Raw genomic sequence first — 72089 nt, 5'->3', positions numbered from 1 at the left:
GGCTGTGCTGAAGTTGGTGGTGAAAGTGTGTGGCTGACTAGATGAGCAGGTGGAAGAAGAGGAGGAGGAAGTCGAGTAGGAGGAGGTGGCAACAGGAGGCAAAGAATGTTGCCCTGCGATCCTTGGCGGCGGAAGGACGTGCGCCAAACAGCTCTCCGCCTGGGGCCCAGCTGCCACTACATTTACCCAGTGTGCAGTTAGGGAGATATAGCGTCCCTGGCCGTGCTTACTGGTCCACGTATCTGTGGTTAGGTGGACCTTGCCACAGATGGCGTTGCGCAGTGCACACTTGATTTTATCGGATACTTGGTTGTGCAGGGAAGGCACGGCTCTCTTGGAGAAGTAGTGGCGGCTGGGAACAACATACTGTGGGACAGCAAGCGACATGAGCTGTTTGAAGCTGTCTGTGTCCACCAGCCTAAATGACAGCATTTCATAGGCCAGTAGTTTAGAAATGCTGGCATTCAGGGCCAGGGATCGAGGGTGGCTAGGTGGGAATTTACGCTTTCTCTCAAATGTTTGTGAGATGGAGAGCTGAACGCTGCCGTGTGACATGGTTGAGATGCTTGGTGACGGAGGTGGTGGTGGTGTTGGTGGTACATCCCCTGTTTGCTGGGCGGCAGGTGCCAACGTTCCTGCAGAGGCGGAGGAAGAGGCCGAGGCGGCAGCAGCAGAAGAGGCCGAGGCGGCAGCAGCAGAAGAGGTAGCAGGGGGAGCCTGAGTGACTTCCTTGGTTCTAAGGTGTTTACTCCACTGCAGTTCATGCTTTGCATGCAGGTGCCTGGTCATGCAGGTTGTGGTCAGGTTCAGAACGTTAATGCCTCGCTTCAGGCTCTGATGGCACAGCGTGCAAACCACTCGGGTCTTGTCGTCAGCACATTGTTTGAAGAAGTGCCATGCCAGGGAACTCCTTGAAGCTGCCTTTGGGGTGCTCGGTCCCAGATGGCGGCGGTCAGTAGCAGGCAGAGTCTCTTGGCGGCGGGTGTTCTGCTTTTGCCCACTGCTCCCTCTTTTGCTACGCTGTTGGCTCGGTCTCACCACTGCCTCTTCCTCCGAACTGTGAAAGTCAGTGGCACGACCTTCATTCCATGTGGGGTCTAGGACCTCATCGTCCCCTGCATCGTCTTCCACCCAGTCTTGATCCCTGAACTCCTGTTCAGTCTGCACACTGCAGAAAGACGCAGCAGTTGGCACCTGTGTTTCGTCATCATCAGAGACATGCTGAGGTGGTATTCCCATGTCCTCATCATCAGGAAACATAAGTGGTTGTGCGTCAGTGCATTCTATGTCTTTCACCGCTGGGGATGGGCTAGGTGGATGCCCTTGGGAAACCATGCCAGCGGAGTCTTCAAACAGCATAAGAGACTGCTGCATAACTTGAGGCTCAGACAGTTTCCCTGGTATGCATGGGGGTGATGTGACAGACTGATGGGGTTGGTTTTCAGGCGCCATCTGTGCGCTTTCTGCAGAAGACTGGGTGGGAGATAATGTGAACGTGCTGGATCCACTGTCGGCCACCCAATTGTCTAATGCCTGTACCTGCTCAGGCCTTACCATCCTTAGAACGGCATTGGGCCCCACCATATATCGCTGTAAATTCTTGTGGCTACTGGGACCTGAGGTAGTTGGTACACTAGGACGTGTGGATGTGGCAGAACGGCCACGTCCTCTCCCAGCACCAGAGGGTCCACTAACACCACCACGACCATGTCCACGTCCGCGTCCCTTACTAGATGTTTTCCTCATTGTTATTGTTCACCACAACAACAAAAATATTATTTGGCCCAATGTATTGTATTCAAATTCAGCTGAATATAAATTTGAGGCCTAGTATTTAGGCGCTGGGTGACCGGTATAGATTTACTGACAGAATTAGACTTAGAAATGCACAGTAGCGTGTGTGTGAAGTTATTCTGAATGACCCTATGTGCACCTTGAATATTATATACCCTTTTAGGGATAGATTTCAAATAGCTCTGATACAGCAGAAACCACTAAATTAGTAAATTGCTAAATTGGGAATTGTTTTTCAACCCAGAACAAAAAATGTGCTTTGACGGACACTAAATAACTTGCCCAGCCAGAACAGTACAGCGGTAACGACAGATTTAGCGGGATATAAATTTGAGGCCTAGTATTTAGGCGCTGGGTGACCGGTATGGATTTAGTGACAGAATTAGACTGGGATATGGCCAAAAAATAACCACACTATTGCTGGTTAAATGCACTTGGTGTGACAGCTTGACCAACCACACTACTGAGGGTTAAATGCACTTGGTGACAGGCGCAGCTTGCCCCTGATGTAGTATATGGCCAAAAAATGAACAGACTATTGCTGGTTAAATGCACTTGGTGTGACAGCTTGACCAACCACACTACTGAGGGTTAAATGCACTTGGTGACGGGCGCAGCTTGCCCCTGATGTAGTATATGGACAAAAAATAAACAGACTATTGCTAGTTAAATGCACTTGGTGTGACAGCTTCACCCTGATGTAGGCTTTAGCAAAAAACAACCACACCATTGAGGGTTAAATGCACTTGGTGACAGGCGCAGCTTGCCCCTGATGTAGTATATGGCCAAAAAATAAACAGACTATTGCTGGTTAAATGCACTTGGTGTGACAGCTTCACCCTGATGTAGGCTTTAGCCAAAAAACAACCACACCATTGAGGGTTAAATGCACTTGGTCGCAGCTTGTGCTGGCGCACCACAAGACACAAAATGGCCGCCGATCACCCCAGAAAAAAGTGACTGACAAACGGTCTGGGCAGCCTAAAAACAGTGAGCAATTGAATTTCAGCAGCTCAATGATGCACAGCTGCAGATCGATCGATTAATCAAGTCCTTTGGAGGAGTTAATCTGCCTAATCTCGCCCTACTGTCGCAGCCGCAACCTCTCCCTACGCTAATCAGAGCAGAGTGACGGGTGGCGCTATGTGACTCCAGCTTAAATAGAGGCTGGGTCACATGGTGCTCTGGCCAATCACAGCCATGCCAATAGTAGGCATGGCTGTGACAGCCTCTTGGGGCAAGTAGTATGACGCTTGTTGATTGGCTGCTTTGCAGCCTTTCAAAAAGCGCCAAGAAAGCGTCACAAAAGCGCCAAGAAAGCGACGAACACCGAACCCGAACCCGGACTTTTACGAAAATGTTCGGGTCCGTGTCACGGACACCCCAAAATTCGGTACGAACCCGAACTATACAGTTCGAGTTCGCTCATCCCTACTCATGTCCCTCTTCAAGCATGCTTGGCTAGAAGGCCAAATCAAGTAATGGCGATGAAAAGAGCTCCTCGGAATATCCGAGTGTGGGATCACTTGTTTGGCCAGACTCTCCATTGTGGGAGGAAGGATGATCAGGGTGAGGATTCTGTTGAACAGACTCTTGGCTACTGAGACTGGACTTGGTGGAAGACAGGGTGGTACTTAACTGACTAGAAGCATTATCTGCTGCAATGCAACCAACCACCTGGTCGCACTGGTTTGACTTCAAGAGTTTTGTCCTGCGACGCTCTGCAAACTGGGACATGAAGCTAGGTATCGTGGGTGATTGTTTTTCTTGTTCTCTGGCAGCAGGCACAGTTTCAACGTGCCCAGGGCCACGGCCTCTGCGTGAACTATGAGCATCACGGCCACTTCCCCGTCCCCTAATGCTCGCCTTCTTCATATTAAATGTTATATGCACGCTTGACACACAAGGTGTGGCACGGATATTACAGCTCACAGCAAACACAGTATATGATAAAAGTATGGAAAAAGGAAAATAGATTTAACTTATATTTTTTCTATCTCTGGCCCTGACACACACAAGGTATTGCACAATGTCAGAAGTAACTGCAGACACCCTTCTATAGGAAAAGTATGGAAAAGTATGGAAAAAAATATACTAGATTTCACTTATATTTTTTCTATCTCTGGCCCTGACACACACAAGGTATTGCACAAATGTCACAAGTCACTGCAGACACCCTTCTATAGGAAAAGTATGGAAAAAAATATACTAGATTTCACTTATATTTTTTCTATCTCTGGCCTGACACACACAAGGTATTGCACAGATGTCACAAGTCACTGCAGACACCCTCTATAGAAAAAGTATGGGGAAAAAAATTTGATGGCTATATTACATTGCTGCCACCACACACAATAGTCCTTATAAAGACTTTTGGCTCTTTGAAATGTTTTTCAACTAAATAGATTGAGATCACACTCCCTAAACTATCTGTTCCTTCCTAAGCGCAGCTCTCCCTGACTAATAATGGTCCGAACATGCCCCATCGGCACCCGTTCACGTGTTCAGGCCAGCTAATCACTGTAATGCCAGTAACCAACAAGGCTACGGCATTACAGTGATGGCAGTACTTACCTGCACGTTTATTAGCTGCTTAGCAGCCAAGAAACATGCGGGGAGGAGACTCTAGCATGGTGATCGAGCACATGCGGTACTAGGCCGAGTACCTCCATGTGCAGCAGTTTCGGCTGAGCATGCTGGCTCAACACTACTACTTACATTGAAGAGTACATACTCACTATTAGGCCTCTTTCACAAGAACGATAGGGATTAGGTACTGATGCGTTCAGGGTGCGTGCAATGAAACTCGCACCATTTTGTAAGCAAGTTCAGTCAGTTTTGTATGCGATTGCCTTCAGTTTTTTTCCACACGGGCGCAATGTGTTTTGATGCGTTTTTCACGCGCGTGATAAAAAACTGAAGGTTTACAAACAACATCTCCTAGCCACCATCAGTGAAAAATGCATTCCACCCGCACTTGCTTGCAGATGCAATGCGTTTTTCACGCAGCCCCATTCACTTCTATGGGGCCAGGGCTGCGTGAAAAACACAGGCTATAGAACATGCTGCGATTTTCATGCAACTCAGAAGTGATGAGTGGAAAAACAACGCTCATGTACACAGACCCATTGAAATTAATGGGTCAGGATTCAGTGAGGGTGCAATGCGTTCACGTCACGCATTGCACCCTCGCGGAAAACTCGCTCGTGTGAAAGGGGCCTTACAGTTACTGTTCCTCCAGGTTATGTGGAAAATTAATCTGTATAACATCCATAAAGATAAACCTGTTATTAAAAGGGTTATCCAAAATATAAAACATGTCCCCAATGCCTAAGCCCCTCATATAGATTATACTTACCCCGCTCCCCGACAGCCGCGTCTCTCCTGATCCCCGCACGGCCGCTGCGGCCTCTCCCCCGTCGCACGGATATATGTTCTTTTATCAGGAGATTTTAACATGGTTGTTGATCCAATTTTTAGATAAAGTACAGATAAAACCAAATGAAGGCCATCTGGCAACTTTTGGCCGATTGTTACAGGACCATACATACCATTGATATTTGGAGGACGAAATATATATATATTTCGTCCTCCAATATTCTTGTCACTCTAGCATGTTTCACACTTTGTATCATATTGATGTGTCCATCAGGAATCAATTAATGTATACACTTACTGCTAAAATAGAATACATTACCCATAGTATCTCAAATCATTCTCCTTTATTGAACTACATTCTACAACAGTGGTTCACTGGGTGACAGAACATGGAAGCTTAATGCATTCTGGTTTACTATTGTGGATGTTACTCATGCTGAAAATATACTTGTTGAGTTCTGTAATATAAATCTAAACACGGTTAGGGAAGGCATTGAATGGGATGCTATAAAAGCTTATTTCTGGGGCATACTAATTCAACGTATTAGTCGGGTTAAGGCCAGGAGAGGCGTCTTTGGACAGGAACTGAAGCATAGAGTTAAGGAAATGAAAGGGATTTTTATTACAGAGTACTTGAGCCGCACATTCTTGGAGAGACATACAAGAGATATTTAATGCATACAATTTGAGTCGAAGACTACGTGATGTTTTACAAAGCAGTCCTTCTTTTAAAGTCAATCGTAAAATGAACAATCATGTTTTTATTTTTTCAGAATTTTTGGTGAGGATTTTTTTTTTTATTGTCCATGTTACTATCTAGATTTTTTTAAATGTTTATAATCTTGCAATTATCACACTAGCCATTATGCCTAATAATAGGTCATAATTTCCTGTCCTATACAGGTAACTTTTTAGTAACTGTTCTCATTATCACCACAGGCAGAATTACAATGACAAGTAACACCTCTGTATAGATAACATGCTTCATCCTGTTCTTTGCACAGGTCACAGAGCATGCCTAGAAAACTCTCCCTTAGAAGTCAGTGGGGTCAGCTCCTAGCTCCTGTGCATTGTGTCTATGGCGAATGAAGCTGCTTTCAAAGAACAGGAAGTCTCGATATATTTTAGACCTTGTGGCCAGGAGCACCAGAGGATTTTTTCGTTTTTACATTTCGTTTTACTACAGCCCGTTCTCTGAGCCATACCTTTTTTTTTTGTTCACATAGCCATAAATGTTTTTTGCGTGACAAGTAGTACTTTCTAATGGCACCCTTTAACCCCTTCCTCGCATGCTGATTTTCCGATTTTGAGTTTTTGTTTTTTACTCCCTGATAATGTAACAGAGGGCCAAGCTCCATCTGAAGCCAGCTCAGAACACAGAAATTCACTTCTACAAGATCCATTGTTGTGGGTAAATATAAACAAGAAGTTACAAGTATTAACTGTGAATTGTTCACAGCAAAATATGTCGTTTAGGTTCCCAATGACAAACACAATAGAAGATCTGACTGGTTGCATTATTGCACAGAACTGTCTAAAATGGGAGATATAAAAAAGGCAATGACTAATGTACTCAAAAACCCACTACTCAGTACTGACTGGAAGGGATAAAATTTGCTATTCTTGGTGTCCACCACTTCTAAACTTCTATTTAAGATTCATCTTCAAGGCGACATTTCAGATGTATCAGCTAATGGCATGCATGCATAGAACACACACACATCTGTTCAGAAAATATTTTTTGGCAAATTCTATGCCTGCCCTACTGGCCATTAAGGGTATAAATCCCTAGTGTGTGTCCTAGAGGAAAGCTGCGAATAACACATGTTTTTTGCTACCTTATCTCTCTATTATCCACTATCTTCTGCATTGGCACACGCAATGAGAGAATACCAAGATCTGACCCTTAGTTAAGTGACTGTGTCTTTACTTGCTACATTACATACCTGCTGCTTATTATCTATATAAACTGAATATGCCCTTTTCACTGCCATTAGTGAAATCACATATTATTCACTTAGCAATTGTGAGCCTATTTATTCTCGTATCCCAGAATCCACTGTAAGACAAGTACTGTATATAGCTTTTGCTGCAAACTGTTTCCACCTAGACGTGTTGTAACTATGCTTTTTTTCTACTGGGACAAGTGGCTGTGTAGAAATTTGGCTAGTCAAGAAATACAGATAGGTAAACTGGATCAGTGGCTACACCAAACTGGAAACAGGTGGTAAGGTGCTCTATCCAGCGACTCACCCCAATGTCGCAAGAAACAGTAAATAATGATAGTAATTGGGTTTGGGAGGCACTCAATATATCTGGGGTTGTATGTATTCACCACAATATACATGGTGTTATTAATAATGTATTTTATTTACAGAGTAGGCAATATAATAAGAATAAAAAGGTTAAAAAAAATGTTAAAATGTTATTATAGTCAATCAAATCTAAAAAATTAGGAAATATTAAAAAAGTCAACGAAAATTAAAAAATAGTATTAAAAAAGTGAAGCAACAATATAGTCCCGGTGTATGGCAATATAGGACATTCACTAGGGAGCACTTATTAGGCTGATCAAAGACTGCGTTAAAGGGAATGATCAGCCTAATAAGTGCTCTAACTCTGGAGCGTCATATCGCTAATTCAGCGGACACTCTCTCCTGTGCACAGCATATATAGAATAAGGCTATAGCTTCAAATACTATTATATTGCAGGCCATTGTAAGTACCAAACAGACTATTCGAGTTCACCAGAGAATATTTGGCCTATTTAGAACGTTTTCTCCCTATCCTATTATATGAAGACAAATATTGTTCCTGCAAGATCGCAAAAACTAAAGGAAACCTCGTTTTGACACAAATAGCTGCAGATTAGTCGCAAGGAAGAGCCAATGCGATTTTATATCACTCTGCACTGAGTTACTCACCCACTAAACAGTGGGTACAGACTGGGATCATCAAAAGCTCTGACACAACTGTTCCCCCTACTGTATACCAATGACATCTACAATGACTAATCAATAGTGAATGTCCTATATTGCCATACACCGGGACTATATTGTTGCTTCACTTTTTTAATACTATTTTTTTAATTTTCATTGACTTTTTTAATATTTCCAAATTTTTTGATATTTCCTCATTTTTTAAGATTTGATAAACTATAATAACATTTTTACATATTTTTTTTAACCTTTTATTCGTCTCATTATATTGCCTACTCTGTAAATATAATTATTAATAACACCACATATTATTGTGTTTAATACATACAACCCCAGATATATTGAGTGCCTCCCAAACCCAATTACTATCATTAATCAAAAAATACTTATTACCACAAGAGAGTCTTCTTGAAGTGGAAGGCCCTAGAAACTAGACTAAAGTTGGCACTAACAATCCAGATACAAACAAATAATGCAGTGTACCTGAAACCCAGAATGAGCAAAATGCTTTTAAAAGGTTGGATTATTCTCATCATAACCATGGCAGTTCAAAACGCATCTCACAAAAGATCTCAAAAGCTTTATGAAACAAATAGCAACTTCCGCAAATGGCAATTTATGGAGGCAATATCAGATTTTTATTCCGTTCTTGAAAAATGCATCAAGTGAATAACCAACCATAACATTCACAGTCACAATCTTGGAAGTGGCATTCAAAGTAAGATCAATTATTAGCTACACAAATCAAGAAGAAAATTCTGGTGCCATTATCTGCAGCTATATACCGTATTATTCTGTATTTCTGAATGGCATTCCTCATAAAACATATATAGGTGAAATGAATTTTTATGGTACATTTCATATAGTCAAGGAAAGCTATGGAAATAAACAATCTGAGGTTAAAATGAAAGAAAATTTCTTCAATGAAAATGGTTTATTGGAACAGATGGCTCGAGAGTAAATGGTATGACAAAATAATTCTTACCCTACCTTCAAGAGAATGGTATTGGCAATGTTACAACAGTGGCTCCAACATGAAAAGTAGAATTAATTGGGTATAAGCTCATTAGCAACAAATAAACCCATGGCATTTCATGTTCCTCTTGTTTTCAGCAATGTAATACCTGTCCCTGTCGAGGCTATGGAGTGTATTAACACAATTCAAAGCCTTTATGTCTTTTTCTATTTTCACTCTTTGATGGGTCATTCTTGGAGCTTCACACCAATCCCTTTAATTGAAACCATTAAACACAGTTGAATGCGATAAAAGCTGCCCAAATTTCAAACAGAAGTTATGCAGGACAGTACTCTATAAGGAGCATCTTTTTCAATAGAGATTATTTTTGATATTTCTGATGCAATGCAGCAATTAGGAAAAAGTACATTTTACCTGAAAAGTTACAATTCAGGTGGACAATTTGAAAATGTTAGAAAAAGTGCACAGGGCCAGGCAGAAGAGTAGGAAATTGAAGGAAACTGAAACAGAAAAGTAGAAATACTTTGCAAATGTATCAGACAAAAGAAATACTAAATTCCAAACAATGTAAGGTGGAGTTCTTTAATCAAATCCATGGTTGTGCTATACTTCCTGTTGCAGTTCACTTCTTGCTGCTGAGAGAACACAGCAACTTACCCTATATGGAGGAAAACTAGGAAACACATTGTTTTATTGAATTCAGTCACATTATCACAGATGTATAAAATGCAGCAGCTAGCCATGCAGTCTGCTAGAGGCTGCCAGCAATTTGTGAACAAATGGGTCGTGCTAAAGATCTCACTGAATTCCAGAGTAGTACTGTAATAGGGTGCCACCCGTCAGTTCATTAAATTTCTTCCATCTTTGGATAGGGGGACATTTATCACCCCTTTTGCACAAGAAAACTGGCTCCAAAAAGTAGCAAAGTGTGGCGCATGTTGCAATTGCACAAAATTGTACAATCGTTTTTGGGGTACAGGCACCGCTAACCACTTTCAAAAGTAGTGCTGTGCGGCCAACGTGGGTGGCCCGTCACATTTATGCATGCCAGGAAACTGGCAAACATTTTGCTGACACAGACATTAAAGGGGTTCTGCACTTTTTTTTTTTTTACTGATGATCTATCCTGTGGACACTCGGGACCCCCGCCGATCAGCTGTTTGAGAAGGCAGTCCCAGTGATGTCACGACTAGTATCACTGGCTTGGTCATGGCTAAGCCCCGTTCAAGTGAAGGATTGTCCCCTGCAATGCAATCATTGGGTGCCAAAGGATTTCTATGGCGGCCAGGGGGCGCTACAATGGCTCTTAGGCCTGCCATATATGGATGCCTATCGAGAACTGCTTTTGGTATGGCCTCATAGATGCAGTAAGCTGCAGAGGAGCCAATGCATAGGATGGAAGTGGTAGTGGCCCTTTGCTCCCTGGGGATCGGTGTAGTGGAAATGTATTAAAGAATGAGGCCAGAATTAAATGTATACAAAATCTCTTTTACTAAGTGCAACATAGAACTTAAGGAAGCTGATTTCAAGTGCAATTGTCTGGTACTAGTAAGGATTATGGAGGCAGGTTGGATGGCTACAGTTTAGCACTTGTGTTGTACTGGCCTAGTAGTTTTCTGGGTGACGGGTGTTTTAGCCATAGTCCCACACCTTACAGCAGTGCATTTTAAAAGGTTTGTCTGGGCTTTTAATATTGGTGACCTTTCCTCAGGATAGGTCATCAATATCAGATCGGCAGGGGTCCGATACCCAGCACCCTCAGAAATCAGCTGTATGAGGAGACGGCGCACGCAGTGCAAACGTGCTGTCCCCCTTCTCTCTTCCTGCTGATACTGTTATCTATGGCAAAGCAGCAGTGAGCAGGAAGAGAGAAGGGAGATGGCACATGCACACTGCGCATGCCGTCTCCTCAAACAGCTGATCGGCAGGGGTGCCAGGTCTCGGACCCCCGCTGATGTGATATTGTTGACCTATTCTGAGGATAGGTCATCATATTAGAAGCCCGGACAACCCCTTTAATGCGGATAGTAGCTGGGCACTCTGCTGTCTGTCTTCTTAAAGATTTACTAGACGCCATCTTTAGCTGTTATTCTCTTTGTTGGCTCAAGCAAGAGCTCTGCAGTGTGCTTCCTCTCCCTTCTGTGGTTGCACAGGAACTCCCCCTCCTGCCAGGAAGCAGGACCAGTCCACTCCTACCAAGAGGGGAGGAACAGGGTGGTTAACCCTGTGCCTTGCCATCATTGCATCCATTCCCTATTGGTAGATAAGGCCAAGCAATGAAAAATACATAATAATATAAAACAATACAAACTATATACACATTTGTAGTACCCCCAGGACCAGGGCACTGCATAGGCACTTTGTCAGCTATTACAGTAACACATAACAAACTGGAATACAGGATTCCAGTGTATTGTATAAGCAACCAGAAGATCGCAAGTCCCCTAGTGGGACATAGAAAAAAATATTTTAGAAAGTTTTAAAAAAAGCATCTGTAAAAATAACTAAACATAATTGATATTGTTGTGTCCATAATGACCCATATAATAAAATGATCACTTTTTTTGTTCTGTAATGTGAACTGTGTAAAATATTAAATGCCAAAAAGCCCTTGTACAGCCCCAATGAAAGAACTGAATAGGATTGAATGAAGCAACACAAAAAAAAATAAAAAAATCAAGAACAATTGTTTTGAATGCCATAAAAACAAAACCCAAAAAACAATGTCGGAATTGCTGTGTTTTTCACACTTTGTCAGCCCAAAAAAGTTGACAAAGTTATACCCCAAATCATGAAATTAAATTGCCATCTGTCACCACATACCACAAAGGAAATAGCTCCTAGATGGGACAAAACCAGACAATCAGCATATACAAAAATAGAATACAAAAATAATATAAAAAAAAATATCTTTATTGAAGTCGATAAAGTAGTATGCAAACTATGACCTGACACTGCACGCAGGCAGGTGACAGTGCAGCACGGGCTAGAAAAGACAAGGGAGCGCAATTGCTGCAGACCGCCAGACCTGGAGAGGAGTGGCTGAGCTGGAGAGGTGAGTTAATGTATTTATTTTATCTCTTATCTGAGGTCTGACGGGGTCTGGCATGGAGGTCTGATATGAGGCCTGATTTAAGGTCTGATGGGAGTAACATAGTACATAAGGCCGGAAAAAGACATTTGTCCATCCAGTTCGGCCTGTCATCCTGCAAGTTGATCCAGAGGAAGGCAAAAAAAAAAAAAACTATGAGGTAGATGCCAATTTTCCCCACTTGCATCTATGCCCCCTTTTGATGCAACCCATTATATTATTGGCCTTGGCAGCAGCTGCCTGACACAGGTTTTTGCAGCTTAGGTTTCTGTTTATTAAAATTACTAGATCCTTTTATATGTCAGCGTTACCGAGTGTTTTACCATTTAGTATGTACGGGTGACTTGCATTATACCTTCCCATGTGCATAACCTTACATTTGTCAGTGTTAAACCTCATCTGCCACTTTTCTGTCCAAGCCTCCAATCTATCCAGATCCCTCTGTAGTAGTATACTGTCCTATTCAGTGTTAATTACTTTACACAGTTTAGTGTCATCTGCAAAAATTGATATTTTACTATGCAAGCCTTCTACAAGATCATTAATAAATATATTGAAGAGAATAGGGCCCAATACTGACTCCTGAGGTACCCCACTAGTGACAGTGACTCATTTTATATACTAACCTTTTATTTGGTACAGTATCAAATGCTTTGGAGAAGTCCAGATATACGACATCCATTGATTCGCCGCTGTCAAGTCTAGAACTTAACTCCTCATAGAAAATTATTAAATTAAGTTTGGCATGACCGATCCCTCATGAAGCCATGCTGACATGGCGTTATTTGCTTATTTCCATTGAGATGCTCTAAGATAGCATCTCTTAGAAAACCTTCAAACGGTTTATCCACAACAGATGTTAAACTTACCGGCCTATAGTTTCCAGGCTCTGTTTTTGGACCCTTTTTGAATATTGGCACCACATTTGCTATACGCCAATCCTGTGGGAAATTCCGTGTCAGTATAGAGTCCGCAAATATCAGAAATAAGGGTGTGGCTATGACATTACTTAATTCCCTTAGGATACGGGGTTGTATGCCATCCGGTCCTGGCGATTTGTCTATTTTAATCTTTCTAAGTCGTTGTACGTCTTCCTGGGTCAGACAGGACACTTTTAATGGGGAATTTATTTTTACATTCAGCATTTCATCTGACAGTTTATTTTCCTCAGTGAATACATTGTAGAAAAAATTCGCTCTCTGCGACTCCCCCCTCATTACTCTTTAAAGGGCCGACACCTTCAGATTTATACTTTTTAACATTTATATAATTGAAGAACATTTTAGGGTTGATTTTACTCTCTTTGTCAATAAATTTTTCAGTCTCTAGTTTGGCCGCTTTTATTTGTTTTGTACATATTCATTTTTTTTTCCTTATAGTTTTTCAGTGCTTCCATGCTACCCTCCTGTTTTAGTGATTTATATGCTTTCTTTTTGTCACTTATTGTTTTCTTTACAGTTCTATTTATCCACATTGGTTTCTTTCTGTTTCTTCTGTACCTTTTATTCTCATACGGTATGTACCTCTCACAATGAGATTTTAGGATGCTTTAAAAGATATCCCATTTTGTGGCTGTATTTTTATTTTTGAGGACTTTGTCCCAGTTAGTTAGGCCTATGGCCTCTCTTAGTTGGCTAAATTTGGCTTTTTTGAAGTTTGGTATTTTTGTTCCTTCCTGTAGAAACGCTCTTTTGAATGATAATTGGAAGGTTATTACTTTATGGTCACTATTTCCCAGGTGTCCCCCAACCTGCACGTCTGTTGTTCTGTCAGGCCTATTGGTTAATAGTAAGTCCAGTATGGCCGTCCCTCTAGTCAGTTGGGAGAGCTAATTGTCTTTGGTTATTGCCAAGAACCTGATTCCTTTATGAGATATACAAGTTTCAGTTTCCCAGTCTATATCTGGGTAGTTGAAGTCCCCCATAATAACCACCTCATTATGATTTGCCGCCTTGTCTATCTCGTTTAGTAGTAGATTTTCTGTGGACTAATTTATTATTGTTTTTAGCTCCATGTATCTCTACCCACAGTGACTCCACATGTTCATGTCCCTCACTTGTATCTTCCTGGAGTGTGGGCTTTAGACAGGACTTTACATAAAGGCATACCCCTCCCCTCTCTAGTTTTGGCAATCCTTTCTAAATAGACTGTAACCTTGTACATTAACTGCCCAGTCACAGCTATCATCCAGCCATGAGTTATTCCCACTGTCATAGTCCTCCTCACACATCACTAATTCCAGTTCCCCAGTTTTATTAGGTCAGGCTTTTGGCATTAGTATACATACATTTGAGAGGTTTATGTATATTTTTTACCCTACACCTTTCCTTCTGAACTGTTCTAGTCCCTCCTTCCCCTCCTATAATGTAATTTCCCTCCCCACCAGTCCCTAGTTTAAACACTCCTCCAACCTTCTAGCCATCTTTCTCCCCAACACAGCTGCCCCTGGCCCATTGAGGTGCAGCCCATCCCTATGATAGAGCCTGTATCAGATAGAGAAGTCGGCCCAGTTCTCCAGGAACCAAAACCCCTCCTTCCTACACCAGTTCTTGAGCCACTTGTTAATCTCCCGCTGCCCTTCTTGTGTGGCCCGTGGTACAGACAGTATTTCGGATAATACTACCTTTGAGGTCCTTGCCCTAAGCTTTTGACCTAAATGCCCGAAATCATTTTTAAGGACTCTCCACCTACCTCTAACTTTGTCATTGGTTCCGATATAGACCATGACTGCTGGATCTTCTCCAGCCCCTCCCAGTAATCTGTCAACCTGATCCGCGATGTGTCAAACTCTAGCACCAGGAAGACAGCACACTGTTTGGCGATCACGGTCTTTGTGACAGATTTCCCTATCTGTTCCACTAATAATGGAGTCTCCCACTACTGGAACCTGTCTGCATTCCCCTGCTTTCCTGGTTCCCTGCTTACTGGAGCTGACATTCCCCTGACTGGCAAAGGAAGTGTCTGGCTGCAGCAGTGCCATCCCTGGACTGTTTATGATAATTGTAGTGGATGGCACTCCTTATATGTAGCTGTTGGTGCTCAGTGTAGAGGGTCAATCAGAAATATGAAGAAACCACGGCACTCGATTTTAGATATTCAAAAATAATTAATTTATTGTCCATCCCAAGTAGGATCTTTTTTGTTGCAAATGGCCAACGTTTCGGTCCACTAGAGGACCTTGGTCACGGCCTTAGTGCAGGAGATCTGGAGGCATCCACCCGATGGTTTCTTCATATTTCTGACCATCCCTGGACTGACATCCCCTTCATCTGCCAAATGTGCAAACTTGTTGGGGTGTGTCAGATCAGGGCTAGCCTCCCTGGCACTCTACCCCGCTTTCTAAGTGTTACCGAGCTAGCTAGCTCACTTTCCTCAGACTCCTCTCTGTCACCCTCCCCCTCATCTACCCCAAAGAGTGCTTGCTTGGTGAGAAGCAAACTCTTTTGCAAATTGTCAATGCCTCTCAGTGTTGCAAATTGCCCGTTTAAAGACTCGATTTGTGATACCAAACGGGTAATTTGCTCACATCTTGAATAAAGATATACACCCTCGAACGGCTGATCCAGGACTGTATACATCATGCAAGATGTGCACTGGACTGCGTTATCAATTGTGCAACGCATACTAAATGGGGATTACACCTCAAAAGTAAAAAATACTATATAATGTAGTAATAAGAAACTGGCTAATTGCAGTCCCCCCCTGAATCTAAAGTCATTTAATCTTAAAGGGAACCTGTCACCGGGATTTTGGTTATAGAGCTGAGGACATGGGTTGCTAGATGGCCGCTAGCACATCCACAAAACCCAGTCCCCATAGCTCTGTGTGCTTTTATTGTGTAAAAAAAACGATTTGACACATATGCAAATTAACCTGAGATGAGTCCTGTACGTGAGATGAGTCAGGGACAGGATTCATCTCAGGTCAATTTGCATATGTATCAAATCGGGTTTTTTTACACAATAAAACCACACACAGCTATTGGGACTGGGTATTGGGGATGTGCTAGCGGCCATCTAGCAACCCATGTCCTCAGCTCTATACACAAAATCCCGGTGACAGGTTCCCTTTAAGTCACACACTTACACAACCACACACTTAATCAACCACGCGTCGCGGTCAAACTCATGTTATATATCTGCTTATATAAATATAAATGAAGCTCACTACACCAGCCTTGTTTGTTTTCCCTCTGGATTCAAAAAGTGTGATAGCAAACTAATTATGCAGGTTTGATACTGCACGTAGCAAATTACTTATTGCAATACACTCTCCCTGGGAAGGGGAGGAGGTGTCTGGGGGAAGCAGGAAGTGAGCAGATGGAGGCTGTGCTTGGTGCTACTGGAAACCAGAAGAGGAGATCTCCGCTGAATCTGAAAGGGAATGGACCGGCTCACGGTGGGGACTGGCGACAGCATGAAGGGGAAGTTTACAGCGACGATCCCAGGAGTGTCTGCAGGATCCAGTTTTGAAATGGACCAGGAAATAAGAAAAAGCACCAAGAACCTGCTCAAGGAACTGCAAGTGCGGCTTTGCCACGACACATTACACCACACTGTTGCATTTGGACAAAGAATAATACTCCAAGTACAGTTACATTGCGGTGTATAGCTGCAAGCTAATGCATAGCCCTAAGGGACTCATACGCTGACACCTTCCTATCTCACTGGCTGCTCATAGGGTGTTATATGCTGGGAACTGGAGTAAGGATTAAAGTTACAAGAGACAGACCTTATTTCCCTGTGGATTACAAATAGTATTGCACAATACTTAGGATGCACCCCAACGAGGAACTTGCTCAGGAACATACAAGTGCAGATAGGCTACTTAATGAACTTTGGGAAAAACATCACATTTACTGGTTTATTAGAAAGTGTTACATTTACTGTTGGTTTATTCTCTGTGTACCAATCTTTTTTAAATACTCTCAGCTTCTTTTTCACTACATTGTTCAGTAAACTCAACTGCTGGGAAAGAACTGTTGTCTGTGTGGCATCGTATACCCTCTGTACCTGTGGTTCTTTCATTTGGCACTTTGAGCAGGGTACATTGATCACCATGTAGAACCCAAGCGGCTCTGAGGTGGTTCCGGTTGTGGCCCCCCATCACCCCTCCTGCCATGGGAGTAGCTCCGATCATGTGTTTGCCCACAGGTGCAATAATGAATCAGCTAGTGCGGTTTGATGGCCAAAATATGCTCTTAGAAGGACTGGACCGCACACCTTAAGAATATCCTCAGGTTGTACAACTTGGATCCGGATGTACAATCGGAAGTGGCACTGAACGCCTTGAAAGAGGATTCTAGACTCACTGTAATGCTACGTCCAAAAGAGGAAAAAAAAAAAAAAAGACACTGAATGCTATATTCTCGATTCTCAAATCTATTTACGGAGAAACGACCAGTAATGGCAGCATTAGGTCCTGTTTTTCACTCGCTTCTAGCGTGAAGATGAAACTATTCTATAGTTTGCTAATGCCCTCCAGGAGATCTGGTCACATGTACAGAAGAGAGAGGCCAGCAGTGCTAACATTCTTGGAAATAGAGATCAAATCCTCCGGGACCATTTCGTCCTTGGATTGCGTAGCCCTCCTCTTTGCCAGGCTCTCAGAGAACGTATACTGGTGGCTGCTACGTTGCAGTTTCAGAAGATACAAGCTGAGGCTGTGGCCTGGGACAAGGAAGAGGCGTATGGGGCTTACACAGTGAGGATGCAGGCTGCATGAAGTAAAAAAACTCCCTCTCAAGAGAAGGATCTGCGCGAGACAGTGAAGGCACCTGGGAGAGATTCAGAGGCAATTGGCACAGTTACAGGCTCCATCGATGGCCCCAGTTCAGTCCGATTACTGGAAAAGGGGTGCTGCCCCCATGGGTTCGCCACTATATCGAGCAACTCCAGTGGCTGGAGTGAGAGACTCTCCCATGCACTGGGCTGGTCTGTCGCCACCTACAGATGCAGATGTTGTGTGGTCCTTGTTGGATTTGCCGAGAAAGAGGACATATCTCCCGTCAATGCCCACAAAAGGCCCTGAATCCAGAACAGCCACCATTAAATGGGAACCCCTCGAGGTAGTGGGGAACACCGTGGGGGAGGCCAGTTGCCAGGTTACCCTTAACGACCTCTGGGACCTGGTGACCGAAAGCCCCTACTTATAGGTGCAGATTAAAGAACAAATGGTTGAATGTCTTGTCGACACAAGGTCGGAAGTAACCACAATGCTAGTGAGGTTCTTTGAGAGATACTTCGGCCAACTGATGAAGCCTGACAAGGGCACCGTGATCAAGCTGACAGCTGTAAGTCAGACTGCTATACCTGTGTTCGGAGTGGTTTGGATGAGAATGAAGCTATGCAGACAAGATGTCGGCAAGAAGGGAGTGGTGCATGTAGAGAAACTGGCTCAGTATGGAGCTCCCGTCGTATTGGGAATGAACGTTCTGCGGGAATTGGATCAGCTCATGGTTACAAAGGAAGGCCGAGTTATTGGAGGAAAACGACTTCCCACAAGCCTACCCAGAAAGCATTCCAGAGGTTGAGCCGGACATGCGGTATCTGCAAAAGCACTCCTGAGGGTAAGCCGGTTGGAGCAGTGTATGCCCCATATGGAAGAGCCTGCACTGTACCTCCGTGACAGGAGAAGAAGATACGAATGCTTGTCGGAAGCCAGCGGAAACTGAATGGGATAGATTTGCTGATAGAACCCATGGGCATGTTGGAAGCCAGCCGGAGCCCAGTGGTCGCCAGGACCATCGTGAAAGTCATAGAGGGGCATGTGTTAGTACGGTGTGTCAATGTACCTTCCATGCTGGAGAGAAAGTGGCTGAGTAGTATGTGCTGCAAGGAGAACCACTCACAGGTAGCCAGTTCGCCCAATGGGCTGTTGAAAATTATGTCTGGATTTTGGCAGTGGCGGAACCCACGCCTGAGTGGAATGGCCGGCGGATCTTGCAACCAATGGAGATTGATACGAACCAGTTCACCGCTGATCAGATGGAGAAGATTGAAGCAGTGCTATGGGAGATTTAATACGCCTTTACCCAATGTGAGGAGGACTTCGGGTGCACAACGGCTATCGAACATGAAAGCCGGTAATTACTCACCGGTAATTCTGTTTCCTGGTGAGTAATTACTGGCTTTCCCCCTGTCATGACAGCACCACTAGAGAGAATACCAGAGAAAAAAAATTAGGGTGGGACCACCGCCTGAAGCACTTTACGGCCAAAAGTTAAGGAAGAAAAGGAACCCACGTCCAGTCTATAGTGACGGAAAAAAGTGTGTGGAGACGACCAGGTAGCTGCCCTGCAAATGTGGTCAATGGAGGCTCCTCTCCTTTCCACCCAGGAAGATGCCACCGCCCGAGTGGAATGGGCCTTCAGCTGCAGAAATGCCCTGCCTGATCCATCTAGAGATGGTGTCTCCTCTTACTTTGTCCCCTTTATTTGGCCCTGACACCTGAATAAAGAGTCCTGAAGTCTTTAGTCCTGTCTATGTATTCCAGAACACATCTACGTACAACCAACATATGAAAACGCCTTTCTCCTTAGGAAGAGGGATTAGCACAGAAGGAGGGCAGCACCACTTCCTGGGACATATGAAAAGCGGAGACAACCTTGGGCAGAAATGCTGGATCCGGTCTTCTAGGATGTGATTATAGGGCTCTCTGGCAGATAAGGCTGCTAACTCCCCTACCCTACGAGCCGATGTCACTGCGACCAAGAGGGCGGTCTTCTGAACTAGCAGTCTGAGAGCTAAGGGCTCAAAAGGACCTAGACATAAGGAATGAAGAACCACTGAAAGATCCCAAGTTGGCGATCGTATCGGTACGGATAACTTAAGTCTTGACTGACTTAAGGAATCTGCGGATCATCCCTGGATCATCAATCTTCTGGCCAAACAAAGCTCCCAAGGCAGAAACCTGAACTTTGAGAGTGGCCACTCTCAACCCCTTTTCCAGACCTTTCTGCAGGAAATAAAAAATATCCGCCAAGCTGGGTTTTCCCGGGTCAAAGGAAGCAAGGTTAATCGTGGACAGAAATTTTCTCCAGATCCTGACATAAATCTAATACGTAACTTCTTTCCTGCTGGCTTGTAACGTGGAGATGACGCATCAGACAATACCTTAGCTTTTAAGGTTAACCTTTCAAAAGTTATGTAGACAGAATGGGAATGGTGATTTTTAGTTAAAACTTCAACTTTCAATTATTTTACATAGAATAGAGTCCCTAAATGTTCCGTTTAGATCCAATTTTTAAAAACATTTTTTTCCCTCAAAAAAATATTAGTTTTAGTGCAGGCATCCTCAAACTGCGGCCCTCCAGATGTTGAAAAACTATAACTCCCAGCATGCCCAGACAACTTACAGCCATCAGCAGGGCATGGTGGGAATTGTAGTTTTACAACATCTGGAGGGCCGCAGTTTGAGGATGCCTGCTTAGTGTCTCCAAAGTCTGAGAGCCATACATATTGGGCATCGCCGCGTCCGTACAAATCTTCTGTATAAAAATAACATTTAACCCAACCCCTCTGGATGAACAGCGTTAAAAAAAAAAAAAAAAGTGTAAAAAAAAAAAGTGTAAAAAAAAAAAGCAATTTTTTGTCACCTAACATCACAAAAAGTGTAATAGCGAGCAATCAAAATGTCATATGCAACCCCATTTAGTGCCAATAAAACCACCATCTCATCTCGCAAAAAATGAGCCCTTACATTAGATAGTCGCCCAACAAAAAAAAAAAAATAAATGTAGCTCCCAGGCTATGGAGATAGTAAAATAATTTTTTAGGGTTCCTAAAATGATAATATAGTGTAAAATCAAAATACATAATAATCTGCCCTATAAAAATAACATTTGACCAAACCCCTCGGATGAACAGCGTTAAAAATATAAAATAAAAATGGTGCAAAAACACCAATTTTTGGGCAAAATTTCTATTTGAATCCTTTTTTTCTGGTAATAAAGCAAGGGTTAACAGCCAAACAAAACTAAATATTTATTGCCCTGATTCTGTAGTTTGCAGAAACACCCCATATGTGGTCGTAAATGGCTATATAGCTACACGGCAGGGCATAGAACGAAGGGAACGCCATATGGTTTCTGGAAGGCAGATTTTGATGGACTGGTTTATTTACACCATGTCCCATTAGAAGCCCCCCTGATGTAGCCTAGACTAGAAACTCCAAAAAAGTGACCCCATCTAAGAAACTACACCCATTTTTTCCAGTAATAAAGTAAGGGTTAAAATTGAACATTTTCCAAAAAATAGAAATTCCTAAATTGTTTCTCCATCTGCCATTAACTCTTGTGTAACACCTAAAGGGTTAACAAAGTTTGTAAATCCAGTTTTCAATTACCTTGAGGGGTGTAGTTTCTTAGATGGAGTCACTTTTTTGAAATTTCTATTCTAGGGGTGCAACGGGGGGCTTGAAATGGGACATGGTATAAACAAAACCAGTCCTGCAAAATCTGCCTTGCAAAAACCATATGGCGTTCCCCTCCTTCTAGGTCCTCCCGTTTGGCCAAACAGTAGTTTACGACCACATATGGGGTGTTTCTGCAAACTACAGAATCAGGGCAACCCATATTGAGTTTTGTTTGGCAGTTAACCCTTGCTTTGTTCCTGGAAAAAATTGATTATATTGGAAAATGTTCCCAAAAAAAAAAAAAAAAAAATCGAAATTCTTACATTTTATGTCCATTTGCCATGAAGTGTTGTGGAAGACCTAAAGGGTTAACAAAGTTTGTAAAAACAGTTTTGAATACCTTGAGGGGTGTAGTTTCTAAAATGGGGTCATTTTACGTAAGCCTCACAAAGTGACTTCAGAGCTGAAGTAGTCCATAAAATTTCAGAAAAATTTCTAAATTTGCCTATAAACTTCTAAGCTATGTAACATCCCCAAAAAATAAAATATCATTCCTAAAACGATACAAACATGAAGTAGACATATGGGGAATGTAAAGTCATCACAATTTTTGGGGGTATTACTATGTATTACAGAAGTAGAGAAACTGAAACTTTGAAATTTGCAAATTTTTCCAAACTTTTTTGACCCAATATGTGACGAAAAAACAATCTCAGAACGGCCTGGGTAAGTAAAAGCATTTTAAAGTTATCAGCACTTAAAGTGACACTGGTCAAATTTGCAAAAAATGGCCTGGTCCTTAAGGTGAAATAGGGCTGTGTCCTTAAGGGGTTAATTGGGATTCTGCCAGAGAGAGAAACTTTTCCTTATGCTCTGCCACCAGCAGGAAGTCGAAGTACGGGATGAAGATGCCATCCCCCTCTCCCTTAGGTCTAGAGATGCCATATAGCAGTCCTTTGTTAACAGATTTATCGTTGACTTCAGGGTCTCCATCTGCAACCGATGGTAAGTGAGAAACTGATTCAGAGGCTTCAGATTCATGATGACTCTGAAGGTTCCGTTCGGCTTCTTTATAAGGAAGAGAGTCGAATAGAAACCCTGACCTATTTCTTCAGCTGGAACCGGAACCTCTTTTTCCATCAGTGATAAGACTTCCAGCTGGAGAAAAGACAGACCCGAGGCACCCGGTGGACATTTTGTGACTATGTAACGGGTAGGTGGCAGGCTGATGAACTTGAGACGGAGACCATCCCTTATGGTCTCCAGGACCCACGTACTACTTGAAATTAACTGCCACTCCGCCAAGAAGTTTCTTAGCCTGTCACCTACCTGCAAGACCCCGTCATTTGGGGCTGGGCTTTTTAGAGGAGGAAGAGGAGGGCCGATTAAACATAAAGCAGCTACCTTTACGGGAACCCCTCCATCTAAAGCCTGACTGGCCTCTACCTCTATCCTGGCCCCCTTCCCTTCGCACAAAAGGACCGGTATTGCCTAGAGGACCGAGGAAGAGGGAACCCTTTCTTCTTATCTCCCGCTTTTTCTAACAAATCTGTGAGCACCGAACCAAAAAGCAACTCGCCCTCACATGGTATGGCACACAATTTATTTTTGGAGCCGAGATCCCCCGATCAGTTTTATACCCATAGAGCCCGCCTAGCCGAGTTAGTCAAGGCCCCAGCCATAGTGGACAGCCTCAGGGTATCCGAAGAAGAGTCCGCCAAGAAGGGGGCCACTTGCCTAATTGCGGAAAGAAAGGCAAGCAGTTGCTCCTTAGGAACTTCATTTTGGATACCTGCTGAGAGCTGGTCAATCCATAATATCATGGACCTAGCCACTGAGGTACCTGCTATGCTTGGTTTAAGAGCTGCCCCCATGGACTCCCAGGCTCTCTTAAGGAACCCCTCTGCCTTTTTATCCATGGGCTCCCTAAGAGACCCCAAATCTTACAAAAGGTAGAGAACCCTTTCTAGAAATCTTGGCAATAGCCACATCAATTTTAGGCGGATAATCCCAGGAACTGGTCTCTGCATCATCAAACGGGAATGTCCTCTTTATGGCCCTAGGAATAAACTATTTCTTATCCGGGTTCTCCCATTCCCTTTTAATAAGTTGGGACACAGTCCGGTGAATAGGGAAAACTTTCCTTTTCTTTTCTTCAAGTCCCTCAAACATGATGTCCTGGTTAGATTTCTGCTCTCTAGCCTCTTCCAGACCCATAGCTGATCTTACTGCGTTGACCAACTGATCCGTATCTTCACATTGAAATAACGGTCTGCCTGACATATCATCTTCAGACCTTTCCGACTCTTCTCCTGCATAAACGTAAGAGAAATAGCTGGAGCAATATCATATATCCAAAAATATACATCGAAGTAAAGGTCGGACAAGCCGCAGACTATACCTGAGTCCGAATGGGCCATAATTAAACCTTCTTCCTCAACGTCAGATAGCAGTGGGACAGAAGGGGCAACTGCCGGCTGAGGTGCAGGTGACGTAAGCGCTGTCAAAACTCCTCTTAGGGAGGCTCCTATTTGGTTCTTAACCATGTCCTGCATCTTCAGTAGTAATGACGGTGTTTCTTGCACAATAACCTTATTAGTGCAGCTGACACAATTAGGCTTATTTATAGTCAGCCACAAGACTGACTTTGCACATGGCACATTCTTTGCTCTTAACCTTTTTAGATTTCCTGGGACCCTCATCCTAAAAAGAAAAAAGGTAACCATACCAAGGGTCAGGAAAAATATTATTCACAAGCCAAAACGCATACACTCACCCAGCCCCACGATACCGTAAATGGGACCTTGGTAGAAGATTCTGAGCGAGCCCTCCTGGAGCCCATATCCTCACTGGAGACACTCATCTTCAAGGCAAACACCCCCTCCTGGAAGCTGAATCACTGACGCTGGCTTTTCAGTTCACTTAATGGAGGCAGAACTGCAGCCAAAGGAACTCCTTTTAAATCTGCCGCTCTGAGCCGGCGTCTGACGTCATCAGTAAGAGCCGCCTCCCTCCTCCTCCCCAGCCCCATGTGATCTTGGTCCCGCCTCCAACATGGCCGCAGCCATCGGCGCTCCCAGCACAACCACGTCCTTCACACCACCCGCAGCTGAGATACAGCTAAAGCGGTAAGCTTTCCAACTAACCTGCCGAAGCCCCTCCCGCACTACGAGTGGGCCGCAGCGGTGGCGAGGAGCGGGCAGAGGGAGCAGGAGGCGGGCGGCAAGTCAAAGGACCTGCAGCTGGGGGTGACCAAACCGGCTCCACACCGGGAGCCATATGGGGGTCCTAGCTACCCTGAACTACAGGGATTTCTGCTTCCTTTAGTGCTCTAGGTTTACTGTCCCTGGGGGAGGAGTCCATCTTTCTGGTGGTGCTCTCGTGACAGGGGAAAATACAGACTGGGGATACTCCCCCGATTCGAGAAAGGTACAGGCAGATTATGCCCACTCACTACCAAGAAATGATAATGATGCTGTCACAGATCTTACATAGTTAAGTGGTAAAAGACAGCTAAAGCCCATGGGCCGCACCAGTGGTCTTGGTGCGGAAGAAAGATATTTCCTTGAAGTTCTGTGTGGACTACCGGAAGTTAAACGCTGCCACAGTAAAAGGACGCTTTTCCCCTGCCTAGGATTGAAGGCACTACAGCGTGCCAAGTATTTCTCAACTCTGGACTTGGCAAACGGCTACTGGCAAGTACCTGTGGCAGAGAGGGATAGACAGAAGACAGCCTTTATTCTACCCATGGGACTGTATGAGTTCAACAGAATGCCCTTAAAGCTGACGAATGCTCCAGGTACATTCCAACGCCTAATGGAACACTGCCTGGGTGAACTGAACTTTGAGTCAATTCTGATCTACATGGATGACGTGATAGTCCATGCACCTACGTTTGAAGAACATTTGGGGAGACTGCAGCAAGTATTAGGTAGGCTCCGCACTCATGGCCTTAAGATCAAACCAAGGAAGTGCCACCTCTTTCGAACAAGCCTAGAGTATTTGGGACATATCGTATCAGTTGAGGAAGTTCACCCTGCGGAGAGTAAGGTATATGCAGTGAGTAAGTGGTCGCAACCTAAGACGCTTTGAGAAGTGAAAGCCTTTCTAGGATTGGCTAGTTACTATCGAAGATTTATAAAGGGCTTTGTGAAGATCACCGGTCCGCTACACAAACTCTTGAGAGGGACTGCCCAGGGTCCGAAGACACAGCCCATAGCTTGGGGGCTGTCACAGCAGCAAGCATTTGACAAGTTGAAGAAAGCTATGATTAGCTCCCCCATCCTGGCATATGTTCAGTATGACAGATCATTCACGCACTGATGGAAGTTTCTATGGACTGGGAGCACCACTAGCCCAAGAACAAGATGGGCAGGAACGAGTCATTGCGTATGCTGTGAGCGCAATCCGGAAAATGATAGCTCCTTCAAACTCGAGTTGTTGGCATTAGTCTGGGCAATGACTGAAAAATTCTCAGGGTATTTCACCAGGGCAGAGATCCTAGTAAGAACAGACAATAACCCATTGGGCCACCTGCAGAATGCGAAACTGGGCGCCTTGGAGCAGAGATGGGTGGCTAGACTGGCGAAGTTTGACTATACCATCAAATACCGTGACGGTAAGACAAGGCAAATGCATATGCACTGTCTAGAGTCACCTGGGATGTCCTGACTCTAAGTAAGTCAGGTTGACGAAGAGGATGAAGGGACCGAGATACCCGATCTTGATCGAGTGCGTCGACAGTCGCCCACTCAAATGTGGTGGTTACTGACAGCACTGTGTTGCTGAGAAAGACTGAAGAAGAATAGGCTCAAGTGCAAGATGATGATCCTGACTTAAAGAAGATCAAACTTCTGGTTGAAGACTGGGATATGGTCCAAAATTGAAGAGCAAGGTCGCTTGTCCTCAGACGGATGGAAGCTGTTGAAGCAGTGGGATTGGCTGCGAATCCGAAATGGAATCATGTACCGGAACGGAAGGTGTTTCTGCTAGTCCTCATGGCAATATTGAAGGCTTAAACCTGGCACAGTTAAATAGATTTTACAGTGAGATGGGTACAATGCTGTGACTCTCGTTATATGTTTTGTAAATGGAAAATGTATTCATAGAACTGTAATTACCACTGCAGAGTTCTAAGGATGGGGATGTGGAATAGCTTAGGCAGGGGTCGAGTGGAGGGGGAACGGCGTTCCTGCACTTTTTTCATGGCAGGAACGCCGTTCCCTTTCAAGCCTCAAGCCAGGAGAACGTGGCTGAAATCAGGGGGTGAAGCGCACTGTGCAGGCTAAGCGGCTTCACAGCTGTCTGTGCGGTGCTGCTGCTGTCTGTGACTCCTCTCATGGCGCCCGGCCCCCTACTGACATCATCCCCTTCACTTCTTCTGTCGGCCTAATACGCTGCGAGTATGTTCAGTCACTTCGCAGCTGACACATAGGAGATCATTTAGAATGTCTTTCAGAAAAGTTTGTCCCTGGGATTCGAACTCACAACCTCTACACATCAGAGGCAAGGCATTTACCCTCACAGCAAATGAATGCCCTCACAGCAAATACCCTCACAGCAAATGAATGCTGTCTAGGTAGTTGCTTAAATAAAAATAAAAAATATAAGACTTCTACTTATACCTAGTGTACTGATACCTAGTGTACAACCATACACATGACAGCTGCCCACTGTGTATGGATGTAGCAGAGCTGGGTGTGTTGGGGCAGCTGTCATGTGTATGGTTGTACACTAGGTATCAGTACACTAGGTATAAGTAGAAGTCTTATTTTTTTTTTTTTTTTAAGCTACTACCTAGACAGCTTTCATGGCTGTGGGGGTAAATGCCTTGCCTCTGATGTGTAGAGGTCATGAGTTCAAATCCCAGGACAAACTTTTCTAAAAGTGTTTTTTTTTTTTAAGACTTCTACTGATACCTAGTGTACTGATACCTAGTGTACAACCATACACATGACAGCTGCCCCAACACACCCAGCTCTGCTACATCCATACACAGTGGGCAAAGTTACCTACAGTAGAAGTCTTATATATTTTTTTTTAAGTGATTAGCTAGACAGCTTTCATAGCTGTGAGGGCATATGCCTTGCCTCTGATGTGTAGGGGTCAAGAGTTTGAATCCCATGACAAACTTTTCTAAAAGTGTTTTTTTTTTTTTTTTAAATACCGGACTGTTACTTTACTGCCACGGGGGAGGCGGTCTATTGGCGCCATGATACTGGCACATGAAGGGGGTAGGAGAGAGGAACTTGATACTGGCACATTAGGGGACAGGGGGAGAGGATGGCACTATGATATTGTGTTTTGATCACAATGTGTACATTTGGCTCAGTCCGCAGCTACACAAATTACAGCGTGCTAGATTTTCTGTGCTTTTTTTTTTTTTTTTTGGAGGGGGGGGGGGGGGGGGGGGGTTGCAGTGGATCTTGGGTGAGTTCCCACACTTTTTTTCCCAGGACTTGACCCCTGAGCTTAGGACATGCTTTAGGTTTATACAGTTGTATGTAGTCAAGTGCAGACTCACCATAGGCCCTTTTGGAAAGATTCCTGGTGGGATCATTCCTTGGGAGCCACCCAAGCTCTCATCATGGCAAATAAACAGATACCCTTATTCAGACCACCAATATTTATAAGACCCATGTTAATCAGACCTCAGATCTGAGAGAATAAAAACTGTGCGGTGCTGTAACCCGACATCACACAGCATGAGGACACAGAGGGCGATGATGTTCTCACACTGGGCGCAGGTCAGGGAGTGCCGAGTACAGAGATCACACAGGGAGCGCTGTATTCACCGCTCTCCAGTCCTCCTGTACTAATGAGCGCTTCCACAATGGAAGCGCTCATTAGTATTCCCCCCCCCACACACCTTCATTTTATATAGAGAAAAGTACGGTATTTGGGGGCATTGGTGAGTACAGCAGGCATATGATGGGAAAGATGTTTAAAAAGTGAGAAATCTAAGTTGTCTTTGTTGCAAACTCTGCAGAAGAGAGGACTGTGAGCTTCAGGAACGGGACAAGGTGAGGAGTTAGTGTTTTTTTGTTTTTAATACAGAGGGCTTTATTACTATGGAGGGAGCACACAGGGCATTTCTAGTATAGAGGGGGCACAAAGCCAAAGGGCAGTATTCCTATAGTGCATTGCATTTTAATACATTTTAAGAGAGGAGGAGCCTGCTATGGAACACAAACACGTCACCACACAGCCACATAAGTAGAAAATTTAAGAGGAGGCTTGAAACTCCAAACCACCACATGAAGCCCAAACCAAGGAGTCACATTCCAGACATACATGCCGTACAATTCCCTGTAACTGCCTTGAGCTAATTCAGAATAACATCCGCTTCTCCAGATGGTGTAGTTCCTATACCCCATAAACATACTACAACTGATGGCCACCTGACTTCACTAAAAAGTCCTAGGACCACTCCTCATGCCACTCCACTCTACCAGACAGCAGGACAAGTTCCCCTACTTGGGTCCCATATACCCACACATACTCCACTGACCCCCACATTGCCATAGCCACTTGTCATGCAACCCCTCTCCCACAGACAACAGCACAAGAACCCCTTGTTTGATCTGCATGGATCCCACACAAGGCCGGCAAGTGCCGGGGTCCACAGCTCTTGCGGGGGCCCACAGCACTGCTGTCAGAAGCAATGAGCGCTTACATCAATACAGATGGAAGCGCTCATTGCTGGAGCTCTGGGAGCTGCGGTCCTGTCACTCACCGCTCAGCTCCCCACGCTCCTCCCCTCCTTCAGGCCAGCCGCGCTCTGAATGGTGAAGCAGGAAGACTTCTCCCCGCACCACCACTCAGCCTACAGGCATGGATCGTGCTGCCGGTATGTGTGGGCGGAGCCTGCAGCTGCAGGGAAGAGAGGACTGTGAGCTTCAGGAACGGGACAAGGTGAGGAGTTTGTGTTTTTTTTGTTTTTTTAATACAGAGGGGTCACAGAGGGCTTTATTACTATGGAGGGGGCACACAGGGCATTTCTAGTATAGAGGGGGCACAAAGCCAGAGGGCATTACTACAATAAAGGGGGCACAGTGGGCATTATTACTGTGAAGGAGGGACAATGAGGATTATTACTGTGAAGGAGGGACGATGGGCATTATTACTGTGAAGGAGGGACGATGGGCATTATTACTGTGAAGGGAGCACGATGGGCATTATTACTGTGAAGGGAGCACGATGGGCATTATTACTGTGAAGGGAGCACGATGGGCATTATTACTGTGAAGGGAGCACGATGGGCATTATTACTGTGAAGGGGCACACATCTGTACAAAACTACTGTGAAGGTTGTACAATGAGGACAACACTACTGTGAGGGGGTACCATTATTTTTTTAAGTATTGGGGGGGCGAGGTGCCAGAGAAAGGATACGCCCCGGGTGCCAAATACCGTAGGCACGCCACTGAAGCAGGGAACTATTTGCTCCCTGCTCCACCATTGAGCCGCCTCACAGATTGTCCTGCTGATCTGTGTAGGAGGAGGAGCGGAGCAGGCTGTGAATCAGCCTCTCCTCCTCCTACACAGCAGCGCAGTGTGGTACAATTGTGACGGACTGAACCGTCACTAAGGGGCTGCTGGAGAAGAAGTCTCAGACCTCTTGAAGTTACACGGAAATATTAAACCTGATTTGTGTGTGGAGTTATAGGCCACGTCTTTCCTATTGCCCATTAAAAGTGCAGAGTGTGAATCTCGCAACACAAAAAGGGTTAACTCTGCACTGAGACTCCCAATGAATGTGTTAGTTTATTTGTCCCCTTGTTCTATTGTGTTAGTGATTAAGATAGCTGACTCTAGAAGTAGCCGACTCTGGTGTAGAGGAGTAGATCACCCTATGATACACTCAGGAGATAATCCAATCACATGGGTCTCCTCTCTCCCTATTTTTTCATTAAGACACTGGGGAGGGGGATGTCTGTTTGCATGCTGTTCATGTTTGAGTTATGTTTAGACTTTTCAAACTGCATATATACCGATATGGTCTTCAATAAAGTCAATTCTTGATTTACTCTTCAACATTGGTGTTGCCTGATGATTGTGAAGTTTAGCGTTCTGTCCTCATATATTGGCTCTGTCCAATTAATAGGCAGGTTTGGGCTGAGGACACTGGAATTCGGGTTCCAGCAGAGGGGAAGCTGTTTTCTGACGGAGGTACCCAGTTGGGCTACCAGGCAGTCCGTTCAATTGGTGGCAAGCAGTGGGATTTGCTTCCTCCCTACGGAGCAGTTCAAACCACTACCAGGATTTATTTCTCAGCCGGCTGAGAAGAACTGACTCAAGCAGCCATGACCCTGGCAGTGGAGTACTCCAAATGGTTGTGGATCATCTGTCCAAAGGGAGAAAAGGGTCTGTCTGTGGAGGACTACTTCACCCTCAGGCAGACGGCACGGACAGCTCTATGGAATATTACCAAGACACACCGGGGCCGGTTTAATCCATTTCCAGAACAAAGGGTCCGGGATCAGATGGGCCTGCGAATGGGTATCCTGGGAGAGAAGCCCCAGGAGCATTGGATGGATGATTTGCACAAGTTGGTTCAGCGAGAGGTAGGGCTGCATGATAAGGGAATTTTGTGCGATTGCAATTAGGGCCCTAAAAATTGCGATAACGATATGCAACGAGATATTTTAAGGGAATTGTGCTAGAGGTCTATTTGCTTGGATTTTCAAGGCAAAAGCACACAAATTACTGATGATGCTGAAATGTAGTTCTGTTCAACTCAAGAGCTGAAATGCACAGTGTTTTTCAAAATAAAACATTTTACCTAAGTAAATAACATATTTGCATTATTGCAAAAGTACAAAATACAAAACTTGCCATTTTCTTAAAAGCACTGCACAGAACAGATAAATAAAATAGAATAGATAAAAGAACATGTGTTTATTAAAATACAATTTTCTGAACACTGAACAAACAGGAACTTTTTAAAGAACACCATAGTCAGCAGAAGCAATATAAGGTAATATACCGTATTTTTCGCCCTATAAGACGCACCTAGGTTTTTGAGGAGGAAAATAAGAAGAAAAAAAAATATTTTGAACCAAAAGGTGTGCTTTTTAACTAATAGTGGTCTGTGGACGGCACTGCGAGGAGGGGGCATCTGTGGACGGCACTGCGAACGGGGGGGCTCTGTGGACGGCACTGCGACGGGGGGGCATCTGTGGACGGCACTGCGACGGGGGGGCAATCTGTGGACGGCACTGCGACGGGGGGGCATCTGTGGACGGCACTGCGACGGGGGGCATCTGTGGACGGCACTGCGACGGGGGGGCATCTGTGGACGGCACTGCGACGGGGGGGGGCATCTGTGGACGGCACTGCGACGGGGGGGGGCATCTGTGGACGGCACTGCGACGGGGGGGGGGCATCTGTGGACGGCACTGCGACGGGGGGGGCATCTGTGGACGGCACTGCGACGGGGGGGCATCTGTGGACGGCACTGCGACGGGGGCGGCATCTGTGGACGGCACTGCGACGGGGGGCATCTGTGGACGGCACTGCGACGGGGGCATCTGTGGACGCACTGCGACGGGGGGCATCGTGGACGGCACTGCGACGGGGGGGCATCTGTGGACGGCACTGCGACGGGGGGCATCTGTGGACGGCACTGCGACGGGGGCATCTGTGGACGGCACTGCGACGGGGGGGCATCTGTGGACGGCACTGCGACTGGGGTGCATCTGTGGACGGCACTGCGACGGGGGGCATCTGTGGACGGCCTGCGACGGGGGGGCATCTGTGGACGGCACTGCGACGGGGGGGCATCTGGTGGACGGCACTGCGACGGGGGGGCATCTGTGGACGGCACTGCGACGGGGGGCATCTGTGGACGGCACTGCGACGGGGGGCATCTGTGGACGGCACTGCGACGGGGGGGCATCTGTGGACGGCACTGCGACGGGGGGCATCTGTTGGACGGCACTGCGACGGGGGGCATCTTGGACGGCACTGCGACGGGGGGCATCTGTGGACGGCACTGCGACGGGGGGCATCTGTGGACGGCACTGCGACGGGGGGGCATCTGTGGACGGCACTGCGACGGGGGGGCATCTGTGGACGCACTGCGACGGGGGGGCATCTGTGGACGGCACTGCGACGGGGGGGCATCTGTGGACGGCACTGCGACGGGGGGCATCTGTGGACGGCACTGCGACGGGGGGGCATCTTGGACGGCACTGCGACGGGGGGGCATCTGTGGACGGCACTGCGACGGGGGGGCATCTGTGGACGGCACTGCGACGGGGGGCATCTGTGGACGCACTGCGACGGGGGGGCATCTGTGGACGGCACTGCGACGGGGGGCATCTGTGGACGGCACTGCGACGGGGGGCATCTGTGGACGGCACTGCGACGGGGGGCATCTGTGGACGGCACTGCGACGGGGGGCATCTGTGGACGGCACTGCGACGGGGGGCATCTGTGGACGGCACTGCGACGGGGGGGCATCTGTGGACGGCACTGCGACGGGGGGCATCTGTGGACGGCACTGCGACGGGGGGGCTCTGTGGACGGCACTGCGACGGGGGGGCATCTGTGGACGGCACTGCGACGGGGGGGATCTGTGGACGGCACTGCGACGGGGGGGGGGGGCATCTGTGGACGGCAACTGCGACGGGGGGGGGCATCTGGGACGGCACTGCGACGGGGGGGGCATCTGTGGACGGCACTGCGACGGGGGGGGCATCTGTGGACGGCACTGCGACGGGGGGGCATCTGTGGACGGCACTGCGACGGGGGGGGGGCATCTGTGGACGGCACTGCGACGGGGGGGGCATCTGTGGACGGCACTGCGACGGGGGGGCATCTGTGACGGCACTGCGACGGGGGGGGGTGGGCATCTGTGGACGGCACTGCGATGGGGGGGGCATCTGTATTCTAATGCACCGGCCCCGCAAACTGTTGCATAATCTTATCTAACCTGTAGGCATTGTTAAAATATAATAATTATTTGCATACCAGCTGTATTACTTACTGCTAAGTTCAGTAGCATAGAGGAGGGAGGCCGGGAGGACAGGCGGGCGACGCGTCACGCACCTGCGCCGCCCACTTTATGAATGAAGCAGGCGCGTGACGTAGTGAGTGACGCGTCGCCTGCCCGTCCTCCCTCTTTCCTCCTCTCTGCTACTAAGCTTAGCTGTAAGTAATACAGCTGGATTACAAATAATTATTATATTTTAACAATGCCTACAGGTTAGATAAGATTATACAACAGTGAGCGGGGCCAGTGCATTAGAATACAGGGACTGCACCGATCCCCGCTGTCATTCCTAATCCAGATGCCAGCCCCTCCTCCATCTGTTGATACACCCGCCGACCGCGCTGTGCGGCGGACGTGTATCATTGTAGGTAATCACAGCATTTTTGGTTCGGCAAAATCGCCATATAGCAATCGTCTATTATCGTGATACGATTGGTTTTGCGATATATCGTGCAGGCCTAGCGAGAGATAAAGCTGGATGAATGGTATCGTGCCATGAGTTGGTATGCAGAACACAGCCAGGATTTACAGCTGAATATTCAGAGGGCTACAACTGTGATGACCCTGGACTCTTGTGGGACACCCTTGTGGATATGTTTGAGGTTGGGGATGAGGGGGGCCATTTTGCATACTGGGAAGGCTTGCTTGGTTTGGAGAGAGTTTCAGAGCTGAGAGCTGATTTGGAGTACGTGGTAAAACAAGACTAGCTACTGGGAAAGGCATACAAGGAGCTGCTAGGACGCATCCCGCAGAGTGCCTCAGACCCAGTGGAAGCCATATGCTCAGAGACTGTGGATTTTATTGACTTTTCTGTGGAGGTTGTAAAGCTTGCCGAGTCCCCAGGTGAGATGCTGACAACAGAGCACCTAGTACAGCCCTGGGGTTCCAGGAAGAAGAGGCAGAAGGCCTCTCTGCCCAGCAGCCTGGTGAGTTCCAGGAAGACCTCTCTCCTCAATGGCAGATGGCGTTCCAGGGTGTAGAGGTAGCCGACCAGTCCCCGCCCAGCGGCAGATGGAGACCCAGGAAGAAGAGGTAGCTGACCTCTCTCCACAGCAGCAGAGAGCGTTCCAGGGAGAAGAGGTAGCCGACCTCTCCCCCCAGCGGCAGTGTGTATACCCAGGAGATGACATTGGTGGCATCACTCTACTGCAGCAGAGTCAAGCAGACCAGTTGGAAGAGGTTTTGGATTTATCTCGTCTGACTAACACAGTTCCAGACCAGTTGGGGGTCTGGTACCTGGTTAGTCTACTGTTGGGAGAGAAGAATTGTGACGGACTGACACCAAGGTTTCTCAAGTGGCACGAGACCTAACGCTAAACCTACCTGTACCGTATGGGTAGTACCAGGAGCCAGTGGGTACGGTACAGGTAGGTTTAGCGTTAGGTCCGGTGCCACTTGAGAAACCTAGGTGTGGTGCGCTGGCTCAGGTATGTCCTTAATATAAAGTCTCATTTCAAACATCAGTATGAGGGTTTAGTCAATGTTACTGCATCCCCCACAGTACTGCACCTATTCTTGTAACTAGTTAGTTTATTTGTTCCTTTGTTCAATTGTGTTAGTGATGGGATTAAGATAGCTGACTCGAGAAGTAGATCATCCTATGATACACTCATGAGATAATTCCATCACATGTGTCTCCTCTCTCCCTATTCTTTCATTTGGGCATAACCACTGTGAAGAGGACACTGGGCACATATCTTGGGATATCCACCGTAAGATGGCACATAGCTTGGCATATCTATTGTAAAGGGCACACATCTTGTCATATCTACTTTGAGGGGGCACATATCTGTGAATAGACCTGAGGAACTGAAACACTTAGTAGAAAATAAAAGTAGGCACATAAGGACTGATTCACATATATCCGCTCTGTAGCATGCTCTGGGTAAGGTACTTAATCTATAATACATGCTGTTTCATTCCTGTAAGCGCCGTGCAAAATGCCACAAGGGGGCCCACTGAGACTTTATCCCCCAAGGGCCCACAGGCCCTGGTCCCACACACCGTAGTCTCCGCAGACCTTTTTTTCCCCACACAGAGCCTGGACTCCCCCACATGCGACCTCACTCTTGCACTCATGATCTCCTTGTCTAATCTTAATGGCTTCCACACAATACTCCCTTCTGACCACATATGCCCCGAGACCAGGTACGGCACCCCAGGTCACCCCGTCTAGCTAGACTGCTCCCCCAAGTACTACTGTCTGATCAGGTGTCCTACAAAACACACAATTCTCACCATGTGCCCCTTCTCTCACACAGACCTGACATAAGATATGCCCACCATTGTCTGCGCCCCACATCCACTGACTGCTGCTCATGCCTCTCCAGCAAACTGTTCCCAAGGTACAGACAGTATACCCCTCCAGCACACAGGTCGCCGTCGCTGCACCCCCCCACCAGCACACATGTCGCCGTCGCTGCACCCCCCCCCCCCCCTCCCAGCACACAGGTCGCCGTCGCTGCACCACCCCCCCTCCAGCACACAGGTCGCCGTCGCTGCAACCCCCCCCCCCTCCAGCACACAGGTCGCCGTCGCTGCACCCCCCCCCCCTCCAGCACACAGGTCGCCGTCGCCATCGCTGCACCCCCCCCCCCCTCCAGCACACAGGTCGCCATCGCTGCACCCCCCCCCCCTCCAGCACACAGGTCAGCCATCGCTGCACCCCCCCCCCCCCTCCAGCACACAGGTCGCCATCGCTGCACCCCCCCCCTTCCAGCACACAGGTCGCCATCGCTGCACCCCCCCCCACCCCTCCAGCACACAGGTCCGCCATCGCTGCACCCCCCCCCCCTCCAGCACACAGGTCGCCATCGCTGCACCCCCCCCCCCTCCAGCACACAGGTCGCCGTCGCTGCACCCCTCTTCCAGCACACAGGTCACCATCGCTGCACCCCTCTTCCAGCACACAGGTCGCCATCGCTGCACACCCCCCCCCTCCAGCACACAGGTCGCCATCGCTGCACCCCCCCCCCTCCAGCACACAGGTCGCCATCGCTGCACACCCCCCCCTCCAGCACACAGGTCGCCATCGCTGCACCCCCCCCCCCCTCCAGCACACAGGTCGCCATCGCTGCACCCCCCCCCCCCCTCCAGCACACAGGTCGCCATCGCTGCACACCCCCCCCTCCAGCACACAGGTCGCCATCGCTGCACCCCCCCCCCCCTCCAGCACACAGGTCGCCATCGCTGCACCCCCCCCCCCCTCCAGCACACAGGTCGCCGTCGCTGCACCCCTCTTCCAGCACACAGGTCGCCGTCGCTGCACCCCTCTTCCAGCACACAGGTCACCATCGCTGCACCCCTCTTCCAGCACACAGGTCGCCATCGCTGCACACCCCCCCCCCCCCCCCATGCACACAGGTCGCCATCGCTGCACACCCCCCCCCCATGCACACAGGTCGCCATCGCTGCACACCCCCCCCCCATGCACACAGGTCGCCATCGCTGCACACCCCCCCCCAAGCACACAGGTCGCCATCGCTGCCCCCCCCCCCCCCCCCCAAGCACACAGGTCGCCATCGCTGCCCCCCCCCCCCCCAAGCACACAGGTCGCCATCGCTGCACCCCCCCCCCCTCCAGCACACAGGTCGCCATCGCTGCACCCCCCCCCCTCCAGCACACAGGTCGCCGTCGCTGCACCCCTCTTCCAGCACACAGGTCACCATCGCTGCACCCCTCTTCCAGCACACAGGTCACCATCGCTGCACCCCTCTTCCAGCACACAGGTCGCCATCGCTGCACACCCCCCCCCCCATGCACACAGGTCGCCATCGCTGCACACCCCCCCCCCCCATGCACACAGGTCGCCATCGCTGCACACCCCCCCCTCCAGCACACAGGTCGCCATCGCTGCACCCCCCCCCCCTCCAGCACACAGGTCGCCATCGCTGCACCCCCCCCCCCCTCCAGCACACAGGTCGCCATCGCTGCACCCCCCCCCCCTCCAGCACACAGGTCGCCGTCGCTGCACCCCTCTTCCAGCACACAGGTCACCATCGCTGCACCCCTCTTCCAGCACACAGGTCGCCATCGCTGCACACCCCCCCCCCCCCCCCCATGCACACAGGTCGCCATCGCTGCACACCCCCCCCCCCCCATGCACACAGGTCGCCATCGCTGCCCCCCCCCCCCAAGCACACAGGTCGCCATCGCTGCCCCCCCCCCCCCAAGCACACAGGTCGCCATCGCTGACCCCCCCCCCCCCCCAAGCACACAGGTCGCCATCGCTGACCCCCCCCCCCCCCAAGCACACAGGTCGCCATCACTGCACCCCCCCCCCCCCAAGCACACAGGTCGCCATCACTGCACCCCCCCCCCCCCCCCCCAAGCCCAGCACACCGGTCGCCATCACTGCCCCACCACCACCCAGGTCGCCATCTCTGCCCCACAGTACAGGTCGCCATCTCTGCCCCCCCCACCCCGAATAAGTCACAATCTGTGCCCACTACCCATAGCTCTCTCCAAAGTGTGAGTAGCATCACGTGACCACTGACATCACACCTTACTTCCCAGAAGACCCTCACCAAAGATATGTGCCCTCATGTCCTCAGAATACGCCACATGCCCCCTTCTCACAGATTTACATCCCATAAAGCCCCCTCCACAGAACTGCACCCTCATGGCCCCCAGAATACACCCGGATCTGTACTAAACCCCCGTAATTGTACCAGATTCCACTCCCTTGAACCCCACGGCCCCTGAGTGCTCCATATGCTGCGCCTGCTCCACACGAAGCTCTGTGTACTCCGGCACATCCTACCTCACTGGGCTGCTTGCAGGCACACAGCGCCTCCTCCTTCCGCAGCACTGCCCACATTTGGTCATGTGACCAGTGATGTCACAGACCTCCTTCTAACAGCTCCACCCCAGCATCTACCCACTAAGCAGCTCATTTCCCTCAGTCCAAGAAAGCAAGCAGCACAGGCGGAGCTGTGGCCTGACTCCTCCCACACATGTGACTGGTCACATGGACGTGACATCACCAAAGGTCCTTCAGCCCAGTAGAATCTAGTAGCTAGCTACCAGAGGCATGGCCGTGACGTCACCAAAGGTCCTTTATCCCCCTAGGATCTAGGCTGCCACATCTCCCGTGTCAGCCGGCTGTCGCCCGTGCGTTCCTGGAGCAGCTGTGATCGGTGTGCAGCACCAGTTCTGCCGACGCCATGGACTGTGAGACGATGGAGAATGACATTCTGGAGGCGCTGGAAGATTTGGGGTATGAGTGATGTAGACTGGTCACTGTCCATCTGCCTGCACCACGTACAGTGTAATCATTGGGGCTGGGAATTGGCACAGATTCTGTTCTCCTCGTCGTCCCAGTGGATCTGCAGAACATGATCCGACCCAGCCCTGGTCTGTTGGGATCACAGCTATAATGTATACAACATGTTGTTTTTTTATTTTATTTTTAGTCTCCCCCAACCTAGATTTAAAGGGGGTTTCCAGATTTTATGAAAATTTGTCACAGAGCGGGGCCCTGTGTAAAGTAGATTTAAAAAAATATAAACTTTCCTTTTAAATGCCCCCATGTGACCGCTACAGCCAATCGCTGGTTTTGCAGTTCACATGAGTGACAGACGCCATGTGAGCACTGCAGGCCCAGGAGGGGTCTTTATTTGTTTTCCAAGGCCCTCTGCTAGATAAAAAAAAATCAAATTCTGTGTTGTAAAACCATGAGTTAAGTGCTTGCAGGGCCGGTGCAAGGATTTTTGCCGCCCTAGGCAAAGATCAATTTTGCCGCCCCCTCATGTCACTCACTTACTGACAGACACAGACACACACACACACACACTGACAGACAGACATGCACTCAGACACTCACTGAATGATGTACACATACACTCACTGACAGACAGACAGACATACACTCACAGACAGACTCAGACACTCACTGAATGACACACACACACACACACACACTCGCTGACAGACAGACATACACCTACCCACTGAAACACACACGGATTGACAGACAGACTCACTGACAGACAGACTCACTGACAGACAGACTCACTGACAGACAGACTCACTGACAGACAGACTCACTGACAGACAGACTCACTGACAGACAGACTCACTGACAGACAGACTCACTGACAGACAGACTCACTGACAGACAGACAGACTCACTGACAGACAGACTCAGACACTCACTGAATGACATACACCTACCCACTGAAACACACACACACAGAAACTCACTGACAGACAGACTCACTGACAGACAGACTCACTGACACACTCACTGACAGACAGACACCTACCCACTGAAACACACACACACAGAAACTCGCTGACAGACAGACACACTCACTGACTGACAGACAGACACACTCACTGACTGACAGACAGACACACTCACTGACTGACAGACAGACACACTCACTGACTGACAGACAGACACACTCACTGACTGACAGACAGACACACTCACTGACAGACACACTCACTGACTGACTGACGACAGACAGACACCCTCACTGACTGACCTGACAGACAGACCCACTCACTGACTGACTGACGACAGACTACACTCACTGACTGACTGACAGACAGACACAACTCACTGACTGACTGACAGACAGACACACTCACTGACTGACTGACAGACAGACACACTCACTGACTGACTGACAGACAGACACACTCACTGACTGACTGACAGACAGACACACTCACTGACTGACTGACAGACAGACACACTCACTGACTGACTGACAGACAGACACACTGACTGACAGACAGACAGACACACTCACTGACTGACTGACAGACAGACACACTCACTGACTGACAGACAGACACACTCACTGACTGACTGACAGACAGACACACTCACTGACAGACAGACAGACTCACTGACTGACTGACAGACAGACACCCTCACTGACTGACTGGACAGACAGACACACTCACTGACTGACTGACAGACAGACACACTCACTGACTGACTGACAGACAGACACACCACTGACTGACTGACAGACAGACACACTCACTGACTGACTGACAGACAGACACACTCACTGACTGACTGACAGACAGACACACTCACTGACTGACTGACAGACAGACACACTCACTGACTGACTGACAGACAGACACACTCACTGACTGACTGACAGACAGACACACTCACTGACTGACTGACAGACAGACACACTCACTGACTGACTGACAGACAGACACACTCACTGACTGACTGACAGACAGACACACTCACTGACTGACTGACAGACAGACACATAGACAGACAACACCTCACTGACTGACTGAACAGACAGACACACTCACTGACTGACTGACAGACAGACACACTCACTGACTGACTGACAGACAGACACACTCACTGACTGACTGACAGACAGACACACTCACTGACTGACTGACAGACAGACACACTCACTGACTGACTGACAGACAGACCACACTCACTGACTGACTGACAGACAGACACACTCACTGAACTGACTGGACAGACAGACACACTCACTGACTGACTGACAGACAGACACACTCACTGACTGACTGACAGACAGACACACTCACTGACTGACTGACAGACAGACACACTCACTGACTGACTGACAGACAGACACACTCACTGACTGACTGACAGACAGACACCACTCACTGACTGACTGACAGACAGACACACTCACTGACTGACTGACAGACAGACACACTCACTGACTGACTGACCAGACAGACACACTCACTGACTGACTGACAGACAGACACACTCACTGACTGACTGACAGACAGACACACTCACTGACTGACTGACAGACAGACACACTCACTGACTGACTGACAGACAGACACACTCACTGACTGACTGACAGACAGACAGACACACTCACTGACTGACTGACAGACAGACAGACACACTCACTGACTGACTGACAGACAGACAGACACACTCACTGACTGACTGACAGACAGACAGACACACTCACTGACTGACTGACAGACAGACAGACACACTCACTGACTGACTGACTGACAGACAGACACACTCACTGACTGACTGACAGACAGACACACTCACTGACTGACTGACTGACAGACAGACACACTCACTGACTGACTGACAGACAGACACACTCACTGACTGACTGACTGACAGACAGACACACTCACTGACTGACTGACTGACAGACAGACACACTCACTGACTGACTGACTGACAGACAGACACACTCACTGACTGACTGACTGACAGACAGACACACTCACTGACTGACTGACAGACAGACACACTCACTGACTGACAGACAGACACACTCACTGACTGACAGACAGACACACTCACTGACTGACTGACAGACAGACACACTCACTGACTGACTGACAGACAGACACACTCACTGACTGACTGACAGACAGACACACTCACTGACTGACTGACAGACAGACACACTCACTGACTGACTGACAGACAGACACACTCACTGACTGACTGACAGACAGACACACTCACTGACTGACTGACACACACCTACCCAATGAAACACACAGAAACTCACTGACAGACACTCACTCACTGGCAGACAAACACACACATATACTCACTGACAAACACACAGACACTTACTGACCGACAGACATCCACACTCACTGACATACACACACAGACACTCAATGACAGACACACATACATTTACTGACAGAAAGACAGACAAACATACACACACTCACTGACATAAATACACAGGCAGACACTCACTCAGTTAAACACTCACCTCCCTGGGGTCCAGTGTGGTGCAGCTCCTCAAGCCTCCAGCGCGCCGTTTAGTATGCCGGGGCCGTAATTACATCATATTCCAGCATCACAGAGGGCGCATGAGGGAGAAGTGGGGAGCTGCTAGAACAGCCTCCCTTGCCGCCCACCTCCTCTCCTCCGGTAATTTACTGGCAGAGCAGGCACCTGCCATCAGGGTAAGCAGATGCCTGCTCTGCCATATTTAAGAAGGACCTCCACCTCCTGGCCCCCCTGTAACGGCGCTGGGGGCAGCTCAAGAGCCGCTCGCCCAGGGCTGCAGCCCCAGTGAGGGGGAGCCCACCAGGGCGCCCCCAGCAGGACGGCGCCCTAGGCGAACGCCTAGTTCGCCTATATGGTTGTGCCGGCCCTTAATGCTTGACTAGCTCTTCCCTGTTATATTGTCAGATTAGGAATTGCAGCAGAGAGGATTAACCCAGCATTGCCCAGAAAATCCCCTGTCTACCTCTCATGGGGGACACTTCTCATGACTGGCGATTTACACATCTCATCTGATGCGACATGCCTCTTTTTTGGATTTCATCTGTGTAGGTCAATGTGTGTTTAGAAATTATTGTTCACCCCTTTGCGTCCTGTGAGGACGTGACTGGCTCTCTTTAGTAGGGAGAGGTGTCAGCTTGGATCCCATGAGAAATCCATCATGACCATTACTTCTTTCACCCCAAATCTGCCATCCAGGGAAGAGTCGGGATACCCCATACCCATTAGTCGGCCAGTCCAATCAGGTTTGTGTGTGGTCACCTTTACACCTGATCTCTAGCTGTTGAAAGCTACAACCCCCAGTGTGCTCTAACCACGCATGCTAGGAGTTCTAGTTTTGCAGCTACAGGTTAGGGCTGACAAAGCTTGCCTATTTGTGATGATGAGTTATTGTAAGACTTTTTAGTGAAGTGGAGCTTCATGGAAATCATGTTTAATGCCAACTGCAGAAACAACTCCTCTAGCAGACACGTCCGTGTGCAATGTAATATTACGTTATTATGTGCTTTTCTGCATTATATTAACCCCATAACTATCCTCCACAGGTACAAAGGATCCCTGATGGATGAGGGAGCCTTGATCCAAGCTGCTTCACAAGGATCTCTTTCCCCAGAATACACCAAGCTCTGTGCATGGCTTGTGTCCGAGCTAAAGTTGTTCTGCAAATTGGAAGAAAATGTAGAAGCCACTAATAGTAAGTAGATGATGTAAAAGATATCCACGTGTGTAGATAAATTAGCTTACGTGCTGTGTCCAGCTGGTACGTGTCTTTAATGTGGATCTGCTAAATAGAAATCCTGCCATATGTAAGGGCAGTGTATTACAGGGATAGGTCAGTTCTCCAATTGTGCTGTCGGGCTAACGCTACTTTCACACTGGCGTTTTGGTTTTCCGTTTGTGAGATCCGTTCAGGGCTCTCACAAGCGGTCCAAATCAGATGCATTCTGAATGGAAAAGGATCTGCTCAGAATGCATCAGTTTGCCTCCGTTCTGTCTCCATTCCGCTTTGGAGGCGGACACCAAAACGCTGCTTGCAAAGTTTTGCTGTCCGTCTGTTGAAACGGAGCCAAATGGATCCGTCCTGGCACACAATGTAAGTCAATGGGGACGGATCCGTTTCCACTGACACAATCTGGCACAATAGAAAACGGATCCGTCCCCCATTGACTTTCAGTGGTGCTCAAGACGGATCCGTCTTGGCTATATTACAGATAATACAAACAGATCTGTTCGGAACGGATGCAGACGGTTGTGTTATCTGAACGGATCCGTCCGTGAGTGTGAAAGTAGCCTAATACATGCCTCAACATTGAAATTGCAGCACCAAGAAGGAAAAGCTGTAAGGTTATGCAAATCTAGTTTGTGGCAGATCTTGCTAAGATCTGCAGATGATCACATTTTCGAGCACCTCCAATCTGTGGCATGTGGGAGGGGCAAAAAAGCCAAATTAAAAGCAAAGTTTTTTTTTTTTAAATCCACATGAAACCTTAAAAATAGGGTCTTGTTGTGTGGAAGATTATGCGATGCCTTCTGTTCATAGGCGTGCCACTTATCACAACTCGTCACAAACTAAGAGGTGCAAAATCCTTGAACGGAGAGACCTTGGTTTATTACTCTGGCAGATTGCTACTCGCCTAGGCCGAGATGTCAGCTCTGTTCAAGGTTGCATGTCCCGTTGGCTGGAGGATCAGTGATAAACTGGAATGAAGAAAGAGGCGCGCAGAGGTGAACTACTGCATGGATGGATCATCTGATGAGAAGAATGGCGCATAGTGATCCATTCTGTACTGCAAGTGAAATTGGACATCACATTCCAAGCCTAGGGCGGCAAATAGTGTCTACTAAAAACATTAGAAGGCTTTTGCATGACATTGGGCTAGGAGCCGACGTCAAGCTGCAGATGGTCCACTGACCTCAGGCCACCATCTCAAAGGCTATCGTAATGCACAGCAATGGAGGTCTATCCTTTTTATCAATGATTGGTAATTTGGTAAATGTCATAAAGAGGCCTTCACAAGGGAACATCACACCGGTCCTAACTCCCATCATTATGGTGTGGGGTGGCATAATGTACAGTAGCCAGACGCATTAAGTCGTCATTTCAGGTACACTAACAGCTCAGCGTTACATGGGTTTGGTTGTGGAGCCAGGGGCACGGTCATTTTTTCCAAAGTGTCCCAGGAGCCACTTTTCAACAGGACAACACCAGGCTGCATGTTGCTCCTGCTACTTTGAGCCTTAGCAGGCCACCATGGCCTGCAGCATCTCCGGATTTGTCTCCCATCGAGCACATCTGGGATGTCATTAGTCGTCAATCGCAAAGGATGCTGCCAACAGACCTTAATGATTTGCATGCCCAATTGCATTCAGTGTGGCAGAACGTTCCCCAGACAAACATTAATAACCTCACTGATAACATGCCAAGGCGTGTAAGTGCGTGTATTTCTGTGTGTGGCGCTCATACTTGATATTGAGTAAATCAAGATTTTTGAATTTTTGAAAAAATTTTTATTTAATAATTTGAATATCATTAAAGGGGTTCTGCATTTTTTTTATTTATTTTTTTACTTATGATCTATCATCTGGATAGATCGTCGTCATCATCTGATCGGCTGGGGTCTGACACCCGGTACCCCCACCGATTAGCTGTCTGAGAAGGCAGCGGTGCTCCAGCAGCGCCACGGCCTTCTCACTGATTACCGCTGGCCCAGTGACGTCACGACTTGTATCAACTGGCCTGGGCGCGGCTAAGATCCATTTAAGTGAACAGAGCTTAGCCGCGCCCAGGCCAGTGATACTAGTCGTGACGTCACTGGGCCTGCGGTAATCAGTGAGAAGGCAGCGGCGCTGCTGGAGTGCCGCTACCTTCTGAAACAGCTGATCGGCAGGGGTCCCAGGTGTCGGACCCCCGCCGATCAGATGAGCATGATCTATCCAGAGGATAGATCATCAGTTTAAAAAAACTGCAGAAAACCTTTTTAAATATCTACCGATCCTGTGGTTTCCATAATTCCATGACTTTATGACTTTTTCTTCTTGGTCTTGCAATTTCAATGTTGAGGGGTCTAGGAGCAGACTCCTAGTTGTATGTCCAGTGGATTCGTGAAAACAATGCCCCCTCCGCAGTAACCAGCTGCTCTGCATCAGTGTATACAATACCGCCTGTCAGTTGGCACTAAGCCGGGCATTGCTCTCCTCATAGGGATTTCCAGTCTGTGAAGGCCCCGTTTACATTGTACAACTGTTTGTTCCCCATCATTGCCCTCTCATCGGATCTTAATTTACATGCACCAATCATCCCCTCTGTATGGAGATGAACAATCATTACTACGATCATTCATGCCCATACAGATTCATATGTCGGCAGAACATCCCTGTTTACACAGTCGATGAGCTGCTGATAGGGGATGATTTTGTGTCACAAATAAACCTTCAGGTGACCCAACAAACAAGCCCAATGGTTCTTTCTCGGGTCGCCCAGTATTAAAATCTTTGTCAGCATCAAATCTCCCTGTGTAAAGCGAGAAGTGATTGGCGGCACATTTCCCGGGAAGAGGTGCGTGGATTTGCCTCACTAAAGTACTTTTTAATTCCGTTCTTCTTATTGTGTCTTATGTGCTTTCACTGCAGGCCCTGCCGAAGCAGAAGGGTTTCAGTTAGAGATGAGCGGTCTGTTGACGGAGATGAACTGCCCGTATGTGTCTTTGACATCTGGAGATGTCAACAAACGCCTCCTTGATAAGCAGAACTGTCTACTCCTACTAAGTAAGTGATCTACTGGTGACTATTTTGATGCTTAGCGGGATTCTGTCAGCAGTTTTGACCCTTCGAGACTGCTGACCGCGCGAGATAGGCAGCCTGTTTAAATGTACCTCGTAGATGGTATTAGCAGTGACCGAGAAGGTAAACCTGTATGAGGTGCACGCCGCTCCAATGGTGATACACTGTAGTGCCCTCCACTCTCTGTACTAGGGCTCATGCACACAAACGTATTTTCTTTCCATGTCCGTTCCCTTTTTTTTTATTTTGCGGACCGTATGCAGAACCATTCATTTCAATGGGTCAGCAAAAAAAAAATGAAGTTACTCCGTGTGCATTACATTTCCGTATGTCTATATTTACGTCCCTCAAAAAAATAGAACATGTCCTATTATTGTCCACATTACGGACAAGGATAGTATTGTTCTATCAGGGGCCAGCTGTTCCATTCCGCAAAATACAAATACAGAATGCACACGGGCATAATCTGTTTTTTTAGGATCCATTTTTCACGGCCCGCACAATACATATGGTCGTGTGCATGAGCCCTTAAGCTGCTTCACGATCCTTCCCGTCTGTTTTGAGTCACGTCTGTAGCGCACCTCACTTTCTCAGTCATGCTGTTGCTAAAGCTGTCCACCATCTTAGCCAGCACTGTCAGCAGTTTTGCAGGGTTAAAACTGCTGTCATAATCCCTTTAAAGGGTTTGTGCTAAATGGAGCCCACCTTTCCATATGGCAGTTTGGAGTATATGGGCACCATTGAGATGCCCTTTGCTTTGGAACCACCCCCACCCACCCCTAATAGCCACTGCAAAGAGCAGACTCGGTGCAAGACTGCCCATACGTTTATTGTAATCCTACACACATTACCCTGCAGTGTGCGGACATGGGCAGCTACGGGTTCCCCTGCTGATATCTACTGGGATTAGTTGTTTTTCCCCATGCACAATATGACAGTAACATGCGCTGTATATATTGTTATAACACCTTGTGACTACTAAGGCAAATACATTGAGGTTGAGATATGAAAAGATTCTAACCTATTCGTGTGATCCTGACTCCCCACAGCATATTTGATATCAGAACTTGAAGCTGCAAGAATGTTGTGTGTAAATATACCGGCCAAAAAAGAGCAAGATGGCGGCAGCGATGTATTCAAGGAACTGAAGTCTATATGCATGACCCTGGGCATGTCCAAACCTCCAGCCAATATAACTATGTTCCAGTTTTTCAGTGGAATTGAGAAAAAAGTAAGTTCTACTCAACCATGAAAGTTAATACTGTTTTCTCAGAAAGTCCCGCAGAGGTTTTGTAGTTTGCAATGCGTCCGAATCCACACTAGTCCCATTCAGTGGGGCGAATCGACATGTTAACTCAAAATTGGTGTCACATTCTTAGGCCTCATACACACGACTGTTCAGTTTTTTGTGGTCTCCAAAAAACGGAAGCCACCCGTGTGCCTTCCGCAATTTGCGGACCAAAACGGGCGGCCCATTGTAGAAATGCCTATTCTTGTCCGCAAAACAGACAAGAATAGGACATGTTATATTTTTTTTGCGGGGCTATGGAATGGAGCAACGGATGCGGAAAGCACACCGAGTGCTGTCCGCATCTTTTGCAGCCCCATTGAAGTTAATGGGTCCACATCCGAGCCGCGAAAACTGCGGCTCGGATGCGGACCGAAACAGTTGCGTGCATGAGGCCTAATGCTGTTGATTCCAGGGCCCTGTATGAAACTCACCATGCAGTCGTGGTCTGATTAGACACTGGCTCTTGCCACAGGAAGGCGTAAAAGTGCTTCCCCTCTGCCCTATCAAAAAAGCTCTCAGAGGCCACTTTTGGGTTGTGTACCTCTTGGTGGGAGATTACTGCTAGACATGCCTGTACATACATTCAAAGACATTTTGCCCACCTGACAGACTTTGAGAGGGGGCGCATCATTGGACTGAGAGAAGCGGGATGGTTATTTCCAGAAATTGTGGTGAGAACTGTAATCCTGCCTTTGGTTTGGAGCAACAAACTGCCCCAACTGCTGTTGTGATGATCTTGGGGGACCCAACGCATACGACAGTCAGTCACCCCTAGTAGTGATACAAGTAGTCAGCAAGGATTTCCAAAGAATGTCTCCACCAGATTGCAGCGCTTCCTTGCCCTGCCCGGTCACCAAATGTATCACCAATCTAGCATTTATGGGACCAGCTGGGATACCTGCTTCTGCACCCTATGAGTGTGCAGGATCTACAGGCCCAGCTGTAACATCTGTGGGCAAATGTCCTGCAGGATACCATATGGAACCTGTATGCCCCCAGGCCCAACCGTATCTCATCTTGTATCCAGGCTAGAGATGGCTCAATGGTACTAGAGCCTCCTTTCAATAAACGTATCCTTTCGCTCTTAGGCTACTTTCACACTAGCGTTCGGGCGGATCCGTTCTGAACGGATCCGCTCATAATAATGCAGACGGAGGCTCCGTTCAGAACGGATCCGTCTGCATTATTTTTAGCATAGAACAGCTAAGTGTGAAAATAGCCTAGTACGGATCCGTCCAGACTTTCAATGTAAAGTCAATGGGGGACGGATCCGCTTGAAGATTGAGCCACATTGTGGCATCTTCAAACGGATCCGTCCCCATTGACTTACATTGAAAGTCTGGACGGATCCGCACGCCTCCGCACGGCCAGGCGGACACCCGAACGCTGCAAGCAGCGTTCAGCTGTCCGCCTGTCCGTGCGGAGGCGAGCGGAGCGGAGGCTGAACGTCCGCCAGACTGATGCAGTCTGAGCGGATCCGCTCCATTCAGACTGCATCAGGGCTGGACGGCTGCGTTCGGGTCCGCTCGTGAGCTCCTTCAAACGGAGCTCACGAGCGGACACCCGAACGCTAGTGTGAAAGTAGCCTAATATTGTTTTTACTTACATAAATCATCATTACAGTCATACGTATAAAGTTTAATTTAATTCCAAAAACGCCTTCTTGGTGCATTATTTATAGATTTATTTTTGTCAATGAGTGTATGTATATACAGTTATTAATTTCTCCAAATGTTTTATCTTGCCCATTTTTTTTCCTAGTTAAAAGAAACTTTAGCAAAAGTGCCACCTAATCACCTAGGAAAGCCTCTACTGGGCAAGACCTTGGGGCCATCTCACTGGGTGAGTAGTTCTCAGTTTTACCTATTCAAATGTTATATTTCCATTTGTATTGTTGACACTGTATTAAAAAAAATGAGATCTAGAGAAATTGCGTTTTTTGACTTTCAATTTCCACAAGAAAAACACATTTCCTGAAAAGGCATCTAAAGGAGGGAGAATGCTTAGAATGGAAGAATGTTTGACTTATAAACATATTTTAAACACTCATTTACTGCCCTTCACGGGGTACCTGACAGTAACTGGGGCGGCATGTAAACTGAGTAGATTAGGATAGGTCAGTGGTGGCTAATCTTTTAGAGACCAAGTGCCCAAACTGCAACCCAAAACCCACTTCTTTAATCACAAAGTGCCAACTCTGCAATGTAACCCGGAATACTACAGTCCAATATAGTTTATTTACGTTATCATTCATCTATAACAGCCGGCCTACATTCAGTGCGCTGCCTGTTCTGTTCATAGTGCGCCCTGCGCTGATGAATGGCAGGAAGAGTCTAATGCAGGCATCCTCAAACTGCGGCCCTCAAGCTGTTGCAAAACTACAACTCCCAGCATGCCCAAACAGCCTACAGGTATCAGCCTACAGCAGGGCATTGTGGGAGTTGTAGTTTTACAACAGCTGGAGGGCCGTAGTTTGAGAATGCCTGGTCTAAGGCATATTAGTACACCAAAATAGTAGATCGAGTCCAGCTCACCTGCTTAAAGAGGACCTTTCACCGATTATGACACTGTGAACTAAGAATACAGACATGGAGAGCGGCGCCTGGGGATCTCACTGCACTTACTATTATCCCTGGGCGCCGTTCCGTTCTCCTGCTATGCCCTCCGGTATCTCATGTCACTAAGTTATGGTAGGCGGAGTCTGGCCAGCGCTACAGCAGAACAAGGGCAGACTCCGCCTACCATAACTTAGTGACTGAAATCTCTGCCTACTATAACTTAGTGACGGGAGATACCGGAGGGCATAACGGGAGAACGGAGCGGTGCCCAGGGATAATAGTAAGTGCAGTGAGATTCCCCAAGCGCCGCTCTCCATGTCTGTATACTTAGTTCACAGTGTCATAATCGGTGAAAGGTCCTCTTTAAGGCATTCTGTCACAATGAACTAGTGCGCGGAAAAAGTAAGACCTTGGGAAACTTGGCTAATAGAAAAGATCCAGCACCAAGGAAATGTAAAGCTGTGCGTTCCTTTATTACGGTGATAAAATTCATGCAGCAAATCAATTACTTCCATCTGTTAAGTCAACGCGTTTCAAACAAAACTGTTCTTAATCATGACTTGTGGGCCATAGCTGGGTTTATAAAGCAAATTTCTGTTGAGGTTCCTCCCCTAAATGGTTTACATTTCCTTGGTGCTGGATCTTTTCTATTAGCCATATTGGTACACCATAGACTTTTTCCAGTGTGTGCGTGCCTACAAAGAAGGCTCTGAGTTCCCCCTCTGGCACCCGTGCCATAGGTTCACCGCCACTGGGACAGGTCATCAGTATCCGGTCGGTCAGAGACCAGTTCCCTGCATGTTGCACACTGAACCGGCTGTGGAGCAGCACAGCTTCATACACTGGATGGTGGGTTTGAATGTTACTTCAGCACTCATTACATTCAGTAAGTATTTGATCAGTGATTTTGAGCCAAACCCAGAAGTGGAGCCTCCAGTAGGGCTGAAACGATTACTTGATTAAATCGAATAATTCGACACCCAAAAATCATTGATGCAAATTTTTTGCATCGAGGATTCGTTTGTGTCATGTGACCACGGAGCAAGAGTGAAGGGCTTGCTATTACTTACCGCTCCGTGGTCACCCGCCGGCCCGCAACTCGCTGTACTTTCTTCCTGACGCATCATCAGGACGTCAGTGCAGTGCGCAGAGAAGAAGATTGAGGAGCTGTGGAGTGGCGCCCCTACAGGAAAGGTAAGTACTGTAGCTGGGGACATGGCTAGGAGGGGGGCAATTGGTGGCACCTGGGGGCAGTTGGCACTAGGGGGCATGCTGGTGGCACTGGGGTGTCAGCTGGTGGCACTGAGGTCAAGAAGAGCTGAAGGCTCTGGGGGAACGGAGCTGATGGCACTGGGGGGAAATGATGCACTTGGGCTGATCGCACAGGGGGGAAGGGTGTTGGGGACTGATGGCAGGGGGTCTGAATTTTTATAAAGGAAAACAGTCGTTTACTGCAGCCCTACTCCACAGACATAAGATATAAGGAAAAGATCTGCACCTGTTCTGTGTTTTTGATCCGCACCCAGTTTGGGCTCACAATCACTGATGGAAATAACTGATTAAACACTGACTGTTAGGGGTTATCCTATGACTAATGTAAAAAATGAAAATCGGACATCATACAGTACATGACAATCTCTTTCTAACAAAGCTAGAGCCAGCCTTGTACCTCACATGGATCCAGAGATCTCCACTTTCATTGCTCTACTAGGTTTATATCAAGCTGACATTACAAGGGGAGTGTCTTTTCCGCTGGAGCTTAAGGGGGCTTCTCCATGCTCTCCCTATCATGGCTCAGGAGACAGTTGAAGGATGAAACTGAGCATGTGCGACCTTCTCAGTGAGCAGGTCAAAGAAATAAGAAAAAGAACAAACAGCAGGTGGTGCTATACAGATACATTTTATTGAATTACTCAGTTACTATGCCAAATTTTTAATTACATGCAATTACAAAAGAATTCAGATCCATGTGCTGGTTTGAAAACTGTAGAATATTTTTTTGTGGGGCAACCCCTTTAAGTGCCCTTTACATGGGCCGACAATTGAAAAGATCACCGCTAACCAGCGTTACTAATAACACTCAATTGCGCTCTTACATTGGGTAATTGTATCTTTTGTGCAGCACAAAATATCATTGTTTCCCAGTGGTGGATTGTGCCGTGTAAATACGATCTGCTGCCAGGAAACAACGAGACAGTATGGAGAGGAGGGATGGCATTAGCGATCACACCTCCCATACTCTGGAGGAGTCATGCATCGGTCTCCTCCGCTAGCGATCAGCATATTGTCGGGAAGGAGAGCTTCCTTGCCGACAATCTGCTAAATTGTCGTCTCTTACAGTCTGGGGAAAACTTTGAGGGTCCATTCACACGTCCGCAACTGTTTTGTGGTCTGCTAATTGCAGATCCACAAAACACGGATACTGGGCATGTGCATTTTTCGGCTGGCACTATAATAGAAATGCCTTGTCTTGTCCGTGGCTGCGGACAAGAATACGACATGTTCTATTTTTTTTGCAGGGCCGTGGAACAGAAGTGCGGATGCGGACAGCACACACCCCATTGAAAATGAATGGGTCTGCACCCGTTCCGCAAAATTGCGGAACGGATTATTTTGCGGACGTGTGAATGGACCCTTAAAGTAATCTGTTACAGTGGAAAACTCCTGTAACTAACTTAAAGCATCCATCAGATGTTTCAAGAAAAACTGACCATTGGGGTGAACCTGCGCTTTCTCAGTGGCACCGCAACGCACCCTGCTTGTCAATTTAGCACCCTGACTGGTTAAATTGGATCAGTGACTACATACATGGTATCTAAAGTTGTTAACATGTGGTCTTCTCTAGCCGTTCCATTAAGGGTAAATGCACACGTTCAGGATTTATGTGCAAAAAAATACTCACTGCAATTCGCAGGGAAATCCCGTGCAGACAATCCGCATCAATTGGTGCGGATTTTACTCTCCCCATTGGAGTTAGTGGAGAAAAACCGGTCAGGAAAAATAAAATAAATTGACATGCAGCGGATTTTAAAATCCGGACAGAAAAAATCTGTACCGTGTATATGAGATTTTCAAATTCTCCTAGAATACAATGTACCTATGGTGCGGATTTTCCACACCCAATCCTAATCATGTGCCTTTAGCCTACGGGGGGCTCTCTCGTGGTACCAGAACAGAAGGGTTTTATGCATGATGAGGCGTGCTGTGTGGATGCTATATTGCAGACCATGACTGGCAGTAGGATCACTACCACTACTTTAGGGGCTTGGATCGTGTGTTCAAAAATAAAATAATTTCTGCTTGATATATAAATTTATTTCCCTTGAGACGTAATTGTTTCCGAGGAAATGACTGTAGGCTCAAAAGAAGTTGCTGTTATTTCCTGGCTTTGTCTGACCAGCACTTATTGCTGGTAAATGTAAGAATGTGAAGACTTCAGATGTCATCCCCTTCTACACAGTGCTTTTCTCATGGTTCGTCAGCCTTGTGACTTCAGTTATGTAAGACCGGTCTTCTCTTACCCACTAGCCCAGGGCTGGCCAACCTGCGCCTCTCCAGCTGTTGCAAAACTACAACTCCCAGCATGCCTAGACTGCTTACAACGATCAGCCTACAGCAGGGCATGGTGGGAATTGTAGTTTTCCAACAGCTGGAGAGCCGCAGGTTGGCCAGCCCTGCACTAGCCCATTGTCAAGGTGAATTTGGAGTGCACAATGCTAGCCCTGGGAATAAACAGAAGAAGCCTTTCTGTGTGCTGTTAGTAAATGGCCGAAAGTGGAATGTAAAATTTTTGGTTAAATTAATTAATATTATACCCTCATTGAGGTAAAAGCATTACAAAACCCTATATACACTGAGGTTGGTATTAGAGGGGGTATCTTGATAGCAAAATCCATTTTCTCTACTTGGGTATAGAAGGTGTCACTCATTCAGGACCTCCAGCAATTAGCCGGCGTTAAAACGATCAAAATATTAACCACATTAGTGGGGTCTGACTCCCATCATTTGGACGAGCACTCGGCCTCGTTTACGCGGTACGCTTTCTAATTAGTAGCGGCTGTTCAAGGTGGTGTATCTTTGTCCCATGTGTGGTAATGGAGCAAACCTTAGATGGTGTGCACCAGTGAAGAAGCCGCAGTGCTTGCCCAAGTGCCATGACTCCTACAAGGTGATAACGGGGGTGGCGAGAGTCAGACTCCTAACTATCTGATATTGATGTTTTACCATAACAGTAGGTAATCAGTACTGTAAATGTCAAGTGAATGGGATGGAGCAGCTGTAATTACACTGCTCCGCTCCTGCAATGGCAACGGTGAGCAGGTAAAGAGTGAAGATAACCCAGCACTCAGATGAGCACTGTTTTCTCTTCAAACAGCTGATTTGGTCATCAGTATTGGAAACCAGACAACCCCTTTAAGGCTAAAATTAGTTACATCATAAAGAGGTTAAAATTAACTTTAAGTAGTTTTCAGGTAGTTTTATACTGATGGATAGCTCATCAGTATCTGATAGGGCTGCAGTAAACGATTAATTTAGAAATCAAGTATTCTATTGATTTATTTTTATAATTAATCAAGTATTCTAATAAGAAAAAAATGAATTAATAGACTGTTTTCCTTTATAAAAACTCGTTGGACCCCCTGCCATCAGTCCCCAACACCCTTTGTTCCCCCCTGTGTGATCATCCCAAGTGCTTCAGTTCCCCCCCAGAGCCGTCTTCCTCTCCCCCACCCCAGAGCCGTCTTCCTCTCCCCCACCCCAGAGCCGTCTTCCTCTCCCCCACCCCAGAGCCGTCTTCCTCTCCCCCACCCCAGAGCCGTCTTCCTCTCCCCCACCCAGAGCCGTCTTCCTCTCCCCCACCCCAGAGCCGTCTCGCTCTCCCCCCTTGTGAAATGATCACCCCCCCCAGCTCCTCCTGACACCAGGAGTGCACATCGTTATTGGTTGCTATGATGCTCTGCACTCCGGGTGCCTGGCCTTAGTCGCACCAACTTACCTTTCCAGCAGGGGCGCCGCCAACACTCCATCGTTCCGCGCTGCTCTGCGACTGACGTCACACAGCGCATCAGGCCACGGCGTGCGTACGTCAGGAGGTCAGTGCAACGCGGGACCGTGGATGTGCTGTGGAGTGTCCGGAGGCCCCCTGCTGGAAAGGTAAGTATTGCTGGCCAGCGGGAGACCACGGAGCGGGATTAATAGCATAACGTGACACAAATGAATCTTCGATGCAAAAAATTTGCATTGAGGATTTTTTTGTGTTGAATTACTCGATTCAATCGAGTAATTGTTTCAGCCCTAGTATCTGATGAACGTGTCGTCACTGGCCTAGGAAAATCAGATGTTTGAGAAGACACTGGCTCTCCTGTGAGTGCTGCGGCCTTCTCACAGCTTTTTCTAGGCCACTGACGACACGTTCATCGGTCACGTGGCCTAAGCGCAGCTCAGCCCCATAGAAATGAATAGGGCTGAGCTACATTACCAAACACAGCTGCTATGCAATGTACGTAAGACGCTGTTTAAAACTTAAACTGAGAAAATCCCAAGACTATATAGACTGGCAGTGCAGGGGTTACTATATACACTACTCACAAAAAGTTAGGGATATTTGGGTTTTAGGTGAAATTTATGGAAAACTTAAAATGTTCACACTACAGTGATATTATATCATGAAAGTAGGGCATTTAAGTAGTAGCAGCAATGGTGATTTCCTCATCTCAAACAATTTATTGAACCATAAGCCAACAACAGTGGTGGGTATACCTACAAAAAAATCTCAAAAGCTTGTCATGGGGCCTTGTGCATCAATTACAGCTTAACAACAACGTCTCATGCTGTTCACAAGTCAACTTATTGTCTGCTGAGGCATGGCATCCCACTCTTCTTGAAGGGTGGCTCTCAGGTCATTGAGGTTCTGGGGAGCCTCTACACAGCAACCCAGCTGATCCCATAAGTTTTCAATGGGATTCAGGTCTGGAGAAAGTGCAGGCCGTTCCATTTAAGGTAGCCCAGTCTCCAGAAGCTGTTCCCTAATGATGTGACCTAAATGAGCTAGTGCATCGTCGTCCATGAAGATGAAATTAGGCCTGTGTTGCTAATGCAGAGGCACAATGAATGGATTTGTGTAGGGCAGTTCTGTATTGATGAGACACACCTGCCCACACTGTAACACCACCACCAAAGGCTCGCCTGTGGCTGATGCATAGCGCTCTCCTTGACGTCTCCGACATCATTGGCGGCCATCATTTCTGCTCAGTGTGAATCTACTTTCATCAGCGAACAGCACTGAGGCCCACCGGTCCCTCATCCAGCAAAGATGCTCCCTGGCCTATGCAAGACAATGACGCCAGTGCCTGGTGGGTCTATGCAAGACAATGACGCCAGTGCCTGGTGGTGTGGTCAGGTACCCCTCCAGGTCGCCTGGCACGCAGACCACGATGTAAATGGTTTTGAATGGTCTGAAGTTACACTTGGGTGCCTCTCGCCTCCCTTAAATGTGCCTGGAGTTGTGTTGCATTCATTATCCGGTTCCACAGGGCATTGTTCACAATGAAGCAATGGCTAGGTACTGATGATAAATTGTTAGATGTCGTCTTGGTCTCATGATGTCAAAATGTGAACAGCATGATGAGGAGGACTGTTTAAATACCAATTCTAATTGAACCAGGACATTTATTGGGCTATTTATGGATCAAACACCTTTTGTGAATTTTGCCGCTAAGCTCCTTGTTAGAGAACAGCAAGTTGTGCAAAAAGTACTGACCCATTGAACAGTTGGACATGTGCATTCAGAAGTTTAGATTAAGGCTACTTTCACACTAGCGTTCGGGCGGATCCGTTCTGAACGGATCCGCTCATAATAATGCAGACGGAGGCTCCGTTCAGAACGGATCCGTCTGCATTAAAATGGCAAAAAAAAAGCTAAGTGTGAAAATAGCCTCGGACGGATCCGTCCAGACTTTCAATGTAAAGTCAATGGGGGACGGATCCGCTTGAAGATTGAGCCACATTGTGGCATCTTCAAACGGATCCGTCCCCATTGACTTACATTGTAAGTCTGGACGGATCCGCACGCCTCCGCACGGCCAGGCGGACACCCGAACGCTGCAAGCAGCGTTCAGCTGTCCGCCTGTCCGTGCGGAGGCGAGCGGAGCGGAGGCTGAACGCCGCCAGACTGATGCAGTCTGAGCGGATCCGCTCCATTCAGACTGCATCAGGGCTGGACGGCTGCGTTCGGGTCCGCTCGTGAGCCCCTTCAAACGGAGCTCACGAGCGGACACCCGAACGCTAGTGTGAAAGTAGCCTTAGTCCCTAACTTTTTGTGAGTAGTGTATATAGACTGGCAATGCAGGGTTAATATATATATATATATATATATATATATATATATATATATATATACAGTACAGACCAAAAGTTTGGACACACCTTCTCATTCAAAGAGTTTTCTTTATTTTCATGACTATTAGGGCTGCAGCTAACGATTATTTGAATAATCGATTAGTTGCCGATTAATTTCTACGATTAATCGATTAATCGGGAAAAACGACAAAATTACAAAACAGAGGTTTATATGATCTTACTTGAAAAATTATGTTCAAAGGCCATATTAAAACAAATTGTGGACGACACTTATGGGGGATCTGTGGACGACACTTATGGGGGATCTGTGGACGACACTTATGGGGGATCTGTGGACGACACTTATGGGGGATCTGTGGACGACACTTATGGGGGATCTGTGGACGACACTTATGGGGGATCTGTGGACGACACTTATGGGGGATCTGTGGACGACACTTATGGGGGATCTGTGGACGACACTTATGGGGGATCTGTGGACGGCGTTTATGGGGGATCTGTGGACGGCGTTTATGGGGGATCTGTGGACTGCGTTATGGGGGATCTGTGGACGGCGTTATGGGGGATCTGTGGACGGCGTTTATGGGGGATCTGTGGACGACACTATTATGGGGGATCGGTGGACGACACTATTATGGGGGATCTGTGGACGGCGTAGTTATGGAGAGGGGGATATGTGCACTGTTATGGGCATAACAGTGCACAGATCCCTTTCCTCATAACAGTGCACAGACCCCCCTTCCCATAGCAGTGCCATACACAGACCCCCCCTCCTCCCCATAGCAGTGCTATAGACAGATCCTCCCCCCTCCCCATAGCAGTGCTATACACAGACCCCCCTTCCCCCTAACAGCCCCGGCGCTTGCATCTTTATTTTACCTTTTTACAATGACGCTCCCGCTCCTGTAACAGCCAGGCAGAGCGGACGGCGGCGTAACGTCACTCAATCACGTGACGCGCCTGCTCCGCCCACTTCATGAATGAAGGAGGCGGAGCAGGCGCGTCACGTGATTGAGTGACGTTACGCCGCCGTCCGCTCTGCCTGGCTGTTACAGGAGCGGGAGCGTCATTGTAAAAAGGTAAAATAAAGATGCAGCGCCTGCCCGCCCGCCCGCCCGAATAGCAACGAATCGGCGATTATTCGATAACTGGATTCGTCGACAACGAATCCAGTTATCGAATATAATCGATTACATCGATTAATCGTTGCAGCCCTAATGACTATGAAAATTGTAGATTCACACTGAAGGCATCAAAACTATGAATTAACACATGTGGAATTATATACATAACAAAAAAGTGTGAAACAACTGAAAATATGTCATATTCTAGGTTCTTCAAAGTAGCCACCTTTTGCTTTGATTACTGCTTTGCACACTCTTGGCATTCTCTTGATGAGCTTCAAGAGGTAGTCACCTGAAATGGTTTTCACTTCACAGGTGTGCCCTGTCAGGTTTAATAAGTGGGATTTCTTGCCTTATAAATGGGGTTGGGGGCATCAGTTGTGTTGTGGAGAAGTCAGGCGGATACACAGCTGATAGTCCTGCTGTTAGAATTTGTATTATGGCAAGAAAAAAGCAGCTAAGTAAAGAAAAACGAGTGGCCATCATTACTTTAAGGAATGAAGGTCAGTCTGTCCGAAAAATTGGGAAAACTTTAAAAGTGTCCCCAAGTGCAGTCAAAAACCATCAAGAAACTGGCTAACATGCAGACCGCCCCAGGAAAGGAAGACCAAGAGTCACCACTGCTGCGGAGGATAAGTTCATCCGAGTCACCAGCCTCAGAAATCGCAGGTTAACAGCAGCTCAGATTAGAGACCAGGTCAATGCCACACAGAGTTCTAGCAGCAGACACATCTCTAGAACAACTGTTAAGAGGAGACTGTTTGAATCAGGCCTTCATGGTAGAATATCTGCTAGGAAACCACTGCTAAGGACAGGCAACAAGCAGAAGAGACTTGTTTGGGCTAAAGAACACAAGGAATGGACTTTAGACCAGTGGAAATCTGTGCTTTGGTCTGATCAGTCCAAATTTGAGATCTTTGGTTCCAACCACCGTGTCTTTGTGCGACGCAGAAAAGGTGAACGGATGGACTCTACATGCCTGGTTCCCACCGTGAAGCATGGAGGAGGTGTGATGGTGTGGGGGTGCTTTGCTAGTGACACTGTTGGGGATTTCTTAAAAATTGAAGGCATACTGAACCAGCATGACTACCACAGCATCTTGCAGCGGCATGCTATTCCATCCGGTTTGCGTTTAGTTGGACCGTCATTTATTTTTCAACAGGACAATGACCCCAAACGCACCTCCAAGCTGTGTAAGGGCTATTTGACCATGAAGGAGAGTGATGGGGTGCTGCGCCAGATGACCTGGCCTCCACAGTAACCGGACCTGAACCCAATCGAGATGGTTTGGGGTGAGCTGGACTACAGAGTGAAGGCAAAAGGGCCAACAAGTGCTAAGCATCTCTGGGAACTCCTTCAAGACTGTTGGAAGACCATTTCAGGTGACTACCTCTTGAAGCTCATGAAGAGAATGCCAAGAGTGTGCAAAGCAGTAATCGAAGCAAAAGGTGGCTACTTTGAATAACCTAGAATATGACATATTTTCAGTTGTTTCACTCTTTTTTATTATGTATATAATTCCACAAGTGTTAATTCATAGTTTTGATGCCTTCAGTGTGAATCTACAATTTTCATAGTCATGAAAATAAAGAAAACTCTTTGAATGAGAAGGTGTGTCCAAACTTTTGGTCTGTACTGTGTGTGTGTGTGTGTGTATATATATATATATATTAGTGTTTAATTGCCATTTCTATTGATATGTACTATTGAGGTCATTTATCAAACTGGTGTAAGGTAGAACTGCCCATAGCAACCAACTAGTTCCACCTTTCATTTTGGACAGCTCCTTTGGAAAATGAAAGGAGGAATCTGATTGGTTACTATAGGCAGCTAAGCCAGTTCTACTTTTACATAAGTTTGATAAATTTACCCCGTATATGCTTAATGTTATTTATCATTTATTTTATGCAATTATATAGCGCTGATATATTCTGTAGACATTAGCATCATGCTGTCCCCAATGGGGCTCATAATCCAGGTTCCCTCAGTATTTCTTTGGAGTGTGGGAGGAAACCGATGCAAACACAGGGAGAACATACAAACTCCATGCAGATGTTGACCATGGACAGATTTGAATCCAGGAACCCAGCGCTGCAAGGCACCGGTGCTAACCACTGAGCCACCGTGCTGCCCATAGACCGTCACCAGAGCTCATTCTGGTGCCATGTTGCCAAGAGTAGAGATGGAAAGCATGCCCTCTCAGCAAGTATGTGGTAGCGCTAGGAAGCCTCTCGCCTCTTTTGGGGAGGCGGCAGGGCACAATCAGTGTCTTTACTTTTTCAAAATCCTTTATGGATATCTAATGATTATGGGCATGTTACGTGACTAGTAATTCCTGTATCCCTTGCCATTTTTCCATTAATTAACCATACATCTTAATTTGTCATTTTTCCAGGAGAAAATTGAAGCAATTAATCAAGCCATAACCAATGAATATGATGTCCGGAGGAAAATGTTAGTTAAACGTCTGGATGTGACAGTCCAGTCATTTGGCTGGTCAGACCGGGCAAAGGTAAATTGTAATTCAGTGTTTCATATCTCATCACTGAGGTCAGGACATCATCAGGACTCATGCTGCCGTAGACACTAAGCCTGAATACACCCCAGCCAGACATGGCTGAGATCGGAATAACCATTGTATGCCATTGCCGGAGTTACAGGAACAGTGTACCACGGCCTAATCTGCTGTTGCCGTAACTCCAGCCAACCCCGGCTAGGGGACACAATGGCCATTTGCATTTCAGCCGTGTTTCACGTTTGGCTGACTGAGAATCACCTTTTTAATAAAACTGTACCAATGCTTAGGGAAAACCCTCAAATGTTGTCTCACTTCAGGAAATTGCATTTATCATTTAGAGGAAGGTAATACAAGGCACTTACTAATGTATTGTGATTGTCCATATTGCCTCCTTTGCTGGCTGGATTCATTATTTTACATTATACACTGCTTGTTTCCATGGTTACGACCACCCTGCAATTTATCAGTGGTGGTCATGCTTGCACACTATTAAAAAAAAAAAGGCACCAGCCTATGTGCGCTCCCACGGTCCCGGCCACCACAGAGGGGCGCTTTTTCCTATAGTGTGCAAGCACGACCACCGCTGATGGATTGCTGGGTGGTCGCAACTAGGGATGAGCAAATTTCATATTTTAAAGTTCGTGTTGTGGTATTTCCTGAATTGCGTTATGGATTGCGTTACTGCAGACCATAACGCAATTCCATGACTGAGTGCATAACGCAATACCTTTAGAGGCATTCCATTATTCATTCCGTTATAATAGAAGTCTACTGCCTGCATAACGAATCCGTCCGGTTCCCGTTATGCAATTTAGTAAATACCACAACATGAACCCGCACACGAACTTCAAAATATGAAATTCGCTCATCCCTAGTCGCAGCCATGGAAACAAGCAGTGTATAATGTGATGGAAAAATGAATGAAGCCAGCAAAGGAGACAATACGGACAATCACAATACATTAGTAAGTGCTGCGCATTAACGTTCGCTACATGATAAATGCCACTTGCTCAAGTGACACAGCACCTTTTAAAGGGGTTCTATGGGTTGCACCGCCATCCAGCGCCATGGCCACTTTCGGGATTATGTGCCATACGTTAGGCACTTGATCCTAGCCTGCAATTCGAACCTGCAGCACATGCATGAGTCTGAATCTCTTGCCATAGCGCTTTAGACTTGTGCATGTGCTGTGGGTTCTACCGCAAGCTAGAATCATGTACCCAAGGTACGGCATGTGATCCCAGAAGTGGCCACCGCTCAGGATCACGGCACAACCCGGATAACCCCTTTTAAATAGTGATTGCTTACAAAGTGCAGTTATTTTGGTTAACCGGAGTTCATCATTCCCTTAGGCTGGTTTCACACGGGCGTTGCGGATTAGGGCCGGATGCGTTCAGGGTGCGTTCAGTGAAACTCGCACTATTTTGCAAGGAAGTTCTGTCAGTTTTGTCTGCGATTGCATTTAGTTGTTCAGTTTTTTCCGCACAGGTGCAATGCGTTTTGATGCGTTTTTCCCGCGCGTGATAAAAAACGGAATGTTTACAAACAACATCTCTTAGCAGCCATCAGTGAAAAACGCATCGCACCCGCACTTGCTTGTGGATGCAATGCGTCACGCAGCCCCATTCACTTCTATGGGGCCAGGGCTGCGTGAAAAACACAGAATATAGAACATGCTGCGATTTTCACGCAATGCAGAACTGATGCGTGAAAAACAACGCTCATGTACACAGACACATTGAAATGAATGGGTCAGGATTCAGTGTGGGTGCTATGCGTTTACGTCACGCATTGCACCCGCGCGGAAAACTCGCTCGTGCGAAAGGGACCTTAGAGGTAACAACTCTTAAAGGGATTCTGTCACTTCGTTTTAGCTTATAGAGCTGCGGACATGCACGGCTAGATCGCCGCTAGCATGTCCGCAATATACCTGTCCTATAGGGCTGTGTGCTTTTATTGCGTTAAAAAAATGATTTTATAGATATGTAAATGAGCCTGGTAAGGTGCCCAAGGGGCCCAGCCATGCCATGCCCCCCTCCTGTGAAGGAGCCCAGCACCGCCTGCGTCCTCCGAATCTCCTCCTTGCTCACAGTTAGATTGCCGTAATCTCGCGATGCGCGAGCTCGCGCATTCGCAGTTCCTTCCCTGAGGCTAATGCCAGCACAGCGCATTGCGCATCGCGAGATTACGGCAATCTAACTGTGAGCAAGGAAGAGATTCGGAGGACGCAGGCGGTTCTGGGCTCCTTCACAGAGGGCGTGGCTGGGCACCAAGGTTAGTACAGCCCCTTGGGCACCTTACTAGCCGTGCATGTCCGCATCTCTATAAGCTAAAACGAGGTGACAGAATCCCTTTAAGGCATAGAGTTATCACCTGTTAAAGCATTTGACATATTGATGTGATCCTGTCATTTATGTGACCATTTCTACCCCTAGAAATGTGACTGCCCATGCTTCCTCTCCCGCTTAGGCTACATTCAGACGACCATAAGTGTTTTGCGGTCCACAAATTCCGGATCCGCAAAACACGTATACCAGCCATGTGCGTTCTGCATTTTCCCCCTTTATAGAAATGCCTATTCGTGTCTACGAATAGGACATGCTCTATATTTTTTGCAGGGCTAACGAACGGAACTACGCGTGCTGTCCGCATCTTTTGCGGCCCCCAATCTGCAAAATTGTGGAACAGATGTGGACCTAGAAACACGGTCGTCTGTATGCACCCTTACCAGAATATGACTGTGCATGCTTCTCATGCTCTCCCCACATCCTGTCCCAGAAATGTGTCTGTTGTGCAGTGTGTAGAGACATGCTAGTTACACTGGTACAGGGCTGCGGCCTGGCAGTGCTGCCCCCACAGTTCTTTTTCATTGCTCCACCAATCAGTGCTCGCTCACGCTGCATAAAGGGGAAGGAGCATTGTATGACTCAGATAGAGAGATAGAATAAGAATATGAATATATATATATATATATATATATATATATACTTTCTCTATCTCTCTCATGCCCAGCAACTCCAGTGGGATGTAGAGGAGGGTGATTAAAAAAAAAAATAATATATATATATATTTTTACTGTCAGATGGTGCCTCATTAGTCTACTTTTACATCTGCGTTTTTGCTGGATCCAGCAGGGATCCGCAAAAACGCTTCCATCATGATAATACAAACGTCTGCATCCATTATGAACAGATCCGTTTGTATTATCTCTAATATAGCCATAACAGATCTGTCACTAAAACCATCGTAAGTCAATGGGTGACTGGATCCATTTTTTCTTTTGTGTCCCAGAAAACAGATCCGTCTTGCTCCGCATCTCAGGACTCGCTCAAAAACGCTGCTTGCATCTTTTGTGTGCGTCATGGGAACGCAATGAAACGGAAAGGAATGCATTCTGGTGCACTCTGTTCAGTTCAGTTTTGTCCCCGTTGACAATAAACGGGGACAAAACGGAAGAGTTTCCAGTGAAAGTCAGCACACAGAACAGCTTACCACTAGAGAGCGTCAGTGGATGTAAAATTGTCCATCTATTCGTAGTGATGTTTCTGTGATCAGATCTTTTAACCCGTGTAAATGCCGAGACTCTCTACACATTCCTTCTAATAACCTCTGAATTACATGTTTAAACAGAGTCATGCTGAAAAGCTGGCAAAGGTTTACCAGCCCAAGCGTGCGGCCTTATCAAGTATAAGCTCCATTTCTGTTGCGCATCTGTTGGCAGCCCGGCACGATCTTTCGAAAATCTTGAGAACTAGCAGCGGTTCAATAAGGGAGAAAACTGCTTGTGCCATTAATAAGGTAGGTACCACGGCAATGATTCAGGCCTGTATACAGAACTATGGAAAAAAAAGTGTATGTACCTGCTATAAATATTTAATTTAGGATTTTTTTTTTTTCTAGGATAGATTTTAAATTTTTCACTAATTATTTGGTTGGTTGAAAATTTAGAAATAAAAACAACTGTTCAGAAGTAGGCCTCATACCAACGGGCCGACAATTTGCGTCCCTATTGCACGGGCACTATCCGGGCGGCTGCCTTGGAGAGTCGAGACCCGTTCAACTTGAATGGGTCCGTGATCCATCCGCACCACAAAAAAAATGTAACAAGTTCTATGTTTTTGTGGTGCGGAAGCACAGAGAGAAACCCCACGGAAGCATTCCGTAGTGCTTCCGTGGGGTTTCATGCCTCCGTTCTGCACCTTCCGGATTGCGGACCTATTCTAGTGATCTGTGATGCGGTAAGCACACAGTTGGTGCCCGCATTTTGTTTGTTTTTTTGTTTGTTTTTTTACACAGTTTATTTATTAACTATTTTTCCCTTAGGGGCTAGAACCTGGGATCTTTTGATCCCTTGTCCTATTCACCCTAATAAAGCTCTATCAGGGTCAATAGGACTTCACACTCTCGCTGCTGCCCCTAGGCTTTGTGTACACAGCAGCAGGGAGATTGCCATGACAGCCAGGACTAGTAGCGTCCTAGCATTCCGTAGTTCTTCCGTGGGTTTCCGTACCTCCGTTCTGCACCTTCCGGATTGCGGACCCATTCTAGTGATCTGTGATGCAGTGAGCACACGGTTGGTGCCTGCATGTTGCAGAACCACTGTGGGCCACAATACGGGCCACGGCTGGCAACATCGGTGTGCATGAGTTCTTAAGCTGTTATTTTCAAAGGCCCTTCAGGAAATGAAAGCAGTGGCCTGATTTATGAGCGACACATTCACTTTTCTTGTGTGTTAGATTTGATAGTGTCTTTTATTGATTTGAAAACTCAAAATGTGTCACCCAAAGTTTTTTATGCTAGTTAAAATCAGATGGCAGCACATATCCTTTTTTTTCTAATCTTTTTTATTTATTTCCTGAACATTATTATGGGGCGGTCATCTTGCCTGAACTGTTCCTAACAGCATTTAGAAAGCATTTCAAGAATTGCTTTACGGCAATAAGATCTCACACTCTCCCTGCTGCCCTGTGCATAGTACACACAGCAGCAGGGAGCTGACTATGGCAGCAAGGGCTTAAGGAGCGTCCTGGCTGCCATGCTAACCGATCAGAGCCCTGCGATTAAACTGCTGGGGCTCCGATCAGAAGCTACCACTGCCACCAATGAAGAGGAGGGGACCCTGTGGCCACTGCCACCAGGGATTTTAATACTGGGGAGAACGCACTGCTCCACCAATGTTTTTAATACTGGAGAGGGACCCCCCACTGCGCCACCCATGTTTTTAATACTGGGGAGGAAGGGGGGAGGCACCAATGATAATTAACCTTTTAATACAGGAGGCGGTGCCCTGCCTCTGACAGGGAGCTGCGATCAGCGGTAGTTAACCCCAGTTAACTGTGGCAGATCGCAGCACCCTGTCATAGACGCAGGGTGTCGGCTATGTGAATCTGCCGCCTCCTGTATTTTGTATTAGAAGTTTACTTTCATTGTTGGCGCAGTGCGCCCGCCCCTCTCTCCTCATTGGCAGCGGCAGCACAGGCTTAGTGGGCAGTGCAAAAACTGCTGGATTTTATGCTTTTCGTTTATATATAAATATTGACATGGAAAATAAAAAAAATAACATCGAAAAATTCTTTAAAAATATAATTTTTAAGTCATTTTTCTGATGACACATTACCTTTCACCTAATTTGATGATAAGCCTTCATGTGAACGCCCAATTTTATAAGGGGTCCCCATAGCTCAGGGCCAACGTCTGAACCCACATTCATTTCTAAGTTGCAAGCTATTTAGTCTAGTAGACAGATATGTATAATGCTTTAGTTGGGTGTGTTTCAGTTTGCGTCACGTTGAATATTTATTCATGCTAGGCACCCTAATTTTTTATTTTTTTTTTGTGTATGATGTTTATAGGGCAGCCTTACAAATGGGCTCCAGACATCCTAAAGACTGACTTTTAAAGTGTGAATTGAATTTTCTATCAAGTAATGAAATTCTCAGCATAAACTTTGGAGTTTTAATTAGCATCTTTTAACAAAGTATTTCTACTGCTGTGAATTGGTTTCCTGTGTGGGGAATAAGTGCCTGTAAGATCATGACATGTTTCATGTAAAATGCATTTGGCTCAGGAAGATGGATAATTTGTGTACCTTCCCAGGTGTTCTTTGGATACCCTCTAACCTTTATGTGTTTAAGGAATTGCTTTACATGGGTTTTTCAAGCTCAGGAAATGATGAGAAGATGCCATAAAATATATTTACTGATAAATCTCTTCTGGTGTGCCCCATCATCTTTTGTTTTCTTGGCTACAGAGATGGCGTGACTGCTGCAGCCAATTACTGGCCTCGGTGATATATGGCACTAGGGTTATCACGATACCAAAATTTTAAACAAGATTTCGATACCATAAAAAAGTTTTGCAATACTGGATACTATGGGATAAAAAGCAAACACCAAAAAAGGCGCATTAATTCTGCATTTTATGGAACGTCCGGGCCATAAAAGAACAGTGCTATACTATTGTTTGGGGGAACAAGGTGACAAAATGTTAATTGCGCGTTTTTTATTTATTTTATTTATTTTCCGTTACAGCGTTCACTGCATAGGAGATATTTTTTTAAATATCTTAACAGTTCAGACTTTTTCGGACGTGGCGATACCTAAAATATATATATATATATATATATATATATATATATATACATACAGTACAGACCAAAAGTTTGGACACCTTCTCATTCATTCAAAGAGTTTTCTTTATTCTCATGACTATGAAAATTGTAGATTCACACTGAAGGCATCAAAACTATGAATTAACACTTGTGGAATTATATACATAACAAAAAAGTGTGAAACAGCTGAAAATATGTCATATTCTAGGTTCTTCAAAGGAGCCACCTTTTGCTTTGATTACTGCTTTGCACACTCTTGGCCTTCTCTTGATGAGCTTCAAGAGGTAGTTAGTCACCTGAAATGGTTTTCACTTCACAGGTGTGCCCTGTCGGGTTTAATAAGTGGGATTTCTTGCCTTATAAATGGGGTTGGGACCATCAGTTGCGTTGTGGAGAAGTCAGGTGGATACACAGCCGATAGTCCTACTGAATAGACTGTTAGAATTTGTATTATGGCAAGAAAAAAGCAGCTAAGTAAAGAAAAACGAGTGGCCATCATTACTTTAAGAAATGAATGTCAGTCAGTCCGAAAAATTGGGAAAACTTTGAAAGTGTCCCCAAGTGCAGTAACAAAAACCATCAAGCGCTACTAAGAAACTGGCTCACATGCGGACCGCCCCAGGAAAGGAAGACCAAGAGTCACCTCTACTGCGGAGGATAAGTTCATCCGAGTCACCAGCCTCAGAAATCGCAGGTTAACAGCAGCTCAGATAAGAGACCAGGTCAATGCCACGCAGAAATCTAGCAGCAGACACATCTCTAGAACAACTGTTAAGAGGAGATTGTGTGAATCAGGCCTTCATGGTAGAATATCTGCTAGGAAACCACTGCTAAGGACAGGCAACAAGCAGAAGAGACTTGTTTGGGCTAAAGAACCCAAGGAATGGACATTAGACCAGTGGAAATATGTGCTTTGGTCTTATGAGTCCAAATTTGAGATCTTTGGTTCCAACCACCGTGTCTTTGTGCGACGCAGAAAAGGTGAACGGGTGGACTCTACATGCCTGGTTCTCACCGTGAAGCATGGAGGAGGAGGTGTGATGGTGTGGGGGTGCTTTGCTGGTGACACTGTTGGGGATTTATTGAAAATTAAAGGCATACTGAACCAGCATGGCTACCACAGCATCTTGCAGCGGCATGCTATTCCATCCGTTTTACGTTTAGTTGGACCATCGTTTATTTTTCAACAGGACAATGACCCCAAACACACCTCCAGGCTGTGTAAGGGCTATTTGACCATGAAGGAGAGTGATGGGGTGCTGCGCCAGATGACCTGGCCTCCACAGTCACCGGACCTGAACCCAATCAAGATGGTTTGGGGTGAGCTGGACCGCAGAGTGAAGGCAAAAGGGCCAACAAGTGCTAAGCATCTCTGGGAACTCCTTCAAGACTGTTGGAAGACCATTTCAGGTGACTACCTCTTGAAGCTCATCAAGAGAATGCCAAGAGTGTGCAAAGCAGTAATCAAAGCAAAAGGTGGCTACTTTGAAGAACCTAGAATATGACATATTTTCAGTTGTTTCACATTTTTTTGTTATGTATATAATTCCACATGTGTTAATTCATAGTTTTGATGCCTTCAGTGTGAATCTACAATTTTCATAGTCATGAAAACTAAGAAAAGTCTTTGAATGAGAAGGTGTGTCCAAACTTTTGGTCTGTACTGTGTGTGTGTGTATGTATATATATATATATATATATATATATATATATTTTATTTTTTGTGTTCATGTTTTTATATGTTAAATTGGAAAAGGGGTGATTTAAAACAGTGGCGTCCTTTCTTCCATGTTAACTAGTTGAAGCTGCGATTTCACTGCTGGGGCTCTGATTAGAAGTTGCCACTGAGCCACCAATGAATATTGTGAGGGTGACCCTGTGGCCACTTCCACCCATGATTATAATAATGGATTGGGGGCGCACTGCGCCACCAATGAATATAAGTGTCACACCTGAGGGGTTATTTAAAGCAGTTCGGCGGATCGCTGTGCCCGGTCATTGAGGCCAGGTGCCGGCTGTATGATACTCCCGGCACCCGCAACCTACATTTGTATTTAGGAGTAAATTATATGTATTGGTGGCGCAGTGGCTACAGTCCCTCCCCTCCTCCTCACTGCTGTTTTCACTGGTGGCCAGTGGCAGCCACGTCACAGTGAGTAGGGAGGGACTCCCTCATTCTCCACTGTGTGGCTGAGGAGAGCATGGTGCGCGCTGAGCGAACGTGCCATGTTCTCTAAGGGATATTAGACTGCAGCCTAGTTTCGGAAAATAGCAAATCCCGGTATTGTATCGATCCGGGTACGAAAGTATTAGTTGGGTATTGAAAATTTTATACCCAGTGCAACCCTAAATGGCACATGATCACTGAGGCCAGTATTTGGCTGCAGCTGTCATGTGGGTATACGGGCCAAGTAAATAGAGACCATCGAGAAGCGTACAGAGCAGCAGGCGATTTGTTAGGAAAATAATTGTTCTTTTGTTATTTTATGTCATTTCTTCCCCATAGTCAATTGTTTTCCTAAACTCTGAAAACCCGTTTTAACATGTATGTGTATTTCTTTAGTATTGTTGTAGAAGTTGCAGCATATGTTGCCAGAAAGAAAAGCCTATTGCTTAATAATTGTCTGATCTTTACATCTGAGTTTTCTATTCCTGAATTTTTTTTGCTAATAGTATGGTACAATGTATGGGATTCTTTTTTTTGCATATTTTTCCAAAAGATCCATAACTTATGTAAGTAATGTGTGTCTTTATGCACAGGTATTAATGGGAAGAGTTCCTGATAGAGGTGGCCGACCAAATGAAATAGAGGCCCCTCCCCCAGAAATGCCTCCTTGGCAGAAGAGACAAGATGGACCTTCACAAGGTGGTAGAGGTGGAGGACGAGGTGGTTATGAACAGTCTTACAGTGGTCGAGGCGGCTATGAACATGGTGGAGGCCGAGGCGGCTATGAACATGGTGGAGGCCGAGGCGGCTATGAACATGGAGGAGGTCGAGGCGGCTATGAACATGGAGGAGGTCGAGGCGGCTATGAACATGGAGGAGGTCGAGGCGGCTATGAACATGGTGGAGGTCGGGGCGGCTATGAACATGGTGGAGGTCGGGGCGGTTATGAACATGGTGGTGGGCGAGGGGGAGGACGTGGAGGCTATGATCAAGGTGGTAACAGAGGTGGCAGAGGAAGCAAAGTTCAAGGAGGCTGGACAGATGGTGGTGGCAGTAATACTGGTGGACACTATCAAGATAGTGGCTTTAGAGATTCTGGATTTCAAACTGGGGGCTACCAAGGTGGTGGCTATCAAGGAAGCAGTGGTGGTTACCAAAGTTCAGGTGGCTACCAAGGAGGAGGAGGATATAGTGGCTACCAAGGCTCATCCTACTCTGGAGGTGGATTTCAGGGTGGAGGCTATCAACAAGACAACAGATATCAAGATGGTGGCAATCAGAATGATCGAGGTGGTGGCCGTGGAGGTGGCAGAGGAGGGCGGGGTGGCCGTGGTGGAAGAGGAGCACATGGTGGTGGTTGGGGTGGTCGGGGAGCACAGAGCTATAACCAAGGGGGGCAGTTTGAGCAGCACTTTCAACAAGGAGGCTATCAATATAATCAGTCTGGTTTTGGACAAGGAAGGCAGTACACCAGTTGAGATTATTCCAGCTATGATTATAGTAGAGCTCAGGTAATAAGAGTGATACTGATCAGAAAAGATGTTTTGGTTTGTTTGTTTGTTTTTTTTCGTTTGGGTTATGCCAGCTGTTCAAAAATAAAATCCTTGTTCCTGAAAACCTTTTTTCCTTTTAAATTTTTTTTTCTAGGTAATTTTCAGTCTAAACACTACAGCTACTACGGTAGTTCATCAAGCGCAGTAATATTTCCATTGACAATAGAATTATAACAAAAAATGGCCCACTTTACAGCGTTATACTAAAACTCAGGACTTGCAAAAGATATTTTGACATTTCTGGCAATGGATGTACATCTTCCATGGCTCCAAATTTCTCTTTGACTTCAAGGCTTGTAGGAAATGACACTTTTTGTACATCCCTAGTTTTATT

General features: G+C 46.8%; 1 protein-coding gene across 1 annotated transcript; it reads left to right on the top strand.

Annotated features, from left to right (window-relative positions):
• Positions 1-38574: 38574 nt before the first annotated feature.
• FAM98A (family with sequence similarity 98 member A) lies at positions 38575-71819 on the top strand. The gene is made up of 8 exons (XM_044290178.1): positions 38575-38748; positions 43341-43489; positions 46426-46560; positions 47625-47806; positions 49628-49708; positions 61303-61419; positions 65056-65223; positions 70796-71819. The coding sequence occupies exons 1-8, from the start codon at positions 38696-38698 to the stop codon at positions 71678-71680; spliced, it is 1770 nt and encodes a 589-aa protein (XP_044146113.1). The 5' UTR covers positions 38575-38695; the 3' UTR covers positions 71681-71819.
• The last annotated feature ends 270 nt before the right edge of the window (positions 71820-72089 follow it).

This window comes from Bufo gargarizans, chromosome 4, assembly GCF_014858855.1.
Source record: "Bufo gargarizans isolate SCDJY-AF-19 chromosome 4, ASM1485885v1, whole genome shotgun sequence".
Lineage (NCBI taxonomy): Eukaryota > Metazoa > Chordata > Amphibia > Anura > Bufonidae > Bufo > Bufo gargarizans.
This window is presented reverse-complemented; position numbering and strand designations above follow the sequence as displayed.

Bases quoted from the DNA above. Each gene is read 5' to 3' on its own strand.
- FAM98A (XM_044290178.1), top strand. From the start codon at position 38,696: ATGGACTGTGAGACGATGGAGAATGACATTCTGGAGGCGCTGGAAGAT. The intron at 43,490-46,425 runs GTAAGTAGATGA...CTTTCACTGCAG, and splicing joins AAATGTAGAAGCCACTAATA to GCCCTGCCGAAGCAGAAGGG. The intron at 61,420-65,055 runs GTAAATTGTAAT...ATGTTTAAACAG, and splicing joins GCTGGTCAGACCGGGCAAAG to AGTCATGCTGAAAAGCTGGC.